General features: G+C 45.9%; 1 protein-coding gene across 1 annotated transcript; it reads right to left on the bottom strand.

The window, feature by feature from the left end:
- Nucleotides 1-13,223: 13,223 nt before the first annotated feature.
- On the bottom strand, nt 13,224-63,241 carry LOC144494817 (serine protease inhibitor Kazal-type 1-like). The gene is made up of 4 exons (XM_078214200.1): nt 63,152-63,241; nt 53,112-53,137; nt 20,595-20,707; nt 13,224-13,336 (listed from the first exon to the last, which is right to left on the bottom strand). Exons 1-4 carry the CDS (start codon nt 63,204-63,206, stop codon nt 13,270-13,272), a joined length of 261 nt encoding a protein of 86 aa, XP_078070326.1. The 5' UTR covers nt 63,207-63,241; the 3' UTR covers nt 13,224-13,269.
- Nucleotides 63,242-68,642: the final 5,401 nt, after the last annotated feature.

The raw sequence follows: 68,642 nt of genomic DNA, 5'->3' as shown, positions 1-68,642 counted from the left end.
ACAGCAATCACAAATGAGCTGGAAAACCAGTCAATCTGTTCTTGATGAGATGTTGGCCAGGGAACTGGGAGAACTTTGAGTTTGACTTTAAATAGCACCGGGAGTTCCTTAACATCTGCCTGAACTACCCTGAAAGACAAGGCCTTCCACACTGCAGCACTCCCTTGATGCTGCACAAAAGTCTGGATTGTGTTCCGTGACTATATGAGTTAATAAAGATGGGAATGTAAACAGCTCCATAGCAGAGACAAAGCATTCAAAGCTGCAATGCTGGCAGAACAACAGCAAGGTGACAATTCATGACCTTCCATGGAGGTTGTGGCAAAGCAGTTAAGCTTGAAAAAAACAACAAGTTTGAAAGAATATTTCATTAAAAAATGTACTTCCTGAGAGTCAGGAGACAATCTTCCTGGTTAATGATGAGCCTTCTGCATAGATTATCAAGAGGTTGGTCTGACAAGCCCATTGCATTAAGTTTCTGGTTTCTGGACTGGTAAAGTGACTCTCTCTGGGAGGGTGAGGAGTCTTGCTGAAAGGTAAGGTCTTGTTGGAGTACGACTAAAACTCTCCAGCTAGGGGTGCTTAATTCTACACAGACAAAGGCCTTTATCAATCCCAATAAACCTCCTTGGGTAAAGGAGGGGAAGACCATGCCCTCAATTGGCCCAAAGGCGGGCTGGCTGCCCATCACCTCCTCCGTTGTGTGCTTAATTGCAGATGAGCTGGGATGAATAGATGGGCAGCAGGTAAGGTGCCCACTGGATATATGTGCCCATCAGTAGGGGGTAGTAAAATCCAGCCTTTTAACTCCATTTTCCTCTTCACTTACTGAATGTTCTTCATTTCACATTTCCAGCAATTGTGGCAATTGTACATATCTGCTTAGAACATAGAACATAGAACATTACAGCGCAGAACAGGCCCTTCGGCCCACGATGTTGCACCGACCAGTTAAAAAAAAAACTGTGACCCTCCAACCTAAACCAATTTCTTTTCGTCCATGAACCTATCTACGGATCTCTTAAACGCCCCCAAACTAGGCGCATTTACTACTGATGCTGGCAGGGCATTCCAATCCCTCACCACCCTCTGGGTAAAGAACCTACCCCTGACATCGGTTCTATAACTACCCCCCCTCAATTTAAAGCCATGCCCCCTCGTGCTGGATTTCTCCATCAGAGGAAAAAGGCTATCACTATCCACCCTATCTAAACCTCTAATCATCTTATATGTTTCAATAAGATCCCCTCTTAGCCGCCGCCTTTCCAGCGAAAACAATCCCAAATCCCTCAGCCTCTCCTCATAGGATCTCCCCTCCATACCAGGCAACATCCTGGTAAACCTCCTCTGCACCCTCTCCAAAGCCTCCACATCCTTCCTGTAATGTGGGGACCAGAACTGCACACAGTACTCCAAGTGCGGCCGCACCAGAGTTGTGTACAGTTGCAACATAACGCTACGACTCCTAAATTCAATCCCCCTACCAATAAACGCCAAGACACCATATGCCTTCTTAACAACCTTATCTACTTGATTCCCAACTTTCAGGGATCTATGCACACATACACCTAGATCCCTCTGCTCCTCCACACTATTCAAAGTCCTCCCGTTAGCCCTATACTCAACACATCTGTTATTCCTACCAAAGTGAATTACCTCACACTTCTCCGCATTAAACTCCATCCGCCACCTCTCGGCCCAACTTTGCAACCTGTCTAAGTCTTCCTGCAAACTACGACACCCTTCCTCACTGTCTACCACACCACCGACTTTGGTGTCATCAGCAAATTTGCTAATCCACCCAACTATACCCTCATCCAGATCATTAATAAATATTACAAACAGCAGTGGCCCCAAAACAGATCCCTGAGGTACACCACTTGTAACCGCACTCCATGATGAATATTTACTATCAACCACCACCCTCTGTTTCCTATCCGCTAGCCAATTCCTGATCCAATTTCCTAGATCACCCCCAATCCCATACATCTGCATTTTCTGCAGAAGCCTACCATGGTGAACCTTATCAAACGCCTTACTAAAATCCATATATACCACGTCCACTGCCTTGCCCCCATCCACCTCCTTGGTCACTTTCTCAAAAAACTCAATAAGGTTAGTAAGGCACGACCTACCTGCCACAAAACCATGCTGACTATCACCTATCAATTCATTACTCTCCAAATAACTATAAATCCTATCCCTTATAATTTTTTCCAACATCTTGCCGACAACAGAAGTGAGACTCACCGGTCTATAATTCCCGGGGAAGTCTCTCTTCCCCTTCTTAAACAATGGGACAACATTCGCTAACCTCCAATCTTGTACATGGAATCTGAGCAGCACAATAATCCCTCCCTTCCCCAAGCAAGGTCAGAATGGGAATTTCCCAGGTGAACATTGAACAATCAATATCTACACTGTGGCAGAAGGATAAAGCTATGAAATGATGACACAGTGAGGCAGAGTGAGTCTCATGCTTTAGGAATGGGTCACTCTTGTTAGTTTAAACATGTGACTTACTCTGAATATCACTGATTAGACATTGCTTCGTGAATTGAGCAGGGCAGCCCTCTTAGCTGATGTCCACCATTGCCCCAAATCCTTTCTCATTCCATGGCATGAACATGAGCTAATTTCCTGTGGACCAATTAACCAGATACAGGTCACCATCCTTTTATCGTGACCTCAAGGCTAATGTTGAACTGTTTCACTCAAACCTTCTGAACCTGCCTTACCTTCCCCTTCAAAGGTTGTTGTCTGCTTTCAGCATTGCTAACCACATGGTGCGGTGAGGTTTCAAAGTGGGCAATACATCAGCAACATTGCTTTTGTTGCATTTACTATTACACACACACAGGAAGGCCATGGAGAAGATGGCTGGAATGAGACGAAGCAAGATTGGGTGAATAGTTGAATTTTTGTGGCAGATGAGTTGCTGTGGCAGTGAGCAGGCATGGCAAAGTGTATTTCTGGTGGACCCTTTGAAATATGCTCACCAACTCCCATTGGGGGCTTGAACTCCTGGCTGAGAACCCCGCTCCCTGCTGAAGACCATTTCAAAAATGGGCAAAACACAAAAGGTGGCATTGATGTAAGAATGGTCCTTGATGCCATAACAAAATCCCAATTACTGCTGGTAAGGTGGCGGGGAGGGTGGAGGCTAATCCTCCCCAAGAGGCATCAACACCCCGATGGCATCCCCGATTCTCCCCTCCACACTCACCTGGCCAGCCCCAATTGCCCCTCTCGATGGCCAGCCTGACTCCGCCCCCATGGCTAGCCCCAATCGCCCACCTCCCTCTCCCACTGATTGCTGCTGCAGAGTGCACAGCGGATCACCCCCCCCCCCCAACACCACTGATCAGCCGACTCCCAATCTGGCCCCACCCCAGAAGGTCCCGCCCCAGAAGGCATCACCTCCTTGGCTGGGTTGCCAGTGGGCAGTGACAGGGTACCAGTCTGGCACTGCCCAAGGGACACCTCCCCTGCCCCTGACCTCCCGGAGGGGCCTCTATGGCCTCTGTCCCCCACCAGCAAGGTGATCACGCCTGGTCCCTGTTGATGTGGAGCAGCTGGTGGGATCCTCTCCGAGCAGAGGCAGAAACATTAGCGAAACCAGATGATACCGTCCTGGGTTTGCTAATGAGATGGAAATTTCAATATTCTAATCAGCCTTGCGCTGTTCCCCCACACGAGGCTGATGATGCCATAAAAAATGACTTGGGAAAGTCGTGACTGGCTCCTGCTTCAACCCTCCCGTTGACATCTCCCGGCCCGATGTGCAGCAGGCCAGGAAAATTGTGCCATTTGCCTCACCGCATCCCCTCCGAAGCTGAAAGAAGCAATGAGCAACATCCTCGGACATCAGCTTTGGGTGAAGCGCTGAACCCTGCCCATCGCCCTTACCTTTAAATACCAGAGGTCAGGAGTCTCAGCAAGTGATGTACCACATGATTACCTTTGTTTGGATCAAAGCAGCCCGTTCCCTGTTCCCATTAACTCACAGATGGATACACTATGTTGCTGCCATTATTTTACCTTAGATTGACAGTATAAAATAACACATTGTCCAAAGCACAATATGGAAATATTTCAATAATATAGCTCTCAGTTTAGGTGGAGGTTGCTTCATTCTAGAAAGGGAAATCACTGATAATCTTTTTTCTATGTAGCTTACACTGAATTACGCCCCTTAACTTAACAATTGGCCTGATTGAGTCAATCTCCTTCTGTTTTGTCGTATGATAGTGATTTAGACACGGTTTTAGGGATTGTCTATTCTGCCAAAGTATGCTACACCAATCTGTAGAGAACATAGAACATAGAACATTACAGCGCAGAACAGGCCCTTCGGCCCACGATGTTGCACCGACCAGTTAAAAAAAAAACTGTGACCCTCCAACCTAAACCAATTTCTTTTCGTCCATGAACCTATCTACGGATCTCTTAAACGCCCCCAAACTAGGCGCATTTACTACTGATGCTGGCAGGGCATTCCAATCCCTCACCACCCTCTGGGTAAAGAACCTACCCCTGACATCGGTTCTATAACTACCCCCCCTCAATTTAAAGCCATGCCCCCTCGTGCTGGATTTCTCCATCAGAGGAAAAAGGCTATCACTATCCACCCTATCTAAACCTCTAATCATCTTATATGTTTCAATAAGATCCCCTCTTAGCCGCCGCCTTTCCAGCGAAAACAATCCCAAATCCCTCAGCCTCTCCTCATAGGATCTCCCCTCCATACCAGGCAACATCCTGGTAAACCTCCTCTGCACCCTCTCCAAAGCCTCCACATCCTTCCTGTAATGTGGGGACCAGAACTGCACACAGTACTCCAAGTGCGGCCGCACCAGAGTTGTGTACAGTTGCAACATAACGCTACGACTCCTAAATTCAATCCCCCTACCAATAAACGCCAAGACACCATATGCCTTCTTAACAACCTTATCTACTTGATTCCCAACTTTCAGGGATCTATGCACACATACACCTAGATCCCTCTGCTCCTCCACACTATTCAAAGTCCTCCCGTTAGCCCTATACTCAACACATCTGTTATTCCTACCAAAGTGAATTACCTCACACTTCTCCGCATTAAACTCCATCCGCCACCTCTCGGCCCAACTTTGCAACCTGTCTAAGTCTTCCTGCAAACTACGACACCCTTCCTCACTGTCTACCACACCACCGACTTTGGTGTCATCAGCAAATTTGCTAATCCACCCAACTATACCCTCATCCAGATCATTAATAAATATTACAAACAGCAGTGGCCCCAAAACAGATCCCTGAGGTACACCACTTGTAACCGCACTCCATGATGAATATTTACTATCAACCACCACCCTCTGTTTCCTATCCGCTAGCCAATTCCTGATCCAATTTCCTAGATCACCCCCAATCCCATACATCTGCATTTTCTGCAGAAGCCTACCATGGTGAACCTTATCAAACGCCTTACTAAAATCCATATATACCACGTCCACTGCCTTGCCCCCATCCACCTCCTTGGTCACTTTCTCAAAAAACTCAATAAGGTTAGTAAGGCACGACCTACCTGCCACAAAACCATGCTGACTATCACCTATCAATTCATTACTCTCCAAATAACTATAAATCCTATCCCTTATAATTTTTTCCAACATCTTGCCGACAACAGAAGTGAGACTCACCGGTCTATAATTCCCGGGGAAGTCTCTGTTCCCCTTCTTAAACAATGGGACAACATTCGCTAACCTCCAATCTTCTGGTACTATACCAGAGGCCAACGACGACCTGAAGATCAGAGCCAGAGGCTCTGCAATCACTTCTCTTGCCTCCCAGAGAATCCTTGGATAAATCCCATCCGGACCAGGGGATTTATCTATTTTCAGACCCTCCAGAATATCCTGCACATCCTCCTTATCAACTGTAATACTGTCTATTCTACTCCCCTGCAACCCAGTGTCCTCCTCAGCTATATTCATGTCCCCTTGCGTGAACACCGAAGAGAAATATTGGTTCAATGCTTCACCAATCTCCTCCGGTTCCACACATAACTTCCCTCTGCCATCTATAACTGGCCCTAAACTTGCCCTAACCAACCTTCTGTTCTTGACATACCTATAGAACGCCTTAGGATTCTCTTTAACCCTATCCGCCAAAGTCTTCTCATGTCCCCTTTTAGCCCTTCTAAGCTCGCTCTTCAACTCCCTCTTAGCCAATCTAAAGCTTTCTAGTGCACTACCCGAGTGCTCACGTCTCATCCGAACATAAGCCTCCTTTTTCTTTTTAACCAACAAAGAAACTTTTTTGGTGCACCACGGTTCCCTAGCCCTACCAATTCCTCCTTGCCTGACAGGGACATACCTATCACAGACTCGCAGTAGCTGCTCCTTGAAAAAACTCCACATGTCGGACGTTCCCAGTCCCTGTAATCTCCTAGTCCAACCTATGTTTCCTAATTCTCTCCTAATAGCCTCATAATTACCCTTCCCCCAGCTAAAACCACTGGCCCGAGGTTCATGCCGATCCCTTTCCATCACTAAGGTGAACGTAACCGAATTGTGGTCACTATCACCAAAATGCACACCAACTTCCAAGTCTAGCACCTGGTCTGGCTCATTTCCCAGCACCAGATCCAATATAGCCTCACCTCTAGTTGGCCTGTCTACATACTGAGTCAAAAAACCTTCCTGCACGCTTTGAACAAAAACTGACCCCTCTAACGAGCTAGAGCTATAACAATTCCAGTCAATATTAGTCAAGTTAAAATCCCCCATAACAATTGCCCTATTACTTTCACTCCTAAGCAGGATTGACTCCGCAATCCTTTCCTCAACCTCTCTAGAACTTTTAGGAGGTCTATAAAAGACTCCCAACAGGGTGACCTCTCCTCTCCTATTTCTAATCTCCGCCCATACTACCTCAACAGATAAGTCCTCATCAAACCTCCTCTCTGACACTGTGATACAATCTCTGACCAATAATGCTACCCCTCCCCCTCTTCTACCTCCTTCCCTACTTCGACTAAAACATTTGAACCCCGGGACCTGCAGCATCCATTCCTGCCCCTGCTCTATCCATGTCTCTGAAATAGCCACAACATCGAAGTCCCAGGTACTGATCCACGCTGCAAGTTCACCCACTTTATTGCGAATACTCCTGGCATTGAAGTGTACACATTTCAAACCCTGCTCCACCCCACCTCTGCAATGCCGTGCATTGCAGTCCCCATCCATGCATCCCTCACTTTCAGCCCCACTACTCAGGATCCCTCCCCCCCCCCGAATCAGTTTAAACCTCCCTGCATGGCCTTAGCAAATTTACCCCCCAGGATATTGGTCCCCTTCTGATTAAGGTGTAGACCATCCTTCTCATAGAGGTCACACCTTCCCCAGTACGAGCCCCAATTGCTTAAGTACCTGAACCCCTCCCTCCTGCACCATCCCCTCAGCCATGAATTCAAACCTTCCCTCTCCCTATTCCTCTCTAAACTATCCCGTGGTACAGGCAAGAGTCCAGAGATAACCACTCTGTCAGTCTTGGCCTTTAGTTTCCACCCCAACTCCATAAATCCCTGCCTAATATCCCCTTCCCCTATCCTCCCTATGTCGTGTGTCCCCACATGTACAATAACTTGTGGTTTATCTCCCTCCCCCCTAAGAGTCCTGAATACCCTGTCAGACACATCCCGGACCCCAGCCCCTGGTAGGCAACACACCAACCCTGAGTCCCTACCTTTAGTTCCGACCCTCCTATCTGTCCCCTTAATTGTGGAGTCCCCAATCACAAGGCCCAGTCTTTTACAGCCCCTAACCACCTGAGCTTTCTCACTCGGCTCACCCCCAGAGATCTGCTCTCTATGCTCAGTTGATTCCTCCTCAACTGTAGCCTCCAGCACCGAAAACCTATTATGGAGGGGAACCGCCCCAGGGGATTGTCTTCCCGATTGCTTCTTACCCCTCCTCCTGGCATTGACCCAAGCCTCATTTCTAGGAGTTACTATTTCTCTATAACTCCTATCAACTTCCACCTCCGCCTCCCGAATTATGCGGAGTTCCTCTACCTCCCCCTCCAGCTCCTTTACACGCTCCTCCAGAAGCTGCAATCTAATGCACTTCTTACAACTAAAATCTCCTGAAACACTACTGGATTTCCTCACCACATACATCCCACAGGAGATGCAGCATACTGCCTGAACTGCCATCCCTGAAGCCATTACCAGCAAGAAAAAAAGAAAACAAAAAACTTCCCCACACTTATAATTAGGTTAGAGGAGGATGGAAGGGTGGGATCCTCTACCAGTGTAGAGGATCGGGTATCTCCTCTGCACCAATTTATAGGGCTAGGGGCCCGAGAATCTGTAGATTCTGAAAATCATTACGCTTTAATTACAGTAACTATTCACACATTTGGATTTCTACACGAGGTTGGAGCCTCTCCTCCTTCCAGATCGCTTACTTCTCAGTCATATGATCTTTCTTTTGATATGATTTGATTTATTCTTGTCACATGTATTGTTATACAGTGAAAAGTATTGTTTCTTGCGCACTATACAGACAAAACACACCGTTCATAGAGAAGGAAAGGAGAGCGTGCAGAATGTAGTGTTACAGTCATAGCTAGGGTGTGGAGAAAGATCACCTTAATACGAGGAAGGTCCATTCAAAAGTCTGAAGAAGCTGTTCTTGAGTCGGTTGGATCTGACATCATTATCACATCAGCATCATGGATGTTTTGGATGTTGATCCTTCACGCTACACCTTCTCCCTGAGATGTAGGCATTGACCTCTGGAGTGCTGAGGCATTGAACCCCTCAGTGGATGGGTTATCTTTCTCACTTAGATCCTTAGTTTTTAATTGAATCTCTCGCAGGAGCTCTAGGACTAGGTCGAGACCTTAACCCTTCCATTTAAGCAAGGAGGAAGCGAGCAGTTCAGGGACCGTAGTCTTGTTGGTTTAATATCAGTAGTCGGCAAAATGCTCAAATCAATTAGAGACGTGGTAACAGGGGGCTTAGAAAATCATATGATGAAGCAGAGTCAACACAGCTTTATGGAAAGGAATTGTGGTTGACAGGGCTATTCAGAGTTTTTGAGGATGTAACTAATAAGATGGTAACTGATAAGTGGGACCCGATTGATGTGATGTATTGAATTATCAAAAAGTACACAAGAACTTGCTACTCACAATTAGGACTCATGTGACTGGAGATAATCTATTATCATAGATTGAGGATTGATATCTGTTCTTTTTTTGTTTAATAAATACTTTATTTTATTGAAAGTTCACCAGCAGCCCTGTGGCTCTGGTTCATCCACGTTGCTAAACAAAATGTAAGGGGCGATCTTACCAAAAAGATTTAAAGTGCCAAACAAGTGTGAAAACGGGAGAGAATCGTGCTGATTCTTTGGGCGAGTTAAAAATCCAATCTTACCACACTCTGAGGAAAAGATGAAGCAAGATCTGTTTCCCACCAGCAGGGGAGAGGGCAGGGTCTAAGCTCACAGAAACCCAGCTGATTACAGCAGAGAGTGCCATTGCACATGTGCAGATCTCTCTGTACTGTGCAGCAGCACAAAACAGAGAGATCTGTCACTGTCTCCCCTCAGCAATCATTGGCCTCCACAGTGGATCACTCCCCCCATGCACGGCGCACGGTTCGGCAGATCGCCGGTTGCAGAGTGTGCAGCGTTTCCCCCCCCCCCGATGCCAGTTGCAGAGTGCACTGCATTCCCTCCCACCCGACCCCGCTTGCAGAGTGCGCAGCATCCCTGCACCCACTTTTCCTTAGGCCCCACCCCCTCAGGCCCCACTCCCCCATTGGCACTCCCCTGGTGCCTGGTGGGCACTGCAGGTACCAGGCTGGCACTGCCCAAAGAGCACGCCCTGCCCCTGACCTCCTGGGGGAGCCTTCATGACAGGTCCCCATTGATGGGGACCATACGTAATCCTCGGAAGTGAATCTGGACAATTATATCCCAGGTCCACTTGTAATATTTAAGTTCCATTTTACATTGAATTTAAATATTATAATCAGCCTCACCTCCTTTTCAGGCATGAGGCTGATCTCGCAGGTATCCGGTACTGGTCAGGTCACAAAAGGTGAGAAATGGGGCGCAGACCCAATTTCTCGGCTCTCCGGTGATCTTACCAGCTCGTCCCATCCATCGACCGAAGGGGTGAGAAGATAGGATTGCCCCCGAGGATCTGTCAACCAAGCTCTGGTACCGCTCCGGGACCTGACTGGATCCAGCCTTAACATCCACTAGGATCATAACACTTAAGAGAAATATATCGAACCACCTGAGGGTGTAGAGAGAAATCAGTAGGGAGATTTGTGAAGCTTTACCTGAGAGCCATTAGACACTGGGAGATACCAATAGACTAATTTGGGAGACCAATGGTCCAATGGAGCAACAGGCTAATTTTGTCTACATATTTAAAAATAAACATAGACAAATACAGCCCAATCTACCTGCTGGACTCTACAAGGATTTGTGTGTTTCACCAACACCAGGAAAATGATTATTCAGCTTTATAAGTTTCCTTTTGTTTCACTGACTTTATTGTTTAATGCTTTCATTAGTTCTGCTCCTTTAAAGAAACAGGGGCAGATTTAAATGGGGTTTTGTTGATGATACTAGGACAATCAATGTATCCTTGCGAATTGTGAGTTTCATTTTGATCCTATGGTCCTTCAATGGGTAAAGTGGGAAATTACTAACCAGTCAATAAGATTTTTAGACAGTAGACATTAAGGTACTGACAGGGCTAGCAGCAAAGAGTTAAATGATTCATAAAGCAAGACTATAAGCCAACAAGAGAATAGTTTACACACATATGAAATGCAGTAAAGAGATTTAAACAAGTGACTATTATTTAAAACATATATACAGATATTTTGAATGCATTTTAAGTATTATATGAATTATAAACAAAGTTAGTCAAGGCAAGTTACTGCAAGGCATGATGATTTAGGTGAAGGGCTTATTAGCGTCTTTGAAAAACCTTAGAGTAAGCAGACTGATATCAGATAGGGTCTTAAACAAGGACAGAAAGTGAAACATTTATGAATTGGCTTTTCATTGTTCAGATCAGCTGGTAATGCACCCAGACGCGGGAATGCATGGCTGTCTAATTTAACAGTGACCTAAAAATGAACCCATGAGAACATTCACTCTGACCTTTCCAGAAGGCATTCAAGGTAACTTAGCAATGGAAAGTTAGTCCTAGCCAGAATAGGTGGTAGCGTCTGGATTTAATGGACAAATAGAATACCATAATGCATGGTGGACAGCATGGTGGCACATTGGTTAACACTGCTGCCTCACAGTGCCAGGGACCTGGGTTTGATTCCTGGCTTGGGTCACTGTCTGTGTGGAGTTTACACATTCTCCCCGTGTCTGCGTGGGTTTCCTCCAGGTGCTCCGGCTTCCTCCCACAATCCAAAGATTGAACATAGAACATAGAAAAAATACAGCACAAACAGGCCCTTCGCCCCACAAGTTGCGCCGGTCATGCCTCTACCTACCTAGGCTTATATATAGGCTTACCTATAACCCTCAATCCTATTAAGTCCCATGTACTCATCCAGAAGTCTCTGAAAAGACCCTATCGAGTTTGCCTCCACCGTCACTGATGGCAGCAGATTCCACTCACCCACCACCCTCTGAGTGAAAAACTTACCCCTGACATCTCCTCTGTACCTACTCCCCAGTACCTTAAACCTGTGTCCTCTCGTAGCAGCCATTTCAGCCCTGGGAAAAAGCCTCCGAGAATCCACCCGATCTATACCTCTCAACATCTTGTACACCTCTATCAGGTCACCTCTCATCCTTTGTCTCTCCAAGGAGAAAAGACCGAGCTCCCTCAACCTATCCTCATAAGGCATGCCAACCAATCCAGGCAACATCCTTGTAAATCTTCTCTGCACCCTTTCAATCATTTCCACATCCCTCCTGTAATGAGGCGACCAGAACAGTACTCCAAGTGGGGTCTGACGAGGGTCTTATAAAGCTGCATCATTATCTCCTGACTCCTAAACTCAATCCCTCGATTGATGAAGGCCAGCACACCATACGTCTTCTTAACCACCTCCTCTACCTGCGAGGCCGATTTAAGAGTCCTATGGACCCAGACCCCAAGGTCCTTCTGATTCTCTACACTGCTAAGAGTCTTACCCTTGATATTATACTCCTTCATCCCATTTGACCTGCCAAAATGGACCACTGCACATTTATCCGGGGGTTGAAGTCCATCTGCCACTTCTCCACCCAGTCTTGCATCCTATCTATGTCACGCTGCAGCTTCTGACATCCCTCCAACCTATCCACAACACCACCAACCTTCGTGGCATCGGCTAACTTACCAACCCATCCCTCCACTTCCTCATCCAGGTCATTTATGAAAATGACAAACAGCAAGGGTCCCAGAACAGATCCCTGGGGCACTCCACTGGTGACCGACCTCCATTCAGAAAAAGACCCATCTACAACCACTCTCTGCCTTCTGCAGGCAAGCCAGTTCTGGATGTGCGGGTTAGGTTAATTGGCCATGCTAAATTGCCCCTTAGTGTCCTGGGATGTGTAGGTTAGAGGGATTCGCGGGGTAAATACATGGGGTTACGGGGATAGGACATGGGTGGGATTGTTGTCGGTGAAGACTTGATGGACCAAATGGCCTCTTTCTGCACTGTAGGAATTCTATGATTCTATGGATGGTAAATGCCGATTGACTGGAGTACATGACAATTATTATTATTGATTTGTATATGATGAAGATGATTTGATTTTAAACTAATCTAAGGCAGGAATAATTGATAAGAAAAACTATAATTGATCTGTTTTTGATTGTATATATCAGATTCATCAGAGAGCCTCTGTTGCTCTATTTCAGAGCTACTTAACCCTTTTGGTGATCTCCAAGCATCAGCTTGTTGTGTTTTTGGTTTGAATAAATGTTACGTCTTTATACAGAGGTATCTGCCTTGTGAGCTTTGTATTGTCTATAGTTATGACAGTACTGACCATCTCGATTTACCCCACAACAATAGGTTACTGTTTAAACAGGGAATTCCAATAAGCAATGTTGAGATTGTAATTTCGTCAAAGAACTGACTTATTGGTGACTAAACCAAAATTCTTTAAAGACAGTTTGTAAATGGTTTGTTGTTTCTCAATTTTAAAATGGATTAATTAATTAATTGCACACAAAAGGCTGAATGATTCTGAAAGAACAAAGTCAATCTGAATCGCAGAAATCCTGGTTTGATGAAAGCCTTCATTTGCCTTTATTGTTACTCCCGCATTCTCCGTTCTGTTGGATCCGGATATTCATCCCGGTTTGCCTGGAATAGCAGCAGAGCATCAGCAAAGTCACAGTCTAGAATGGAGGGAGTTATTGCCAGTGTACAATGTTGTTGAATCTACCTGTAGTACAGCCTTGCTGCTAGGTTGTAGGGCACTCCTGCAGCTCTCACTTATTTTACTGTGCTCTAATGGCCACCAAACGCAGTGGGGGTTATTTTAACCTTTATTACTGGGACAGATAAAGGGTTGTATGTACAGGATGCTACTTTACATCCTGCCCAATTTCCTTCATTTTTCATGCCATCCTATGTTGGTGGTGCGAGGTGAGGTACATTGTGAGGAGGCTCGTGTCAAGCAGAAACATCAGCATTGACCTGTAGACATGAAGGGCCTTTTCTGTGCTGTAGGTAATGTGTAAAACTGTGTATACAGCCAGGTGTAAAGAATCACTGAAGGAAGGGATCCATCACCACAACCTTCTCCGGGCAAGATGGAACGGACAATAAATGTAGCCCCGCCCACATCCCAAGAACAGTTTTTTAATGAGGTGTTTGGGGGAACTTGTATATTATTTGGTTGTTGAGTTTGCTGACATAACAGCAAGGACAACACATCTAAAATAACCCATTGGTTATGAAAAACCTTCATTAGCTGGGCCTGGGTAGCTGTCAGTAAAGCATCAGATTTTTAACCTGAGGGTCCAGGGTTCAATTCCCGTCTGGGCGATGCTTCTGGCTCCCCAGGGAACTGCAGGGGAATGTAATGAATGCACAGAAATATAAGTAGGAGTAGGCCATTCGTCCCTTTTAACCTCCTCACCCATTCATTATGATCATGGCGAATCATCCAATTCAATAGCATATTCCAGCATTCCCTGCCCGCACACCCCCCCCCCCCCCCCCCCCCCCCAGCCCATATCCCTTGATCACCTTTGTCCAAGAGATATATCTAACTCCTTCCTGAAAGCATACAGGTTTTGGCTTCAACTGCTCTGGGGAGGCATGGTGACACAGTGGTTAGCACTGCTGCCTCACAGTGCCAGGGACGCAGGCTCGATTCTGGCCTTGGGTGACTGTGTGGAGTTTGCACATTCTCCCCGTGTCTGTGTGTGTTTTCCTCCGGGTATTCCAGTTTCCTCGCACACTCCAAAGATGTGCAGGTAGGTGGATTGGCCATGCAAAATTGTTCCTCGGTGGTAGGGGGATTAGCAGGGTGAATACGGGGGGTTGAGTTTGGGCGATAGAGCCTGGGTAGGATTGTGGTTGGTGCGGACACAATGGGCCAAATAGAACATAGAACATAGAACAGTACAGCACAGAACAGGCCCTTCGGCCCACGATGTTGTGCCGAGCTTTATCTGAAACCAAGATCAAGCTATCCCACTCCCTATCATCCTGGTGTGCTCCATGTGCCTATCCAATAACCGCTTAAATGTTCCTAAAGTGTCTGACTCCACTATCACTGCAGGCAGTCCATTCCACACCCCAACCACTCTCTGCGTAAAGAACCTACCTCTGATATCCTTCCTGTATCTCCCACCACGAACCCTATAGTTATGCCCCCTTGTAATAGCTCCACCCACCCGAGGAAATAGTCTTTGAACGTTCACTCTATCTATCCCCTTCATCATTTTATAAACCTCTATTAAGTATCCCCTCAGCCTCCTCCGCTCCAGAGAGAACAGCCCTATCTCCCTCAACCTTTCCTCATAAGACTTACCCTCCAAACCAGGCAGCATCCTGGTAAATCTCCTCTGCACTCTTTCCAGCGCTTCCACATCCTTCTTATAGTGAGGTGACCAGAACTGCACACAATATTCCAAATGTGGTCTCACCAAGGTCCTGTACAGTTGCAGCATAACCCCACGGCTCTTAAGCTCCAACCCCCTGTTAATAAAAGCTAACACACTATAGGCCTTCTTCACAGCTCTATCCACTTGAGTGGCAACCTTTTGAGATCTGTGGATATGGACCCCAAGATCTCTCTGTTCCTCCACAGTCTTCAGAACCCTACCTTTGACCCTGTAATCCACATTTAAATTAGTCCTACCAAAATGAATCACCTCACATTTATCAGGGTTAAACTCCATTTGCCATTTTTCAGCCCAGCTTTGCATCCTATCTATGTCTCTTTGCAGCCTACAACAGCCCTCCACCTCATCCACTACTCCACCAATCTTGGTGTCATCAGCAAATTTACTGATCCACCCTTCAGCCCCCTCCTCTAAGTCATTAATAAAAATGGCCTCCTTTTACACTATAGGGATTTTATGATTATGTTAAAGTTAGAAGTGCTATGCAAATAAAAATTCCTAATTTTCCTCAACAAAGGACTACTTTACATTAAAGTAGCTTCTTTTCCCCACTAGCTGCTGACCACTCAGCTCCCATTCTGCCCCCCATGCTAGATGTAAATAATTCCCTCTCCTCGATACTGTCAACATAAATAAAAATATTCTTGGCTCCTCTGCCCCTGTAAAATAGAATCCCCAATGGCTTTTCCTTTCCAATTCCCTTGTATATGTTGTCACCTCTTACATCTGTCCCAGCTTTCCCGTAGCTCCATATTTGGATATTTGAAATCAGGTTTCCACCTCTGGCACTGGTCGTTATCAAAATCACAGATGGCACGCTCTGTGACCGTAGTAACTATCCCTCCTCATCTTTTTCCAGCTGTCTGCAGCCTTTCATCTGGTTTACCGCACCACCTTCATCCACCCATCACCTCTCCTTTCTTGTCCAACTGGATGGGACAGCTCTCACCTGGTTCTACTCTTATCAAGTTGTAGCCACAGAATCTGCTGCAATGGTTTTCCCTCCCTCTTCCTCACTCTTCCCTTTGTAGATCCCTAAGGAGCTGAACTCTCTTCTATTTCTTACCTACACGCTGCTTCTTGGCAACATCATCTGAAACCAGGTCAAACTCAACACCCAGACTACACCCAGCACTATCCCACCGCTACCTTTCTCAAACACTCAACCCCCAACGCGGCCTCTGATATGTTCAGTGCTCGGCTGACATCCAGTGTTTTATGAGCAGAAATCTTCTTCAATTAAATATCTGAGACTGAAATCACTGTCTTCAGCTTCTATCAACAATTCAACACCCTGGATATTCATTCCTCTCTCTGACCAGGCGGCACGGTGGCACAGTGGTTAGCACTGCTGCCACACAGCGCCAGGGACCAGGGTACAGTTCCAGCCTCGGGTGACTGTGAGGGGTTTGCATGTTCACCCTGTGTTTGTGTGGGTTTCCTCCGGGTGCTCCGGTTTTCTCCCACACTCCAGAGATGTGTAGGTTAGATGGATTAGCCGAGGTTAATGTGTGGGGATACAGGGATAGAGCAGGGAGGAGGGCCAGGCTAAGATATTCTGTGCATTGGCCCACTCAGCGCTATGCTGCCGGCCTCTCCAACGAGAATAGGCCTCACCCCGAGCTTTGTAGCGTAATTCTCGTGAGTGCACTCTGCACTGCACAGAACATGGGAGATTCATTTTGAGAATGCCGTGGGATTTACTCCAATTTTTACACGGATTCGACACTTCGAATTTTTTTGGGAGAATACCAGCCCTTATTTTTAAACTGTGTCCTTTCATAGAATCATAGAACCCTACAGTGCAGAAGGAGGCCATTCTGTCCATCGAGCCTGCACCGACAGCAATCCCACCCAGGCCCTATCCCCATAACCCCACATATTTATCCTACTAATCCCCTGACATCCCCCTAACACTAAGGGGCAATTTTAGCATGGCCAATCAACCTAACCCGCACATTTTGGAATGTGGGAGGAAATCGGAGCACCCAGAGGAAACCCACGCAGACATGGGGAGAATTGTGCAAACTCCACACAGACAGTGGCCCAAAGCCAGAATTGAACTCGGGTCCCTGGCACTGTGAGGCAGCAGTGCTCACCATTGTGTCACCATGCCTTGTTCTAGACTCTCCCACAAGGGGAAATGTCTTCTCAGCATTCACCCAGTTGAGTCCTCTCAGAATCCTATATGTTTCAATCAGATCAACTCTCTTTCTTCCAAACTCCAATGAATATAGGCCCAACCTGTGCAGCCCTTCCTCATAAGACAATCCTTCATCCAGAGGATCAGCCAATTGAATCTTCGTTGAACTGCTTCTAATGCAAATATATCCCTTCTTAAACAAGGAGACCAAAACTTTGCACGATAGTCCAGTTGCGGCCTCACGAGTGCCCTATACTTCCCTATTTTTATATTTCATTCCCCGTTGCAATGAGACTAATATTCAATTTTTCCTCTTAATTGCTTGCTGTACAGTTTTTGTAATGTATGTGCAGGGACACCCTTTGTATTGCAGCATAGTATGGTTTCTCTCTGTTTAAAAAATATTCTGCTTTATACCCTCCTCATAATTTACTTTCCTACCTGGGTGGCACAGTAGCACAGTGGTTAGCACTGCTGCTTCACAGCTCCAGGAACCTGAGTTCGATTCCCGGCTTGGGTTACTGTCTGTGAATAATTTGCACATTCTCCTCGTGTCTGCATGGGTTTCCTCTGGATACTCCGGTTTCCTCCCACAGTCCAAAGATGTGCGGGTTAGGTTGATTGGCCATACTAAGGGCGGCACGGTAGCACAGTGGTTAGCACTGCTGCTTCACAGCTCCAGGGACCTAGGTTCGATTCCCGGCTTGGGTCACTTCTGTGTGGAGTTTGCACATTCTCCTCCTGTCTGCGTGGGTTTCCTCCAGGTGCTCCAGTTTCCTCCCACAGTCCAAAGATGTGCGGGTTAGGTTGATTGGCCATGCTAAAATTGCCCTTTAGTGGCCTTAGATGCGTAGGTTAGAGGGATTAGCAGGTAAATATGTAGGGATAAGGGGGTAGGGCCTGGGTGGGATTGTGGTCGGTGCAGACTCGATGGGCCAAATGGCCTCTTTCTGCACTGTAGGGTTTCTATGTTTCTATGTTTCTAAAATTGCCCCTTAGTGTCCTGAGATGCGTAGGTTAGAAGGATTAGCAGGTAAAATGTGTGGGGATATGGGGGTAGGGCTTGGGTGGGATTGTGGTTGGTGCAGATTCGATGGGCCAGATGGCCTCTTTCTGCACTGTAGGGTTTCTATGATTCTATGATACCTATCTCTGTATCATCAGCAAATTTGGCTATGATACAGTTGATCTCTTCATCCAAGTTATTAATATAGATTGTAAATAATTGACACCTCAGCATGGACTTTTGTGACATTCCACCATTAACCTCAAATGATCCCTGTATCTGTTTCTGGGATTCTTTCCTCCATCATTGGTGGCTGTGCATTCAACTGTCTAGATCCCAATCTTTGGAATTCCCTCCCTAAACTCTCGGTCTCTCTCCCATCTCTCTCCTCCTTTAAGATGTTCCTCAATATCTAGCTGTTTGAACAAGTTTTTAATCACCTGTCTTGCTATCTCCATGTGTTGTTTGGTGTTAAAATCAGGCCTATTAATGCTTCTCTGAAGCACTTTGGAACACGTTACTGTGTTTAACAAGCTACATAAATGCAAGTTGTTGGCACTTTCCTTTCAGCACTCGCTGTAAGGAAAGCCTTTGAACTACAAAGACAATCCGGTAGATGGGCATTTATCAAAACATGACTTGTTAAACTCTAAAGTTCCTGGAATAATTAGGAAAAAGGAGATTGCAGGGGCGATTCTCCCAGCCTGCTGCACTATCAACGGGGGCTGTTTTGTGAGCTTCCCACTGGGCGTCATGGCTTCCGTGAGTCTCCAAGACCAAGATTTCCAGCGTAATCAGCTCTGCACTGGAACTCAACACGGAGCTGATTACAATATGGAAATCCCCATTTGCATTCAATTAGTAGGCCTGGCACTGAGTTCTCTGGGCCCACTAGCATCTCTCCTCCCGCCAGGAGTGGTTCACTCCAGCAGGGTTCATTCCTGCTCCCCACTAATGTGGAACAGGCAGCCCGATCCCACTGGAGGGAAGAGAGGTAATTGAGGTCTCCCCGAGGGGGTCATGGGTAAGGGGGTTGCCCCTTGGGGAGTGCCAGCTTGGCTCCCTGACACTGTCCAAGTGTAAACCAACACTGCCCAGGAGGGCATCTTGGCACTGCCCACCGTGCACGGGGCAGTGCCAAGGGGATGGGGCCGATTTGGGTGGGGCCTATTGGGGCGATCGGTGGGAGGCCCCCTCTGCTACTCTGCAAGAGGATCAGTGGCAGAGGGAGGGAGGACGTGATCGGGGCGGGGGGAGGGCGGGACTGTCCGCAGGGGAGCTCAGGATTGTCGGGGGGGATTGGGGCTGGCTGAGGGTGGGGGGGACATACGGGCTGGCCCAGGAAGGTCTGGGAGGCCAGTGATTGTGGGGTGGGGGGTTCAGAATGCCAGAAATAGGGAGTCGCAGGGCTGGCCAGCAATTGGGAGGCCAGCTATTCGGGGCCACTGCAGATGCGCCGATCTCCAAGCTGACAGATCGGCGCATGCACAATGGCCCACTTACTGCTATGCTGCCGGCCTCTCAGTGGGAATAGGCCCCGCCCCCTGATTTCCAGAGTGAATTCTGCTCGGACACTCTGTGATGCTCAGAGTGTGGAAGATTCATTCTGGAAATCACACTAAAAAAGCAGCGGGATTTACTCCCATTTTCCCACATGTTGGTGACGTAGAATTGTTTTGGGAGAATCCCAGCCTACCTTTAATGATCCTGCTGTAGGTTCCGATGTTAGCTTCCACCATCACAACAATGAAGTGTCAGAGTAGATTATATAATTGAGTAGGTCTTTGAACCCACTACTTTCCGATTTAGAAGCAAGATTTCTGCCTACTGAACTATGCTGTCATTTTAAAAAATGATCTTTGGTTTTATTTAGGACTGACCTCTTGTACAAGACACAACCAACCTACACAGCTGCTGAATCCAAAGTCATTGTTTAAAGTTTTAAAGTTTATTTATTAGTGTCATAGGTAGGCTTATATTAACAGTGCAATGAAGTTACTGTGAAAATCCCCAAGCCGCCACACTCTGGCGCCTGTTCGGGTACACTGAGGGGGAATTTAGCATGGCCAATGCACCTCACCAGCATGTCTTTGGGACTGTGGGAGGAAACCGGAGCACCCGGAGGAAACCCACACATTGAAAGGCATTGATTGTAATTGCTTGGAATAATCAGGTTACCCAATGAAATAAATATCACCAGAGGTAATTCATTTCATAGTTTATGCCCAGATTTGTTTGTACCGTTAAGAATGATCCCATTTTGTAAAACCCCAGTCATTCGAGGGCAGCAAGTGTCTATTGTGTTCGAGTAGGGCAGTAAGAATGTGGCCGTACCATCGTTTTGCACACAGTGTGCATTCATTGCTATACGTAATGCCGTCAGTTCCACAGACTGGAAGGTAGTTTTGGGTGCACCTTCCTCCAATGTGGCTGGTTGTACAATGCGGCTGTAACATCAAACAGAGTTATTGGTGACTATTGAATACTTTCACATCAACATTGTTCTGAAAAGGACGGGAAGCACAGGTGTTCTAGAATTGATAGTGAAATGTGAATAACAAGCAGTCCAGAATGGAGAGTGAAACAGAGGTATTGGCTTAAGATGCATGCACCACCAGAGGGAGTAACAGAAGATTAAAGGCATCCATCGCTTTAACAGCACATGCAGTTCTGTTTCTGAATGTTTCTTACTGTTCATAGAATCATAGAATCCCTACAGTGCAGGAAGAAGCCATTCGGCCCATCGAGTCTGCACCGACCACAACCCCACCCAGGCCCTACCCCCATATCCCTTTTTACCCGCTAATCCCTCTAACCTACACATCTCAGGACACTAAGGGGCAATTTTTGCATGGCCAGTCAACCTAACCCGCACATCTTTGGACTGTGGGAGGAAACCGGAGCACCCGGAGGAAACCCACGCAGACACGAGGAGAATGTGCAAACTCCACACAGACAGTGACCCGAGCCGGGAATCGAACCCAGGTCCCTGGAGCTGTGAAGCAGCAGTGCTAACCACTGTGCTACTGTGCCGCCCGTTCTTTAATGTTTCCTTTCCAAAACCTTTACCATGGCAATGAGGCTGGTAAAATTATAAAACAATACTTTCAGCTCCTTCTGGAAGGTCAACTTTGTGGAGACTGCATTTTATATTAGGGATTTGGTGAACATGTCGAGCCCAATGATGGCAATCTAGGTTAGTGAGTGGGCCACAAGATTGAAGTCAGGCTTGTTCACTAACCATGAATATGGTTAAATGCATTTAATACACACTGAATATTTCATATTGAATTATAGAAAATGCTTGATCATTAATTAAAAGAACTATGATCAACTTCAAATGGTAAAACAAAATAAATATTTGCACTTTGGACACAGAGGGAGCACACGGCTCTCACAGTCAATGTGTGCAACCAGCATGCACCTCACCTCACTTACCCTTGCCTTACGTGCGGATCCCTTCAGTCAGACAAGTAGGAAAAAAAAACTACACGGACGGAAATCAGCAGAATTTGGCGACACTGAGCGTAGGCAACAATCAACAAAATGTCTCCAGGGCCGCCCTCTGAACCCAGATGGGCTTCATGAGGCCCCGGGGCTGGAGGCTGCCCACTTCTACTATAGTCTGTTGTTAGACTCACACAGCTCCAGCTCAGGGTTAGCAACGCAGAGGCCTGCACAGAGTACACACACACTGATCTCACAAAAATTACCATTCAAACTCCAAAAAAATATATTTTGGATCCTAACAGAAAAGTTTCCTTGGACAGGAGTGCAATCCTGGATCCTTGATTAAACACCATCACTGCACCGCTGATCGAGGTGGTGTTTTAGATGCCGAATCTATCACTTTTTGATGAGCACTCTGAACCATCACCTGTTTTCCCACAGTGGCAGAAGTGACCATGACATTTTGAAGGTGCAATGGCAGGTTTTGCAAGCATAGATGTCAAGAGGAAGACTTTACTTCTCCATTATGGAGGTGAGAAATTGGAAGATATTTTTGACTCACTTTCATTCAGGCAAAATGACTCTGGTTCGGTTAAAAATGCACTTTCATACCCAAGATAAACAATTGTCTATCAACCTACGAAACAAAGGTTTAAAGTTTATTTATTAGAGTCACAAGTAGACTTAATGCAATGAAGTTACTGTGAAAATCCCCTAGTCGCCATACTCTGGTGCCTGTTCGGGTACACTGAGGGAGAATTCAGCATGGCCAATGCACCTAACCAGCACATCTTTTGGACTGTGGGAGGAAACTGGAGCACCCGGAGGAAACCCACCCAGACACAGGGAAAACATGCAGACTCCACACAGACTGTGACCCAAGCCGAGAATTGAACCCAGATCCTTGGAGCTGTGAGGCAGCAGTGCTAACCACTGTGCCACCGCGCCACCAATGAGACAAAAGCTACAGAAGTTGATGCTGCCAACAGTAAATTGCCACACTCCAACTTCAACTCCTGTGAACACTGTTGGTCCCTCATGTGTCAGGAGACCACCTGAAAAGCAGCAACAGCAGTCTCACAAATACAATTATGGATTGTCCAAATTGGCAGTGCTTACCACACCACAACAGAAAGTCCAGTTGCTGGCAAAGAGTGTAAAGCTTGTGGAAAACTCAACTTTGCTCCTGCTTACCACTCATCAGCAACCTCGCCTAGTGAGACCAATGGCAACATAAGGGTTCCACATACATGCACCACAGTGAAAGGGTGAGAATACGCAGTAATGTCGAGGTGAACGGCCCACAATATACTTTTTGTGCCCTCTTTTGGACACAGTAACCAGCCACATGTGACTGTGAGCCACACTGGCTGCTTGGAAGTTGATAGAATCACAGAAAGAGGTCACTTGACCAGCTGGAAATGAGGCACTCAGCCTAATCCCACTCTCCAGCACCTGGTCTGGAACTCTGCAGGGAGTGGCATAGCAGGTACATCCCCAGACACCTTTCCATTCAGCTGAGGGTTTCTGCCTCTGCTGCCCTTTCAGGCAATAAGTTCCAGATCTCTACCATCCTCTGGGTGAATCCTCTAATCTTTCTACCAATCTAAAGCAGAATTATACCTACTCTCTCTCCATAGATGCTGCCAGACCTGTTGAACTTTTACCATTTTTCACCATTTTCTGATTTTACTTTAAAGCTATGCTCCAAAGTCACTGATCTCTCCGCTAAAGTAAACAAGCCCTTCCTATCCACCCTATTCAGGCTCTTCACAATTTTGTACAAAAGTCCTTCACTTTTTCTACACCTCACAACTTTTTTCCATTGTGAATTTCTTTATCTTGTTTGACCTCCCCAAATACATAATCTCACACTTTTCCAGGTTGGATTCCATTTGTCATTTTCCTGCCCATCTGACCAGTACATTAATACCTTCCTGCAGGTTACTGCTATTTTGTGTTGTCTGCATACCCCCTACATTAATGTTGAAATCATTCATATATATCACAAAAAACAGGAGACCTAGTGCTGATGCTGCAGAACCCCACTCGAAACAGCTTTCCATCTCAAAAAACACCCGTCAAAAATTACCTTCTGTTTCCTGCAACTGAACCAATTTTGTATCCATATGTATCTACATATTTATTTGTATAGATGCTCTCGTAGAAACAGGTACATCAGTCAATGTCATGGGAGACATGTTGTTCAGGACTGTCTCACTTTCGGAAACCAGTCAATCTCATTTAGACGCCACAACAAATTCTGAATTCTATGTTATATCGAGAGAAAACGACAGGCTTCTCAATTTCCACATAGTGACAGATTGTTAAATGGTTGTATTCTCATGCAGTTCCTATGCAGACTAGCCACACTCTTGAGTTGTATGCTGACTGCTTCACTGCTATCAGCAAACTGAAAAGTGTTACATGCAAGCTGCATGTAGACCCTAATGTGCTCCCATGTGCTGGGGGGTAGGTGGTAGTCATGATGTGGAGATGCCGGCGTTGGACTGGGGTAAACACAGTAAGAAGTTTAACAACAGTTACATTGTACATTGCAAGTTACATTGCAAGAACAACAGGTACATTGGGGGAACTATGCAGACGCTGCGACAACGGATGAATGAACACCGCTCGACAATCACCAGGCAAGACTGTTCTCTTCCTGTTGGGGAGCACTTCAGCGGTCACGAGCATTCGGCCTCTGATATTCGGGTAAGCGTTTTCCAAGGCGGCCTTCGCGACACACGACAGCGCAGAGTCGCTGAGCAGAAACTGATAGCCAAGTTCTGCACACATGAGGACGGCCTCAACCGGGATATTGGGTTCATGTCACACTATTTGTAGCCCCCACAGTTGCCTGGACCTGCAGAGTTTCACTGGCTGTCTTGTCTGGAGACAATACACATCTTTTTAGCCTGTCTTGATGCTCTCTCCACTCACATTGTTTTGTTTTTTAAAGACTTGATTAGTTGTAAGTATTCGCATTCCAACCATTATTCATGTAAATTGAGTTTGTGTCTTTATAAACTCTGTTTGTGAACAGAATTCCCACTCACCTGAAGAAGGGGCTTGGAGCTCCGAAAGCTTGTGTGGCTTTTGCTACCAAATAAACCTGTTGGACTTTAACCTGGTGTTGTTAAACTTCTTACTGGGGGGTAGGTACAGGGGAGATGTTAGGGGTAAGTTTTTCACACAGAGGGTGGTGGGCAAGTGGAATCGGCTGCCGTCAGTGGTGGTGGAGGCGAACTCAATCGGGTCTTTTAAGAGACTCCTGGATGAGTACATGGAGCTTAATAGGATGGAGGGTTATAGGTAGGTCTAGAAGGTAGGGATGTGTTCGGCACAACTTGTGGGCCGAAGGGCCTGTTTGTGCTGTAGTTTTTCTATGTTCTATGTTCTATGTACACATCACCATAGTCAAATACTATTTCATGTCAGAAAAGATACAGAGAAGGACCTTAGTGCTCACTTGACCTTGACATAATTTGAGAAAGTTGTGGCTGAGCATACCCTGGCGTCTCACCCATACAAGTCATCAAGAAACCCTAGGGCAAGAACAAGATTCGAATCTGCGTTGAAATGCAATGACCAAACAAAATCGTACAACAAGAAAGACATGATGCTGTCAACTAATATCATACAGATAGTGAATGATGCTAAACACTTTGCTAAGCCTGATCTCAATGCAGGCTATCATCAAATCCAACTTGCAGAGAATCAAGCTTTATTACAGTGTTCTCCACTCACGGTGGACTTTTTCGACGCCAGAGGCTCAACTTTGGTGTCAACTCAGCTGAGGTACTTCAGTACATGGTTCAGTCTGTACGGCAAGAACGTGAAGGCATGCTGAATATTAGTGATGACATTCTCATCTATGGTTGCTATGAAAATGAATTTGCGACATGTCAACATGCATGTTTACAACATCTTAGAGAACGCAACCTCGTCTTGAACAAAGATACGTTCACATTCAATGAAAGCCAAATTTAATTCTTCAATCATGGGTTCAACAGTGAAAGAGTATCACCTGATCCACAGAAAGTTAAAGCTGCTGCAAACACTACAGATCTAACAACCGTATTGGAAGTCCACAGGATGCTCGGGTTCAACTCAGACTGTAGTTGCTTCATTCCTGACTTTGCTACATTGACTGTGCCCCACCGCTATCTCCACCATGCAATCTGACAAAGGAGGCCATCAAGTGAGAGTGGGCTAAATTGCCAAACTGGCTGTAAACCCAATCAAACAACAGTTGTCAACAAGTTGCACAAATGGCTACCCGGACTCTGAGAAAACCAGCCAGTTAGCTGTGAATGCAAGTTCAGTTTAGCTGCAGTTCACATGCAGAAAGAGAAGGCAGGTGCTTCTCAAACACTGCTATAGCAAGTTGGTCGCTAACACCCATAGAGCAATGTTATTTGGAGGCAAAGAGAGAAACACACTCAATCACATGGGACAGCACCAGGGACCCGGGTTCGATTCCCAGCTTGGGTCACTGTCTGTGTGGAGTTTGCACATTCTCCCCATGTCTGCGTGGGTTTTCACCGGGTGCTCCAGTTTCCTCCCACAGTCCAAACACGTGCGGGTTAGGTGGATTGCCCATGCTAAATTGCCCCTTAGTGTCAGGAGGACTAACTAGGGTAAATGCATAGGGTTACGGGGATAGAGCCTGGGTGGGATTGTGGTTGGAGCAGACTCGATGGGCCGAATGGCCTCCTTCTATACTGTAGGATTCTATGATTCTATCTGACACTTATCTCCACTTGTGTGGAAGTGGTTTTGAAGTAATAAGTTATCATAGACCATTAGTAAGCTTGTTGGACAATCCACATACCACCTACTCAAATAAAGAGTTAATTATGCAAAGTCCAGAGTGTGAATTCCATGTCAAAAATCAGCTGCTATCTTTCATGACATCCTTCACTGACAGTCAGTCCCACTAGTGGTGAAGAAAAGGTTGCTGAACAGCATCTTAACTACATAAGCCTAAGTGCAATGCTGCAATTGCTAAAACTAGCTGACATTAAAGCAAAACAAAATGAGTGTTGCAGCAATGTTTGACAGTTATGCAATCATGAAACTGGAAAGATGTGATAGAGAGAGCGCTTACAAACAAAATCACATACACAATACAAAGCCATCACAATGTTCACAGTTACAGTCACATCTGAGCTTGTGTTTTGTGGCATTTTTACTGTTATTCTACAATCATTCTCTCAATGTATTGTTCATAAATTACATGAAAGTTACCAGGAGGCACGGTGGCACAGTGGTTAGCACTGCTGTCTCACAGCACCAGGGATCTGAGTTCGATTCCGGGCTTGGGTCACTGTCTGTGGGTTTCCTCCGGGTGCTCCGGTTTACTCCCACAGTTCAAAGATGTGCAGTTTAGGTAGACTGGCCATGCTAAATTGTCCCTTAGTGTCAGGGGGATTAGCAAGCTAAAATGCATGGGGTTATGGGGATAGGGCCTGGGTGGAATTGTGGTCGGTGCAGACTTGATGGGTTGAATGGCCTCCTTTGGCACTGTAGGGATTCTATGATTCCATGATAATCAAACAACGCTTTTGGGAAAAGTTATGAATCCCAGGAATTGAATGCATGGAAGAGCACAAAATCAGTGTTTACCAGGTCAAGCAACCATAATGTCAAACCTTCATGATCGTATCAACATATCTAAGCTACCTACAGGACCATGAATTGAAGTTAGTGGTGATTTCCCAGACTTTCACACTGATCAGCTGTTGTCACTGACCATTACAGTAGCTTTGAGTTGTAGAAAGAGTCGTGTCTATTTCAGTGAAAGCATTCATTCCAAAGTTGACCAGATTTTTGCTTTGTTTAGAGCCCTGCAAACAATGGAGAGTGACAGGGGCTCCCATTCCGCAGTGATGAGTTGAGCAAATTTGTGAAACAGCTGGATATCACTCAGTGAAAAATCACACCCCACTTGGCCAAGGGTGGATGGAAAAGCCAAGAGGTTGATGCATAGCCTGAATAAAGTAGTCAGCTGAGAGCTAGTCACGGAAGCAAGAGTTGTATTGCTCCCTTCACAGTTACAGAGCAATTCCCTTGATTTAATTTGATTTATTATTGTCACACGTATTAGCATACAGTGAAAAGTATTGCTTCTTGCACGCTATACAGACAAAACATACCGTTCATAGAGAAGGAAAGGAGAGAGTGCAGAATGCAGTGTTACAGTCAGAGCTAGGGTGTAGAGAAAGATCAACTTAATACGAGGTAGGTCCATTCAAAAGTCTGACGGCAGCAGGGAAGAAGCTGCTCTTGAGTTGGTTGGTATGTGACCTCAGACTTTTATACTTTTTTCCCGATGGAAGAAGGTGAAAGACAGGATATCCGGGGTGCGTGGGGTCCTTAATTATGCTGGTTGCTTTGCCGAGGCAGCAGGAAGTGCAGACAGAGTCAATGGATGAGAGGCTGGTTTGCGTGATGGATTGGGCTACATTCACAACCTTTTGTAGTTCCTTGCGGTCTTGGGCAGAGCAGGAGCCATACCAAGATGCAATACAACCAGAAAGAATGCTTTCTATGGTGCATCTGTAAAAGTGGGTGAGAGTCGCAGCTGACATGGTGTTGGTTAGCTTTCTTAACTATAGTGTAGGCATGGGAGACTAGGACAGGTTGTTGGTGATCTGGACACCTAAAAACTTGAAACTCTTGACTATTTCTACTTCATCCCCGTTGATGTAGACAGGGCCATGTTCTCCAATACGCTTCCTGAAGTCGATGACAATCTCCTTTGTTTTGTTGACATTGAGGGAGAGATTATTGTCGCCGCGCCAGTTCACCAGATTCTCTATCTCATTCCTGTTCTCTGTCTCACCATTGTTTGAGATCCGACCCCCTACAGTGGTGTCATCAGCAAACTTGAAAATCGAATTGGAGGGGAATTTGGCCACACAGTCACAGGTGTACAAGGAGTGTAGCAGGGGGGCTGAGGACACAGCCTTGTGGGGCACCGGTGTTGAGGATGATCGTTCCTCACACAAAGCCTCCAGCTATACTCACCTTTGCACACACTGTACATATGTGCTTCCTGTGCTACCCTGCAAAGCAAATGATCAACACAAACATGATGGTGATTGAGGACAGAAGCAAATGCATGAAATTCAGAAAGGCAGGAGGGAAGGTGTTCTCGAGATTCGATGGCTGGGAGTGGTCTACATCACAGGAAATACATCATTCTTCAAAGCAGTCAGTGGGATTCAGCCACTGGAATCTCAGATGAAGAACATCAGTTAAGTGAGACTACACCTGATTTCAGATATCAGGACCATGCTCGTGAAAGGAAACTTCCTCCATACTCAAGCGATTATGTTACAAAGTTCAAGTTCAAGCTTCAAGTTTTTAGGTGTCGAGATCACCAACAACCTGTCCTGGTCCCTCCATACCGGCACGGTGGCACAGTGGTTAGCACCGCTGCCCCACAGTGCCAGGGACCTAAGTTCGATTCCCGGCTTGGGTCACTCTCTGTGTGGAGTTTGCACATTCTCCCTGTGTCTGCGTGGGTTTCCTCCGGGTGCTCCGGTTTCCTCCAACACCCCAAAGATATGCGGGTCAGGTGCATTGGCCATGATACATTGCCCCTTAGTGTCAGGGGGACTAGCTGGGGTAAATGCATGGGGTTATGGTGGTAGGGACTGTGTGGGTTTGTGGTCGGTACAGACTTGATTGGTGAATGCCCTCCTTCTGCACTGTGGGGATTCTATGAAAGTAAACTATTCTCAGATGTGGAAAAATCTTTCATTTCCTTGTACAGGACTGAATGAATTTTAAGTTAGTGTAGGTTTATATCTGTGACAGTGTTACTTGTGAATGTGACATTAAGTTTAAGTTTATTATTTATATTTTTTACATTTTTGAAAACAAACCATTGAAACACAACATGCCTCTCATTTACTAAGTCAGATATAGTGACTGGGTTTCTCCTGTTTGCGCTCTATTCCAGCCAGCAGGAATACCGGAATGTTAGTAGCGCCTGTCAAGTGGGATTCACCCACCTTTATGATTATAACATTGGAAACATTAAACACACGGGCCAGCCCTGCTTTACAGAGATCGGGACACCCTTTCTTAAAAGGCATTGCAATCTCAGCGCTGAGAGACAGGTCCTCCTCCGCATGGCTACCCCCACTGACAAGGGGAGAACCCCCAACCCCTCAGCACAGAGGGGCATCCTCCCCACCACCACTGAAAGAACAGGTCACCCATCCACCCCCCACACTAGGTTAGGTGCATTGACACGAACAGGCGCCGGGCGACTAGGGGAATTTCACAGTAACTGCATTGCAGTGTTAATGTAAGCCTTACTTGTGACCAATAAATAAACTCTACTTTACTTTACTACACAGGCATGAGGATGACCCGACAGCCCCTTACCCAGCCAGAGGCCTCAACCCCACCCCCCGCCAAGAGAGACATTTTAAAGTGGGGCCCCTGAGGGGACCCCAACCTTGCACTGCCCACTGGCATCCTGGCAGTGACACATCGACCTGGCATCTTGGACTCCAAGACGAGGGTAGGGAGGAAAGTGCTGTGCTTATGTGCCCCTCTACCACTGCCAGAAGGGCACATAAAATCTAAATCACAGTTTAAAAAATGCATTCTAAAACATAAATGCTTTAAATTGGAAGGTGAAATATATGCTTCCTACCTCCATTCCTCTGTCCATGTTTGCAACTGTAATGATCAAAATGGTGGAAAGAGAAAGAGTTACTGCACTGGTTAATAACATCACGCAAACACAACACGTTTCCATTCTTTAGCTGTATCTGAACAATGATATGATAAAATATTCCAAACAACGTATTTAATCTGACTTTCACTTTTACACTTGAATAACAATTAACTTTAACCCAACATTTTGTTATTTTTTCTTGTTTACTGTCTGGCTTGGCGGCAGCTTCATCTCTTTGTTATTCTCTGAACAACTGCTTTCATATAGAGAGAGCAGCGAGCGGATTGAATCCCCATTTCCCCTTCATTCCCCAGGGTGAAAGCCTCATCCTGTGGCTTCAACGCCGCTTGATGCCCAGAGTGAGGAATCATGAGTGACCATGTGCCTTCTGACCCCCATGCTCCCGACTACCAGCGCCAACTAGATATGGTGCCTGACTGAACAACTTTCAGCCAATGCTGTGTTTTTACTTGGAAAGCAATTTTAATAACACATCTCTTTTCATGAAGACCTGGATTATGCAATTGATGGCAATCTACCATTGGCCATTGATATCCACACCACTGAGGTAATTGTAATATTATTTTCAAAGTGATTGAGTTTGAAAATAGAAATCTATAAACACACAGGGCAATATCTCAATGGACCCATGGATTGGCAATATGATATATCTGACAATCACATTGTAACATCTCCACTCTGCCCTACCTCAGCTCATCTGCTGCTGGAACCCTCATCCATGACCTGGTTACTTCTAGACTGAATGACTTGGATTCACTTCCTTCACCTTCTGATATCACCCAAACTTTACTCCTATCCTACTCCACACCAGACCCTTTATATTCATTACCGTCTGAACGTTGGTCTACATTGGCTCCTGCTTAATCGGTGTTTCAGTTTAACATTCTCATGTTGAAACGCCCCTGTCTCCTCACTCATTCCTATCTCTGCATTCACCTCCAGCTAAACAACATAACAAAAATTCTGTGTTCCTCCAATGCTGGACTCCCACACACCACCCATCCTCTTTTTCCCACAAATGGTGCTGTGCGTCAGATATCTAGATATAAAGTTCTGGAATTGACAACCTAAACCTTTCCATTACTCTCTCATTTCCACTCTTAGTACCTATCTCTTTTGATCAAGATTATAATCATTCTCCTAATATTTCCTTCTTTTGCTCGATGTGGATATTTGTTTGATTAGGCTTCTGTGAAGCTCCTTGGGATATTTTTCTATGATAAAAATGCTGTAAAAAGGCAAATTATTATTGTTCTATGATCTGAAACTGACTTTCTCCATTGGAAACGAGTTCATTATCCAGACTCATTGGACTGGGGGCAAATACAAGTTTACTGACAATATTGGATGCACAAAAATGTGACAGTGATTTACATTGTGGGTATTTTATTGGCTGAAAAGCCTGCCTTTAAAGTCAACGAAGGTTCAGTGTTTTGAAAGGTGATCCTATGGGGGCGATTTTACCATCACGTGGTGCCCGCTTTCGGGTGCAACACGGTGGTAAAGTGGGCCGTAAAGCGCTGAGCGGATATCTGACGTGGTCAGCTTCTCACCGGAAATGGACGAGAGGCAGGTTAATATATTTAAATCTATTGGAATGATGATTTGCATCTGAGGTAAAGTAAAACTAAAGTTTATTCATTAGGCTTACATTAACACTGCAATGAAGTTACTGTGAAATTCCCCTAGTTGCCTCACTCCGGTGCCTGCTCGGGTCAATGCACCTAACCAGCACGTCTTTCAGACTGTGGGAGGAAACTGGAGCACCCGGAAGAAACCCACACAGACACGGGGAGAACGTGCAAACTCCGCACAAACAGTGACCCAAGCCGGGAATCGAACCCGGGTCCCTGGCACTGTGAGGCAGCAGTGCTAACCACTGTGCCACCATGCAGCATCGGCTCAGCAAGCCCGGCGCTCAATTGTTCAGGCTCAGCACCCCCATCATGACCTCTCGGGGAAAGGTTCTCGCCGGCGAGGAATGGACATGCTCTCCATGTACAGAGAACAGTCGACTTGACATCACTGGTGGAACTGGAAACCATTGAGGCCCTTTGGGGAGGCCGGGGGAGGTGGGGGTGCCCCTTGGGCAGTGACAGACTGGCACCTGGGCAATGCCCACTGGGCAGTGAAAGGGGGTGGGGCTAACGGAGGGAGGGGCCAATGGGGTGGGGCCAGTGGGGGTGGGGCTTTTGGGGGTGAGGCCTACAAGGAAAGGCTAATGGAAAGCTAATGGAGAAGGACTAATGGGGGCTAATGGGAGAGGGGCTAATGGTGGGAGGATCTAATAATGGGAGGGGTTAATGGTGGGAGGGGGCCCGCTGCCACTCGCAGGAATTTGTGTGGGGGAGGGAGGGAGAGGGGACCCTCTGCCATTCTGCAGGGATCGGTGGGGGGGGGGGGGAGATGGAGGGAGAGGGGGCCTGCTGTCACTCTGCCGTGATCGATGCGGGGAGGATGGCAGGCCTGTGATCAGTGGGGGAGGGGGGTCCACGATCAGTCTGGGCGGTGGGGATCAGCGGGGGCTGTGATTGTGGGGGGTGGGGGGAGGTGCTGCTTCAGGCCGCCTGCAGTAGCAGGGGCCTGACAGCTCTCTCTTTGTCTGCCCCTGCCACTCCTAATGTGCATGTGCAGCATTGGAGGTCTACACACACGCAATACCTCCCTCTGCAGGCTTTTGGGTGCACTAAACCCCACCCACCGGCTTCTGCAGCAAGAATCTAACATGCTCAAAATTTTGCATGCAGAGTGCGTATTGGGGGGGACTAAAAACGGGCCTAAAAGTTGGATCTGAAACTCTCCCAGTTTCAAGTCCACCCCGCACTTTGAATAAAAATGGTAAAATCGCCTCCTATATCTAAGATTGAGAGGAAGATTAAACTTTGGAGTAGGATTCAAAATGTCCCAAAGCAACTCACAACTTATGAAGAATTTTTGAAGTGCAGTCACTGGGCCCGATTTTACCAAAAACGGGTGCGAAATCGCGATAAAGTCGGGTGTCGGGCCTTTAACGCGATCTGCACCAGAATCCAAGCAGATCGCGGCTTTACCGACACCCGATTGGGCGGCCCGACGATTTAAATGCATTTGCATGCATTTAAATCGACTTAATGAACCGTGCGCCCAACCCTACCGCCAAATCCCACTTTACCGTCTTCTGGCCCATTCCGCATCCGCGCTTTTAGCGACCTGCAGAATAAAAGTCCGAAGCGGATTTCTATTCTGCAGAGGAACCTCCGAAGCCCTCTCTGCCCTTGTGAAGTCACCATCCTCCTCGACCATACTTCGCAGACCCCCCCGCTAACCACCCCGGCAGACCCCCCCCCCCGGATCAGACCCCCCTGGAAGGCAGGCCCCCCTCAGCAGACCCCCCCCCATTTTCATCTGAACATTGCACAGAATTAGAGGAATTCCCTTTTGGAAGATAATGTCAAAATTATAATCTCAGGAACTAAAAACCTGACAGTCAAATATTTGGGAAAATATTTCAAAATATGGATGGGGGGACATATATTTTGAAATATTTTCCCAAATATTTGACTGTCAGGTTTTTAGTTCCTGCGATTATAATTTTGACATTATCTTCCAAAGGGGATTCCTCTAATTCTGTGCAATGTTCAGATGAAAACAAGATTTAGTAATCTCCTTGAATCTTATTTCCAACCAAGTTCCACCACGGGAACAATTCTTCCAAGTTCACCACATGACTCTGAACATTTGAGCATCAACAATCCAGTTACAGACCACAAATGAATTATACAGGTCACTAATTGCTCACTAGATCACTGTAGTTTAATTACCTTTTCCATAGATAATTAGGCAGCACAAAGAAGATGCTACATTATTTTCAGTTTGCAAGATTCTCCCAAGTCCATCCTCTCTGCTCCCTCTGCTGTTTTTCCCTTTCGCGCCCGGGCGCGCTGCTTCGGATGTTTTTGTGAACTGCGCATGCGCAGTTCAGAGCTCCGATTGGTCCGGCAGCGCTAAGCCCCGCCCACAGCACGGATCGGACCGGAGCCGGCAAAAAGCGTATGGGCGCGCTGCAAAGAGGATTCTGGGCTCGGATCTGCATTACGCCCGGATCCGGCCCTTAGAGACTGAATGGTAAAACTCCCCCCACTGTTGTAATCTTGAAGATGCAGCAGCCAATTTGTGCATACCAACATTCCACAAATTGCAGTGAAATATCAGTCCAGGGTGGCACAGTGGGTAGCACTGCTGCCTCACAGTGCGAGGGACCTGGGTTCAATTCCAGCCTTGGGTCACTGTCTGTGTGGAGTTTGCACATTCTCCTCGTGTCTGCGTGGGTTTCCTCCGGGTGCTCCAGTTTCCTCCCACAGTCCAAAGATGTGTGGGTTAGGTTGATTGGCCATGGTAAATGTTTGCGGTAATGGGCATAGAACAAGGGGGTGGGCATGGGTAAGATGCTGAGTTGGTGCGGATTCAATGGGCCAAATGGCCTTCTTCTGCACCAGATTCTATGATAACTTGTTTTTAGATATTGATTGCTGAATAAATATTGGCCAAGATTTCTCCCTGCATCAAATAGCACCATAGTCTCTTGCACCTACTTGAGAGGGAAGATGGGGTCTTGGTTTAATGTCTCATCTAAAAGAAAGCCCTTAGCAACCCCTCAGTATTCTACCGAATCACCAGCCAAGACTATGTGGTCAAATCTCTGGACTGGGATTTCAACCCAAAACTTTATGAGTATAGTAATTTCTATCTTTTATAAAACACTCAAATTATAGTTCATTCAATCTGCGAACTACAAGAGAACTAACTGACTGACAGGTGGCATAGTTGTGTTATCGCTGGGCTGATAATCCAGAGAACCAGGATAATGTTCTGAGGGCCTGGATTCGAATCCCACCACGGTAGGATTAAAATAAAAATCTGGAATTAAAAATCTAACCTGAAAACATTGTGGATTCTTGTAAAAATCCATTTGGTTCACTGATGTCCTTTAGGGAGGGAAATCTGCTGTCCGTTCCTGGTCTAGCCTACATGTGACACCAGACCTACAGCAATGTGGTTGACACTTATTTGCCCTCTGAAATGGCCCAGCATTCAGTTTACGGGCAATTAGGGATGGCAACAAATGCTGTGAAGTGGAGATGCCGGCGTTGGACTGGGGTAAACACAGTAAGAAGTCTCACGACACCAGGTTAAAGTCCAACAGGTTTATTTGGCAGCACAAGCCACTAGCTTTCGGAGCACTGCCCCTTCATCAGGTGAATGGGATTTCAGTTCACAAACAGGGCCTATAAAGACACAAACTCAATTTAGAGAATAATGGTTGGAATGCGAGTCTTTACAGGTAATCAAGTCTTAAAGGTACAGACAATGTGAGTGGAAAGAGCGTTAAGCACAGGTTAAAGAGATGTGTATTGTCTCCAGCCGGGACAGTTAGTGAGATTTTGCAAGCCCAGGCAAGTCGTGGGGGTTACAGATAGTGTGACATGAACTCAAGATCCCGGTTGAGGCCGTCCTCATGTGTGCGGAACTTGGCTATCAGTTTCTGCTCAGCGACTCTGCGTTGTCGTGTGTCATGAAGCCGCCTTGGAAAACGCTTACCCGAAGATCAGAGGCCGAATGCCCGTGACCGCTGAAGTGTTCCCCAACAGGAAGAGAACACTGCTGCCTGGTGATTGTCAAGCAGTGTTCATTCATCCGTTGTCATAGCGTCTGCATGGTCTCCCCAATGTACCATGCCTCGGGACATCCTTTCCTGTAGCGTATCAGGGAGACAACGTTGGCCGAGTTGCAAGAGTAGGTACCGTGTACCTGGTGGATGGTGTTCTCATGTGAGATGATGGCATCCGTGTTGATGATCCGGCACGTCTTGCAGAGGTTGCTGTGGCAGGGTTGTGTGGTATCGTGGCCATTGTTCTCCTGAAGGCTGGGTAGTTTGCTGCGGACAATAGTCTGTTTGAGGTTGTGTGGTTGTTTGAAGGCAAGAAGTGGGGGTGTGGGGATGGCCTTGGTGAGATGTTCGTCTTCATCAATGACATGCTGAAGGCTCCGGAGAAGATGTCGTAGCTTCTCCGCTCCGGGGAAGTACTGGACGATGAAGGGTACTCTGTACGCCATGTCCCGTGTTTGTCTTCTGAAGAGGTCGGTGCGGTTTTTCGCTGTGGCGCGTCGGAACTGTCGATCGATGAGTCAAGGGGCATCTTTCAGCGTCTGCAGGTGTCTGTTGTGATCCTCCTCATCTGAGCAGATCCTGTGTATACGGAGGGCTTGTCCGTAGGGGATGGCTTCTTTAACGTGTTTAGGGTGGAAGCTGGAGAAGTGGAGCATCGTGAGGTTATCCGTGGGCTTGCGGTACAGTGAAGTGCTGAGGTGACCGTCCCTGATGGAGATGCATGTGTCCAAGAATGCAACCGATTCCGGAGAGTAGTCCATGGTGAGTCTGATGGTGGGATGGAACTTGTTGACGTCATCATATAGTTGTTTCAGTGATTGTTCACCATGAGTCCAAAGGAAGAAAATGTCATCGATGTATCTAGTGTATAGCATCGGTTGAAGGTCCTGTGCGGTGAAGAGGTCTTGTTCGAACCTGTGCATGAAGATGTTGGCATATTGAGGTGCGAATTTGGTTCCCATGGCTGTTCCATGTGTCTAGATGAAGAATTGGTTTTTGAAGGTGAAGACATTGTGGTCCAGGATGAAGTGGATGAGTTGTAAAATTGCATCTGGAGATTGGCAGTTGTCGGCGTTGAGTACTGAGGCAGTTGCAGCAATGCTATCGTCGTGGGGGATGCTGGTGTAGAGTGCCGAGACATCCATTGCGACGAGGAGTGCTCCTGGTTCAACTGCTCCATGTGTGCTGAGTTTCTGTAGGAAGTCCATAGTATCATGACAAAAGCTGGGGGTTCGTTGTACAATGGGTTTTAGGATGCCCTCAACGTAGCCGGAGAGGTTCTCGCACAGGGTCCCATTGCCCGATACGATGGGAGTGCCGGGTGTGTTTGCCTTGTGTATCTTCGGGAGGCAGTAGAGATCTCCAACACGGGGAGTACTTGGGATGAGAGCACGGAGGGTTTATTTTGTAAATTGAGTTTGTGTCTTTATATGCACTGTTTGTGAACTGAAATCCCACTCACCTGACGAAGGGGCAGCGCTCCAAAAGCTTGTGTGGCTTTTGCTACCAAATAAACCTGTTGGACTTTAACCTGGTGTTGTGAGACTCCTTACTGTGAACAAATGCTGTCCCAGCCAGTGATGCTCACATTCCATGAAAGTATAGAAAAAGCTCAAAAGGCCGTTACACTTAATATTAAAATGCTTACAGAAAACAATGGCAGATTTCATAGGTTGAAAGAAAGAAGAGGAATTGAAATAATTTAAAATAATATCAGAAAGCAGCTGCCTTGTCAGCAAAATCAACTCTCCACTGATATTTAGCATCAGAGTGTACAAATATTTTCCAGCAAGTAAACATTTCACCAATATCGAGCTCAAATGTGTTACTAACTGTGGTCACACAAGCACCAAAACTGACTGGCTCTTGTAGCTATCTCCTCTTCTAATGATCGGGTGGCCTTCTCTCTTTCTCTCTCTCTCTCTCTTTCTCCTTGACATTTCCTTTCACCGAATTGTGGGAACTACTTTGACTGCAGTACAGGTCTCCGAAGGGTTCAACCTTTTATATCTTTTTACAAGGGAGGTGGCATTCATTTCCTATCCATTCCACCCAATGAAGCTTCTTTTCAATCACAAACACCCAGTTATTTTCTGTAGCCATTGTTTAAATCATAATCTGCATCCGCCCAGAAAGTTGTTCATTTTTCTTTTGCTTTCTCCAGTAATTTTCTGTGACATTAAGCCCGTACAGTCAATATAAATGTGTTTATACTGTTCTGTAACACAGGGCTTCATCCTATCTCAATTCACTCCATAACTCTAACATTAATGCTTCTCACTGGGCTGTATCAACTTGGTTGTTTCTCTTGACAGCGCTTGTTTTGGTCTCTCAGCTTGGAAAGTTCAGCAAATTTAATTTTTTTAAAGACTCGCAAAGAATAGTGATTGCCCAACCTTTGAACTGTGACCTTACTGTGTCCTGTGCAGTGCGTGGTGAGTGTTCTATCATTCAGTATTGCTGATCATCAGAGAGGAAAAGAGCTAAAAGCTACAGGAAAAAAACATTGAAAATAACAGCGTAGAAATCAGTGAGCACAAAAACGGAGGGTGAAATGTAAATAAAAAGGAGAAACAATGGAGTAAAAGTGAATCAAAGTTACAAAGAGGAAAAGCAAAGGTAGGAGAAAGAACACAATTTAGGAAAACGTAAAATAAACTGCCTGACATCCTGCTAACTTGATGTAAAAGTAAAGATAAGAGAACAGGGTTAATGATTAATAACACAAAACTGCAAGGGGTTTATTTCTAAGGCTTCTAAATTTAGGCCGATATTGGTGCTCGAGTTTTATTTCAGTGGAGACAGAATCATAGAATCCCTACAGTGCAGAAGGAGGCCATTTGGCCCATCGAGTCTGCAGTGACTACAATCCCACCCAGGCCCTATCCCCACAACCCAATGCATTTACCCTAGCTAGTCCCCCTGACACTAGGGGGCATTTTAGTGTGGCCAATCCACCTAACCCGCACATCTTTGGACTGTGGAAGGAAACCCACACAGACACGGGGAGAATGTACAAAGTCCACACAGACGGTGCCCTAAGCCGGGAATCGAATCTGGGTCACTGGTGCTGTGAGGCAGCAGTGCTAACCACTGTGCCACCGTGCCGCCCGAATCATTCATGAACTTGCTACTGTTGAGTGAGGAAGGCTGGGTGATTAAGGGCCTGGGGCAGGTGGCAGGGGCAATCGGTGGCTGGCAGCGGGTAGCAGTGGTTGGGTGAGGGGCAATATTTGTCTGGGGGTGGGGGGGGAGTTGACCACATTTGTGTAAAGCATCTCAATTCTAGATTCAGTTAAGTATCAGGGCCTTCCTGCTGATTAGTGCCACGTTGTATTAAGTTCAGAGTGTTATGAGCAATGTGCTGGCGAAAGAAGTATTGAACATATTGAAGATATGTATTGAAGAAGTATTGAACTGGAAATTTGGGCAAAGAAATGCCAGATGGAGTTCAATCCAGATAAATGCGAAGTGATGCATTTTGGTAGAACTAACGTAGGGGGGAGCTATACGATAAATGGCAGAACCATAAAGGGTGTAGATACGCAGAGGGACCTGGGTGTGCAAGTCCACAGATCCTTGAAGGTGACATCACAGCTGGAGAAGGTGGTGAAGAAGGCATATGGCACGCTTGCCTTTATGGGACGGGGCATAGAGTATAAAAGTTTGGGGTCTGATGTTGCGGTTGAACGTTGGTTCGGCCGCATCTGGAATACTGCATCCAGTTCTGGTCGCCACATTACCAGAAGGACGTGGAGGCTTTAGAGAGAGTGCAGAGGAGGTTTACCAGGATGTTGCCTGGTATGGAGGGGCTTAGTTATGAGGAGAGATTGGGTAAACTGGGGTTGTTCTCACTGGAAAGACGGAGGATGAGGGGTGACCTAATGGAGGTGTATAAAATTATGAAAGGCATAGATGGGGTGAACGGTGGGAAGCTTTTTCCCAGGTCGGTGGTGACGTTCACAAGGGGTCATAGGTTCAAGGTGAGGGGGGGTAGGTTTAACACGGTTATCAGAAGGATGTATTTTACACAGAGGGTGGTGGGGGCCTGGAATGCGCTGCCAGGCAAGGTGGTGGAGGCAGACACACTGGGAACGTTTAAGACTTATCTAGACAGCCATATGAACGGAGTGGGAATGGAGGGATACAAAAGAATGGTCTGGTTTGGACCAGGGAGCGGCGTGGGCTTGGAGGGCCGAAGGGTCTGTTCCTGTGCTGTATTATTCTTTGTTCTTTGTTTGTTGTAACATGGGCCCTACAACCAGAACAGTTAATCCCTCATTGACACTTCCAGTCTTAAGCGATTGCTGATCAGATGATATAAGGCACCAACTGAATGTGTTGACTCCAGTTTTTATTAAACTCAAAATGATAATAAATAAATACGAGAGTGAGAAGCAAAGTCTTAAGAGGAACTTACCCACTGTCGAGAATAAGAGCAGCGAAAGAAGAGCAAAAGCTGAGGATAGTTTCATTCTCGTGCAGTGGAAGCGTTGGGTCAGTAACTGTGCAGTCACCCACTTGTACTAACACTTGTCTCAGAGAATGGAGCTGGTTTATATATAAAGGGAGGGCTGTTCACTGACTCACTGAGCAATGTGAAATGTACAGCTTTATGTTTACACAAAATGACTGTGTGATTCTGAGCAGAAATGAGTCACTGATACAGGTAAACATCAAATTTACAAGGACACAATCGGTAGAGGGTCACACAGAGTGTTTACCCTTTCACTGGAGTAAAGGGTGAACTGTTTATCTCATCTCATCCCACTCCCCTCCAAAGCTGAAAGAAACAAAATAACGACAGTCGGAAATGCCCATGTTTATAAAGTTTTGATGAAGCACTTACATCTCCCTCTGATTTGTCTTTATAAATATTGAAGCTAAAACGTTCACCATGATGCAGAGGGTCTTATCCAAAATTATGCCAAATCCAGAAGTCCCTCCCCCAAACCTAATCCACTCCTACCGCTGCGGGTTGGGGAAAGGGTGGGGTTCTCACACTTTAGACATGTGTGTTCATGTTCATGGGGACAGCAGCAACAAATAAAACTGCAGCTGCCTTCTGTCAGATGATATTTTTATTAACAGGAAGAGTCCCACGAGCAATGCACCCCTGCCCGGGGTTTTGTGGAAGTGTGAGTGACGTCAATGGGAATTCCCATTGACAGCAACAGGACCAGAGAATCCCACCGCCAGCAAACAATGCACCATCTCCTGCCGGCAGGAAACACGCAACTGGGAAGCCGGAGAATCTCATCCAGGCAGAGTATAGGTGGGAATGTGGGCATTTAAGATGGTGATGAGGTGCAGCAAGCGTGGGGCTTGGATGGGAGCTGGAGTGTGAGGAGCTTAGCAGCTACTGGGGGGAAAATGGCGATTGTGGGAGGGGAACTGGTGCCTGCTGATGGCAGAGGCCAAGGTGGCTGAGCGAGTGAAAGGGTTGGAGGTGCAAGGGATGTGCAAAATGTCCCAGTGGGAGACTGGAGGTGGTTGACTTACTCTGGCTGAGTGAAGAAGATCATTCATCTTCTTCCAGCACTGCTACCCCATCCTCTTCTGGAGTGCGCTTGCACTGACCAGGGCTGCCACTGTATCCCAGGCGGGGGTGGTGACCCTGCTGGAAGGCTGTGTCCTGGAGCAGGAGTAGAGTGTGTCCCGCCTCTGCTCCACTCCATCCAGCATCCTGGTGAGGGCCCCCTTCGAAAAGCACAGTGTGGGTTTCTTGGCTGCCATTCCCTGCAGTCACCGTGGAACAAGTGCTGGAGAGCCGTTTATATGGAGCTCCCCATTGCGTGCAGCAGTTCAGTTGTTGCAGGGTGGGAGAATCAGAGGGAACACACCACTGGAACAGTATGAAACTTGTGAGCATGGAAATTTTCACAAATGAGGCTTAAGATTCGATCAAAACACGTCATTGCCATGGGCGGGAAACACTCCAATTTTCACACTGGAACAAACACGCTGCCATTTTTTTGGTGAGATTTTGCCCAGAGTGATTGGATTACGTGTAGAATGGTAGTGCTCTGAATAATGACTGTTGACAATATCCATGTCTGACATATCATGAATTAATAGTGTGGTTGTGGTTATGAGAGACCATGTTGCCGGATGGTTGCCGATGGTGGCACAGTACTCAGTGAGGATTTGGACAATGTGTCCCCACATGCATCAAGACTTGAACAATGCCCTTTTTAAATAAAAATAGTAACAGCCCCTCCACGCAACCTCCCCACCACTGAACTACCCCCTCCCACACAACAGAACTGCCCCACCCCAAACATAGAACTGCCCCCTCCTTATCACAGAACTACCCCCACCCCACCACAGAACTGCCCCTCCCATCACAGAACTGCCCCTCCCATCACAGAACTGCCCCTCCCATCACAGAACTTCCCCCTCCCCACAACAGAACTGTCCCCACCCCATCACAGTCCTGTCCCTTCCCCACCACAGAACTGCCCCCTCCCCAACCACAGAACTGCCCCCTCCCCAACCACAGAACTGCCCCCTCCCCCACCACAGAACTGCCTCCTCCCCATCCACAGAACTCCCCATACCCCGCAGACACAAACCCCCCATTCACCCTCTCCATGTAACATCCCCCCTCTCCACCATGGAATGCATCCCCTACTCTCCCTCCCTCCATTCAGCCTGCACGTTTTGAACCCTGTCTGCTGATTTTGACTATCCAGTTGCCATGGATGGAGGTTCTAAAAATATCTCAAACCAGCGCTGATGCCCCCAGAAGAACAGATAAATATTCTATCTACTGCTTTAAACCACCTCAAGTCTGAAAGCAGTGGGGTGAAAGCAACAAACCAGCAAGTTCAGTCTGAAGCCAAATCAAAGTCACCAACCTTCAAGAGTTGTACATCACTTTAATTTTACTGGACCCTAAGTTACATAATTCATCCTCCCCTCTCTGTAATCTATTCGCTTGTGTGAACTTTGAATTTGTGTAAGTATATGTGAAAGGCAGAGCATATCCTTTGCTTAGACTGGGTTAAGTACAATTAAAAATCTCTTTTAAAAAAAAACTCAAGATAACCTGTCTATGTTTTTATGGACATAGCCCATAAAGAGTTAATCTCTCAGTATTGGCAAGTGCGTCCATTATTAAAAAACTGTTGTGGTCAAATGAGGAAAAGGAAGAGAGGGGAGCTATCCAACCCCTCCTCACCTGACTGTAACAAACTACTTTCTGAACCTGCTCTGTTATTTCAACAGTTTATACAAATATATTCCACATTCTTATTCTCCCTTTATGTTTTATTGCCGCGCCTCATTCTTTCTATCAATATGTATCACTTCACATTAGATTTCATCTGCCATCTGTCCACCCGTTCAACCAGCCTATATCCTCTTGAAGGTCATCACTATTTCCTCACAGTTCACAATGCTACCAAGTTTTGTGACATCCACAAATTTTGAAATTGTCCCCTACACACCCAAGTCAAGATCGAGAAGAGCATTTAGGATGCAACAGGCTCACATCTCTGTCTCTTACTATATCCAATCCAGATAGTGAGTGTGGTAGGAAACAACAGAGTTTGAACACATTGAGCACAAATGAAACCATTTGAAAATAGCATTCAAATAAATTCTCAGATTAGCATCTGTTGAAGTCCTCGCCAAAGAGAGTTAAGCAAAGCAAAATGAATGGCTTTGAAAGAAATGAGAAGGAAGAACAAGAGAGGCTTAAAGACCCAGAAGAGATAAATCTCTCGGGGTAAACAACATTTATCTTAGTAAGCTGAGAGTCTTTAGTCGGGAGCTTTGTGAGGCTTTGATACTCAAATCCGGGAGTCATTAGACTCTGGAAGATGCCAATAGACTGAAACCAGGCTAATGTGGTTTTCTTATTTTGAAAGTGGTGATGTAAGCAATACAGACCCAATTGCCCCTTCTATAACTTGGGTTATTGCAAGAATTGATGAATTCCCCAGACCTCAGAAAAAAATAGGATTTAGCTTTATAAGTCTTCTTGTTTTGTTGAGTTTATGATTAAATTCTTTTACCAGTTCTGCTCCTTTAAAGAAACAGTGGGGCACATTTAAGATTGGGGTTTTGGTGGTACTGGGGCAACCCATCGTATCCTATTTAATTGTTAAGAGTTTTACCTCAATTCCATGCACATGATTGGAATTAATTATCAAAATCGACAACTGGTTAGTTAACAGCTGTCCGTATGAATTCAGGAGGAGAAATCCTGCTGATTTCCCTACATCAGCAGGGCGGCACGGTAGCACAGTGGTTAGCACTGCTGCTTCACAGCTCCAGGGATCTGGGTTCGATTCCTGGCTTGGGTCACTGTCTGTGTGGAGTTTGCACATTCTCCTCGTGTTTGCGTGGGTTTCCTCCGGGTGCTCCGGTTTCCTCCCACAGTCCAAAGATGTGCGGGTTAGGTTGATTGGCCATGCTAAAAATTGCCCTTAGTGTCCTGAGATGCGTAGGTTGGAGAAATTGGGTGGGGGGATGTGGGAGTGGGGCCTGGGTGGGATTGTGGTCGGTGCAGACTCAATGGGCCGAATGGCCTCTTTCTGTGCTGTAAGGTTTCTATGATTCTATGATCTCATAAAGTGCCATCTTAACATCTCAACTATGCTATATAAGTTTATTTATTAATGCCACAAGTGGGCTTACATTAACACAGCAATGAAGTTACTGTGAAAATCCCCTAGTCGTCACACTCTGGCGCCTGTTCGGGTACACTGAGGGAGAATTTAGCATGGCCAGTGCACCTAACCACTACATCTTTCGGAATGTGGGAGGAAACCGGAGCACCCGGAGGAAACCCACACACACACCAGGAGAACATGCAGTCTCTGCACTGACAGTGGCCCAAGCCATGAATTGAACCCAGGTCACTGGCGCTGTGAGGCAGCAGTGCTAACCACTGTGCCACCCTGTGCCACTGGACCTCCCTGTGCCACCATGCTGCATAAGTGTTATGCAATGATGTACCTGGACTGTTGAAAAGCATTTGGGGAAGTTCCCCATGAAATGCTAATAGTTAAACCCGTGTTGTGGTGATTCAAGATAATTTGTTAAAGTAGGTAAGGAATTGGCTGAAGAGTAGAAATGAATGATAACTTGTTGAAGGAGTTATGTTGGGATGGAGTGAAGTACTCAGCGGAATTGTCAAGGTTCAATGTTGGGATCACTTCCGTTGCCAGCTTACATCATTGAGTTGGATTCAGAAACTCAATGCAAATTAGTGACATTTGGAAATGATACCAATCTTGGAGGAAAAAGACAACAGTTCAACATCTCTTCCAAAACATGGCTCCTCTGACAATGTACTCTTAACAGGACTGCCAACCTAGAACCATAGACAAGTTATGGTGTAGAACGAGGCCATTCAGCCCAACCTGTCTGCGCCAGCCAAAAAAGAGAAAAAGAAACTAGCCACTCATTGAATCCCATTTTCCAGCATCTGCTGAGATTATGTCCTCAGCTCTCTGGTGTGGGGCTTATAGCCACAATTTCCTAACCCAACTACAAAAAAGCCACCAATGAACCAAGTTGACACTTCAGAAAGTAAATCGAGAATATTACACCAAGGAGTGAGAGGAGACCAGAGAGGCATAGCTATGTAGTAAAATCAAAATGTAATAACCATACAAAGATCACACCAGAATAGAGCAGCTTAAGAATTGGGGGGGGGTGGGGGGGGGGGGATTAGCTCAGTTGGCTGGATGGCTGGTTAGTGATGCAGAGTGAGACCAACACCATGGGCTTGATTCCCATGCCGGCTGAGGTTATACATAAAGGCTTGCTTTCTCAACGCTGTTCCTTGCCTGAGGTGCAGTGATCCTCAGGTTGAATCACCACCAGTCAGCTCTCCCCCTCTAAGAGGAGAGCGGCATATAGTCATCTGGGGCAGTGGTGACTTTACCTTTAATTTAAGAATCAATTAAATTCTGAAATGGGATATGGGAAGTTGGGTGGGTGAAGATCACCTTCCTCACCAGTAAATGTCTTTGATCTTGAGAGACATTAAGGATATGTTCAAATTGCTTAGTTTAAAAATGCCTCTTCAATGGGATTTTCTTTGCTCCTGGTAAATGCCGTCTCAAAATTGAAATTGTAATATCATCAATATAGCAGAGTTCTTTAATGACACTGTTTATTTCATTGTTTATCAATTTTATCACCAATGGTGACTACATTTTATCACCATTGGTGACTACACAAGGGGTCCTTGTGCATGAGATGCAAAAGCCCAGTCTGCAGGTACAACAGGTGATCAAGAAGGCAAATGGGATGTTGGCCTATATCGCGAGGGGGATAGAATATAAAAGCAGGGATGTCTTGATGCACCTGTACAGGGCATTGGTGAGGCCGCAGCTGGAATACTGTGTGCAGTATTGGTCCCCTTATATGAGGAAGGATATATTGGCATTGGAGGGAGTGCAGAGAAGGTTCACCAGGTTGATACCGGAGATGAGGGGTTTGGATTGTGAGGAGAGGCTGAGGAGATTGGGTTTGTACTCGTTGGAGTTTAGAAGGATGAGGGGGGATCTTATGGAGACTTATAAGATAATGCGGGGGCTGGATAGGGTGGAGGCGGAGAGATTCTTTCCACTTAGTAAGGAAGTTAAAACTAGAGGACACAGCCTCAAAATAAAGGGGGGTCGGTTTAAGACAGAGTTGAGGAGGAACTTCTTCTCCCAGAGGGTGGTGAATCTCTGGAATTCTCTGCCCACTGAGGTGGTGGAGGCTACCTCGCTGAATATGTTTAAAGCGCGGATGGATGGATTCCTGATCGGTAAGGGAATTAAGGGTTATGGGGATCAGGCGGGTAAGTGGTACTGATCCACGTCAGATCAGCCATGATCTTATTGAATGGCGGGGCAGGCTCGAGGGGCCAGATGGCCTACTCCTGCTCCTATTTCTTATGTTCTTATGTTCTTATTAAAATGGATTAATTAATTGCACACAAAAGGCTGAATGATTCTTAAAGAACAAAGTCAATCTGAATCGCAGGAATCCTGGTTTGATGAAAGCCTTCATTTGCCTTTATTGTTACTCCCGCATTCTCTGTTCTGTTGGATCCGGATATTCATCCCGGTTTCCCTGGAATAGCAGCAGAGCATCAGCAAAGTCACAGTCTAGAATGAAGGGAGTTATTGCCAGTGTACAATGTTGTTGAATCTACCTGTAGTACAGCCTTGCTGCTAGGTTGTAGGACACTCCTGCAGCTCTCACTTATTTTACTGTGCTCTAATGGCCACCAAACGCAGTGGGGGTTATTTTAACCTTTATTACTGGGACAGATAAAGGGTTGTATGTACAGGATGCTACTTTACATCCTGCCCAATTTCCTTCATTTTTCATGCCATCCTATGTTGGTGGTGCGAGGTGAGGTACATTGTGAGGAGGCTCATGTCAAGCAGAAACATCAGCATGGACCTGTAGACATGAAGGGCCTTTTCTGTGCTGTAGGTAATGTGTAAAACTGTGTATACAGCCAGTTGTAAAGAATCACTGAAGGAGGGGATCCATCACCACAACCTTCTCCGGGGAAGATGGAACGGGCTATAAATGTAGCCCCGCCCACATCCCAAGAACAGTTTTTTAATGGGGTGTTTGGGGGAACTTGTATATTATTTGATTGTTGAGTTTGCTGACATAACAGCAAGGACAACACATCTAAAATAACCCATTGGTTATGAAAAACCTTCTTATATTGAAGTTAGAAGTGCCATGTAAATGCAAATTCTTAACTTTCCTCAACAAAGGACTACTTTACATTAAAACAGCTTCTTGCTCATTTCCCCACCAGATTTAAATGATTCCCTCTCCTCTATACTGTCAACACACCTTCCTAAATAAAAATATTCTTCATTCCTCTGTCTCTGTAAAAGATGATGTGGAAATGCCGGCGTTGGACTGGGGTAAACACAGTAAGGAGTCTAACAACACCAGGTGAAAGTCCAACAGGTTTATTTGGTAGCAAACGCCACTAGCTTTCGGAGCGCTGCTCCTTCGTCAGATGGAGTGAAAATCTGCAGATTTCCACTCCATCTGACGAAGGAGCAGCGCTCCGAAAGCTAGTGGCATTTGCTACCAAATAAACCTGTTGGACTTTAACCTGGTGTTGTTAGACTCCTTACTGTAAAATACCACAGGAATGGATAACCTGGCATGTGGGGTGACTTAATTCTCCCCAGTAAGAATGAACTGGGACAATGTCCTTTACAATGGATTGAAGAGCGGGTAAGCTGGGCCTATGGGTTCAGTCATATCCTCCAGAGTGGTGGATACAACATTGTATATTAACATGAACATTCCATAAACAATAAACCAAACAACACAACATCGTGAAAGAAACAATAAAGGAAATGTCCCTAAATCCTCAGTGCTAGCCAACCATGTGACACGCCAGTACATTTAGCTCTCTGACACAGCTAATCTCAACAAAATAAAATGACACACTCATGAATAACATGAAACCAATGTGACAAGAGAAATTTATTTTTGAAAAACATCTTTGAGCCTCTCAGATCTTGTGTTAATGACAATGGTATCGGGCAGGTAAGTTGTGATGACCAGGAGGTTCTTTAGCTGAGTGTAGATGCAGCACTGTCAACTGGTGACAGGTTTAACCAACAAAAAGCTTTAAATTAAATTGCACATGTTTTCTGTGCATGCCGCCAGAAATTTGAATTTTAACTGGAAAATTATGGGAAATGGAAAACGAGGGTTGTGCAGTTACAGTTACAGCATGATGAACAGCATGCTATTGACAAAATCCTGACTCCCGTCACCAACTCAACTCCCTAGTTATTCCATTTGCCTCTCTGACTATTGGATATTGCACCAAACTACTCACAACTCATCTTTTTTGACCCCAAAATGAGCTTCGAATGCCATTTCAGCTGCATCACCAAGAACCTCTAAATCCCCCTCCTTATTATCACCCATCTACTCTGCCCAAGTCAACCTATTGCTGAAACCTCACTCATAATTTTGTTACTTCCAGACTTCACTATTCCAATGGCTGCTCTAATCTGCCATCCTCTGAAAATTTGAGCACCTTCAATGCTCTGTTGCCCATTTCCCAAATCGCACTATCCCATTCATTCATCAACCCTCTGTTCATTGACCTGTACTAGCTCCACAACCAGCCTAAAATGTACAATTTCCACCCTTGTTTTCAACTTCTTGCACGGCCTCCCGACTCCCTGGGCTGAATTTTTAGGAAGATGGGGGGATCAATCCCCACCAGCTGGAGATCCAGTGGGGATCCAACAGGCCCGCTGCCATTTTATGCTCGAATGAGCATTGGTTGGCACCTTGTGGAGTTGTTGGCCAACAGCTCTCCAAGGCCCTTCCAGCAGCTGGAAGAGGCACTGCTGTGATGTGCCTGGTGTTAAGTGTTAGGACATGGAGGCGAGGTAGGTGGTAGACATCCAGCGAGAGTAGGGTAGGGGAAATTTGAAGTATCTGGGGATAGGCCAGTGGACAGGGTGGGTGGGGAGGGTTGGAAGGAGGTCCTTGATCTCAGCAGGAAGTTTCCTTGCCTATGCTTGACCTGATGCCATCCAGAGTCAATGTTGAGGACTCCCAGAGCAACTTCCTCTTGACTGTGTACCACTGTGCCACCACCTGTGCTGGACCAACCTACCCATGGGACAAAGAATATCCAGGGATGGATCGGGAACATTTCCTGTAAGGGATAATTCTGAGTATGGCAATGTCAGACTGTTGCTTGACTAATCTGTGGGGTAGCTCTCCCAATTTTGATAAGTCCCAGATATCAGTAAGAAGGGCTTTGCAAAGTCAACAGAACTGAGTTTGCTCTTATTATCTCAGCTCCCTAGTTCAAAGTAGTTTGATCTGTCTGGTTTCAATCCTTATTGACTCTCTAGTGGTTTGATATAAGTAACTGGCTTACCAGGCCATTTCAGAGGGCAGTTAAGAGTCAATCATGTTGCTGTAGGTCTGGAGTAACGTGTAGGCGACGCTAGGCCAGGCAGAGATGGCAGATTTCCTTTCCTAAAGTGTTTTTACAAAAACAATGGTTTCATGAACATCATTAGACTTCTAATTCCAGATTTTTTTTAATTGATTGAATTCAATTTCAATTTAGCCCCAGTGGGATTTGAATCCAGGTCCCCTGAACATTACTCTGGGTTTTTGGATTACTCTCTCAATGAGAATACCACTACATCACCAACTCCCTAAGAGTCCCCAAGTGTAATATATCCAGCATCATGGCAATGTTGCAATTTCTGTAGAGACCAATAACTTTTAAAAAGATATTTGAATTTCCAGTGACTGACTGAAGCACAATGAGATTCCAACACAAAAATCAACATTGACTAAACATTATATTTTAGGCATATGTACTCTGAATTACAGAAAAGTTTCCTCATGTGACAATCTCACTCCATTGCTCCACTGTACTCTGTTCTTTAAGTGCACACTGCATTCTCTCGGAACTTGTCCACAGCTATTTTTCACTCCTAATAGCTATCTTCTCTTCTTTCCCTTTCCCAGCAAGGGAACTTCGAATCCCAGAACTGACTTTCATTGTGAGGGTTACACTGGGGATTCCTGATCTCTAACCCAAGTGATGCGCAATTAATTCACTCGGGAGGCTGGATCGTACCCGGGAAATAAAGGCTTTTATTAGCAACAAGAATAGAGCATACTGCTTAACAATACAATCCCAGACTAAAGGGTCACTAGGAAGTGCAGTGACCTTTATACTCCTATAGGAAGGTGGAGCCAACCGGAGTGTACCACAGAACAATACCAACAGGTAGAACACCCCAACCCTAACCCCAACAGTAACAAGAGTAACATATGTACAAGTACCCATTGTGGTAACCATCTATGGTTCACCACACCAAGATAACTGGATCTCTCAAACTCCACTTAATCCTCACAAACCCAATCTCTTCAATCTGAGCACCAGCTTCCACCAGCATTCTTTGTGATGAAAATTAGCCTCAGCATTTTCTCTGCTTCGTGTGGCTTCACTGGCTGCCTGCATTTTCCTGTTCTCTCTCTCAGATTCTTGCACATTGACTTCTGTCTGTGATGTTCAGTGATACTTTAGGAAACCCTAATACTACAATGGATTTCTTCCCTTCTCAAATCCATCTCCATGATAATGTATATCACATGACCCTTGTATCCAATTAGAAATGGTGATTAGCTATTCTCTAGACCCCCAACACCATTCTGTCTTGGAATTAAACAGGCAGTTTAAAGTATAACCATCTACAAAATCTGATATTCCAAACACCACCCTTTGAAACTTGAGGACTAATAGTCTTGCACCGTCAGTCTGGATTCTCCTGCTATTTTTCACATCTTGCGCTTTCTCAGCATCTCTTGTCCCCAAAGCAACCAAGCCACCAAGACTGGTTGTCGGGCAGAGTTCAGAGTAGGTTACATGATCATCTTTAATTAAGGAGACATTCCCAACATGTAACAATCTTCTAAACTTTGTTTTTTAACAGACACAAAAAATAAATATTTTGTCAGCTTATCCTCCAATGGGATGCCCCCATTTTACAAAATCTAAAACATTCAAGGGCATCAAGTTTCTATTTTTGCTGGAAGAGTATAAAGAATAAGGTCGTACCTTCTGGCTTCACACAAGATGCATTCGTTGCTATAAGTAATTCCATCAGTTCCACAGACTGGATCGTATTGGATGGTACATATTTCATACACCTGGCTTGATCGTCCACAGTTTGGCTGCAACATCAAATGGAACCAGTTGTGACTATTGAATACTCTGAAGCTAAATCATTCACCAATGGACAGTAAAAAGGGGTGTTCCAGTATTGATAGTGAAATGTAATTGCTCCAGAATTAGATACTGAAACATTAGCACTACAAGCTAGAGAGAGAAGCATAGGCATCACAAAATGGAGAAGGAGATAGGAGCAATCTCAAATGGAGAATGAAAATCAGAAACATACAATTGAGGATGAAACACAAATGTTCTAAAGCGGTGTGACGTTAATGTACCTTTAAGAAGGTTGTTTTAAAATCATGATCTCTGCAGCTCTCACAGCAAGAAGTTTAACAACACCAGGTTAAAGTCCAACAGGTTTATTTGGTAGCAAAAGCCACACAATTTGCTACCAAATAAACCTGTTGGACTTTAACCTGGTGTTGTTAAACTTTTTACTGTGTTTACCCCAGTCCAACGCCGGCATCTCCACATCATGGCTCTCACAGCTTCAGTGTTTCTCAGCTCACAGCCGTGGCTAATGTCATTTTGGCACTGGCTTGTCTGGAGATGTCCTTTTATTGCTACTTCAATAGCTTAAATGGGTTTGTTTATTTTAACTCTACATTGAGCTTGCATTATGAAGAGGACGGTGTAGTCGTGTTTTTGGACAGCTTCTTTTTTCCTTTCGAGTGAGTGTAAGGTTTCATTTTGAGTTTGAGCTGCTGTTTAGTTGGGTTTTAGAAGGGACATTAAGCTGGAAGAAGCTGTCACTCTCTCTCTAGCTCCCTGGTTTTGGAAATTCTGCTGGTTATCTGAAAGCAAGGTTTAGCCTATCTGAAGGGAGGAATCTGCTGTTGGCGGCTTGCCGAGAGTCCCTGGTATTTTGGGAAGCTGTTCTGACTTTAAACTGTTCTGAGTCTATCCAGAGAACTGAAAACTTCATCCAAAGGACTCAATTCCAGTATCATGTGAGCATTAGTCTATGCTGTATTCAACCTGTTTGAAGGGTCTTCTTCATGGGATTGGTTTGATTGGGACAGCTCCTATATTCGTTAAGGGTTTATACATTATCGTGGTTGTTTTTGTGTTGTTTGTAATTGATGGAAGTTATTGCTAATATTTTTACCATACATGTCAACTATATTCTTAAATAAACTTTGTTGAAGCTGGGTTCCTGGCGCTGTGAGGCAGATCGCTAAGCAATGTGCCACCCTGGAATCTTATTTTTTTAGATGTGTGTGCATAAAATCTAATCAGAATAAACATATATACATACTAAAACATAAATGCTTTAAATTTGAAGGTGAAATATACACTTCCTACCTCCATTCCTCTGTCAGTGTTTGCAACTGTAATGATCAAAATAGCGCGAAGAGAAATAGTTACTGCACTGGTTAATATCATCACTCATAAACACAACACATTTTCATCTTTAGCTGTATCTGAACAATAATATGATAAAATATTCCAAATTACATATTTAATCTGTCTTTCACTTTTACACTGATCGCTTGAATAAGAATTAATTTTAACCCAACATTTTGTTATTTTTTCTTGTTTACTGTCTGGCCAGGCGGCAGCTTCATCTCTTTGTTATTCTCTGAGCAACTGCTTTCATATAGAGAGAGCAGCTAGTGGATTGAATCCCCTTTTCCCCTTTATTCCCTACCTGCTCGTTTGTGCCCAGAGTTTTTCTTTTATTCATTCAAGGGAGGCGGGCGTCTCAGGGTAGGCAGCGTTTATTGCCCATCCCTAATTGTCCTTGGGAGGGTGATGGCAAGCTGCCTTCTTGAACCGCTGTAGTCCCTGTGGTGTAGGTACACCCACAATGTTAGGGAAGGAATTCCAAATTTTGACCCAGTGACAGTGAAGGAAAGGCGATATATTTCCTAATCTGATTTTGATTTGATTTATTATTGTCACGTATATTAGTATGCAGTGAAAAGTATTGTTTCTTGCGCACTATACAGACAAACCAGACAGTACATAGAGAAGGAAAGGAGAGACTGCAGAATGTAGTGTTACAGTCATAGCTAGGGTGTAGAGAAAGATCAACTTAATGCGAGGTATGTAGCGGGTCTGTTTCCTTTACTCCACGCACAGGCTGGTATCGGTGTACAGCAATACCTGTGGGGTCTCTTTCCAGCGGGCTCTGAAACTTCAAAGCCGAGGAACGTCACACTGGGGCAGCTTCCGCTGGAGAGAGCGCTGGGCCAGGCTCACTGTTGATACCTAACCAGTGACCTGGACCTTATTCCACACCAGGTATCCTGACCACCACCAACGCCTGGGTGATTCTCTCTCTCGTTGGTGGAGCAAACGGCCACCCTGTAACCACCTCACTCAGGTAGTTTCCACGAGAGAGAGAAAGAGGGAAACTGCACTGTTTATCCCTGACCAGTCGTTTCCCCCGAGTGAGCATTTTCGAGGCGCTCAGATCACCCTTGGTTCCAGACTCCGGATTTACGGTGAGAGCCCTTGAAATTGTGACCCCGCCAGAGTACACGGATGAGAGAACAGAAAAGCAAGACGAACTCCAAACGTGTTTCAAAGTTACAATAATTTATTCAAACAGCAAATCAACCTTCCCAACACCACACCATACAATAACAGAGCTTATACTTTAAACTATTTTCTATGGGAGGAAACACTATCGGCACAACGTAAACTCTTACTTTTACACAGTCTTATCACACTTAACTTCACTAAACACCACCCTCTTTCAACCCTCGTCCTCTACCTTATATCGGGAACTTCAGCCGGCGGAGGTGCTTACAACTTTGAGAGCGGTTTTACTTGTCTTGATGCGAGTCCAGCTGGCGGGCAGGAGCGGGGACACGTGGTGTGAGAGCTGAAGAGCCAAGTGCCATGAGGAAGAGGCGAAGAGCTAAGAGAGCACGCATCGGGAGCAAGAGAGGGAGAGAGTGAGTGAGAGCTTGCTTGTCCCTTTTTGAAACCTCACCGGTGATTCTCTCACATAAAACAGTTTCTGATCACTGGTAGTTTCGATCGACTGGAACAAAGGGCCGGAACTGTCGGGGCCGCCCTTAATCGATATTTTAATGTCTTTTAAATGTTTTCTGAATCAGCCTGATTGGCATCCCATCAGCGAGATGGATCTTAATGTTGTCCATGGATGGACTGATCTCTGTTCTCATTGTCTTGCTGCTGGGCTATTTACTCCTCGTCTGCTGGCCATGGTTTCTCATTTGTTTCCTGTTGATTAGATCATCCCTGTCTCGACCTTCTCGTTATTCCCAGCCTCTTGCATATTCATGTGGCTGTAAAGTTCCTGACAGCCAGCCGGCCATTTTCCTTCTCCCTGGGTTCTTTAATCATGGAGGATTTGCCCTAAAACTTACAGGTAGGTCCATTCAAAAGTCTGATGGCAGCAGGGAAGAAGCTGTTTTTGAGTCAGTTGGTACGTGATTTCAGACTTTTGTATCTTTTCCCCGATGGAAGAAGGTGGAAGAGAGTATGTCCGGGGTGCGTGGGATCCTTGATTATGCTGGCTGCTTTTCCGAGGCAGTGGGAAGTGTAGACAGAGTCAGTGGATGGGAGGCTGGTTTGAGTGATGGACTGGGCTTAATTCAAGACCCTTTGTAACTTCTTGTGGTCTTAGACAGAGCAGGAGCCATACCAAGCTGTGATATAACCAGAAAGAATGTTTTCTATGTTGCATCTGTAGAAGTTGGTGAGAGTTGTAGTGGACATGCCAAATTTCCTCACTCTCCTGAGAAAGTAAAGGCATTGGTGGGCTTTCTTAACTATAGCATCCGCATGGAGGGACCAGGACAGTTGTTGGTGAGTAGCTTGGAGGGGAACTTCCAGGTGGTGGTGTTCCCAGGTATCTGCTTCTCTTGTCATTCTAGATGGTAGTGGTCGTGGGTTTGAAAGGTGCTGCTTTGGGAGCTTTGGTGAGTTCCTGCAGTGTATCTTATAGATGGTACACACTGCTGCCATTATGTATTCCTGGCGGAGGGAGTGGATGTTTGTGGATGTGGTGCTAATCAAGCAAGGCTGCTTTGTCGTGGATGGTGTCAAGCTTCTTGAGTGTTGTTAGAGCTGCACCCATCCAGGCAAGTGGAGAGTTTTCCATCACACTCCTGACTTGTGCCTTGTAGATGGTGGATAGACTTTGCGAGGTCAGGAAATGAGTTACTCGCCACAGGATTCCCAGCCTCTGACCTGGTCTGGTAGCCACAGTATTTATATGGCTAGTCCCATTCAGTTTCTGGTCAACGCAACCCCAAGTATTAAGCGTGGGAGATTCAATGATGGTAATGCCATTAAATATCGAGGGGCGATAGTAGATTCCCTATTGTTGCAGATTGTCATTGCCTGGCACTTGCGTGGCATGAATGTTACTTACCATTTAGAAAATGCTACCGTGCTACCAGGGCGGCACGGTAGCACAGTGGTTTGAGGTGACATGGGGCGGCACAGTAGTTAGCACTGCTGCTTCACAGCTCCAGGGACCTGGGTTCGATTCCCGGCTCGGGTCACTGTCTGTGTGGAGTTTGCACATTCTCCTCGTGTCTGTGTGGGTTTCCTCCGGGTGCTCCGGTTTCCTCCCACTGTCCAAAGATGTGCGGGTTAGGTTGATTGGCCATGCTAAAATTGCCCCTTAGTGTCCTGGGATGCGCAGATTAGAGGGATTAGCGGGTAAAATATGTAGGGATATGGGGGTAGGGCCTGGGTGGGATTGTGGTCGGTGCAGACTCGATGGGCCGAATGGCCTCTTTCTGTACTGTAGGGTTTCTATGATTCTATGATTTGTCAGCCCAAGTTTGAATATTGTCCATAGGTGGAATCTTACCAGAAAATGGCGAAGTGTCAGGATCTGACTGAAAACCAGTGTGTTTCTCTCCAGAGAAATAGGCAGCTTTCTCCTCCAGGTCTTATGACACTTCGTCAAAAAGGGGTGTGTGTGGGGGGGGTGGGGGTGTGTGTGTGGGGGGGGGGGTGGTGATGGTGGGGGTGGGGGGATGGGGGGGTGGGGGGATGGGGGGTGGGGGGATGGGGGGGAGGTGGGTGGTGCGGAAGGGAGGCAACTGTTTTCACGCCATCATTTTGAGGAGCAGGGCCTCAATGCTGGTAAAGCTAGTTCCACTGAGGTCAAAATGCCCCCGTCAGACCAAGAAATAACATACTCACCCTCCCACCATGGCTCACTCCACTGCCCCCCCCCCTCAAAACTGTCATCGCCAGCATCTCCACTCTCCCCACCCCCTCATCACCAGCATCTCCGCCCTGCCCACCCCCCCCATCACCAGCATTGGGTTAAAATTGGCCTCTATATCTTGTTGCCTTTGGACATGGGTTGCTTCAGTATCTGAGGAGTCACAAATGGTACTGAATATTGTGTAATCATCAGCGAACATCTCCACTTCTATCTTATGATGGAAGAAAGGTCATTGGTGAAGAAGCTGGAGCTGGGTGAGCCTGGGGCACTATCATGAGGAACTCCTGCAGAGATGTCCTTGAACTGAGATTATTGACCCTCAACAACCACAACCATCTTCCTATGTACCAGGTATGACTCCAATCAGCAGAGAGTTTGCCCCTGATACCCATTGATTCCAGTTTTGCTAGGGCTCCTTGATGCCACACTCGGTCGAATGCTGCCTTGATGTCAAGGGCTATCACTCTCACCTCACCTCTGGAATTCAGCTCTTTTTGTTTGAATCGAAGCTGTAATGAGGTCAGGAGCTGAGCGACCCTGACAGAACCCAAACTAGGCGTCAGCGAGTAGGTTATTGCTGAGCAAGTGTCGCTCAATTGCACTGTTGATGACCCCGTCCATCACTTTATTGATGATCAAGAGTAGACTGATTGGGCAGTAATTGGCGGGTTGGATTTGTCCTGTTTCTTGAGAACAGTACATACCTGGGCAATACCCACATTGCTGGGTAGACGCCAGTGTTGTAGCTGTACTGGAACAGCTTGGCTAGGAGTGCGGCAAGTTCTGGAGTCTTCAGGACTATTGCCGGAATATTGTCAGGGCTCATAGATTTTGCAATATCCAGTGCCTCCAGCCGTTTCTTGAATCACCCTACAGTGCAGAAGGAGGCCATTTGGTCCATCAAGTCCACACCGACAACAATCCCACCCAGATCCTATTCCCAGAACCCCAAGTACTTCTCCTGCTAATCCCACTGACGTTAAAGAGCAATATAGATGGTCAATCAACCTAACCTGCACATCTTTGGGCTGTGGGAGAAAACCGGAGCACCCGGAGGAAACGCACACAGATACGGGGAGAAAATGCAAACTCCACATAGACAGTTACCATCTAAGGCCAGAATTGAATCTGGATCTCTGGCACTGTGAGACAGCAGTACTAACTACTGTGCCACCGTGCTGCCCATAATATCAGAGTTAATCAAGTTGGATGAATTCTGGCATCTGTGATGATTGGGATCACTGGAGGAGACGAGGATGGGTCATCCACACGACACTTCTAGCTGAAGTGGGACAGCATGGTGGCACAGTGGTTAGCACTGCTGCCTCACAGCGCCAGGAACCCGGGTCCAAATCCCGGCTTGGGTCACTGTCTGTGTGGAGTCTGCACGTTCAAGGTCTGAAGGTGGATAAATCACCTGGACCAGATGGGCTACACCTCAGGATTCTAAAAGAGATAGCTGAGGAAATTATGGAGACATTGATGGTGATCTTTCAGGAATCACTGGAGGCAGGGAGGGTACCAGAGGACTGGAAAGTAGCTAATGTAAAACCGCTGTTCAAGAAGGGAGAGAGGCAGCAGACGGAAAATTATAGGCCGGTTAGCCTTACTTCGGTCATTGGCAAGATTTTAGAGTCCATTATTAAAGATGAGATTGCAGAGTACTTGGAAGTGCATGATAAAATAGGACTGAGTCAGCACGGCTTTGTCAAGGGGAGGTCACGTCTGACAAATCTGTTAGAGTTCTTTGAGGAGGTAACAAGGAAGTTAGATAAAGGAGAACCAGTGGACGTTATTTATTTAGATTTCCAAAAGGCCTTTGACAAGATGCCGCACGGGAGACTGTTAAATAGGTTAAGATCCCATGGTGTTAAGGGTAAGATCCTGGCATGGATACAGGATTGGCTGACTGGCAGAAGAGAGTGGGGATAAAGGTTTTTTTTCAGGATGGTAGCTGGTGACTAGTGGTGTGCCTCAGGGGTCAGTGCTGGGACCACAACTTTTCACAATATACATTGACGATTTGGAGGAAAGAACCGAAGGCACTGTTGCTAAGTTTGCAGATGATACAAAGATATGTAGAGGGACAGGTAGTATTGAGGAAACAGGGAATCTGCAGAAGGACTTGGACAGGTTAGGAGAGTGGGCAAAGAAGTGGCAGATGGAATACAATGTGGAAAAAAGTGAGGTTATGCACTTTGGAAGGAGGAATGGGGACATAGACTATTTTCTAAATGGGAAATGCTTAGGAAATCAGAAACACAAAAGGACTTGGGAGTCATTGTTCAAGATTCTCTTAAGGTTAACGTGCAGCTCCAGTCGGCAGTTAGGAAGGCAAATGCAATGTTAGCATACATGTCGAGAGGGCTAGAATACAAGAACAGGGATATACTTCTGAGGCTGTATAAGGCTCTGGTCAGACCCCATTTGGAGTATTGTGAGCAGTTTTGGGCCCCATATCTAAGGAAGGATGTGCTGGTCTTGGAAAGGGCCCAGAGGAGGTTCACAAGAATGATCCCTGGAATTAAGAGCTTGTTGTATGAGGAACGGTTGAGGATTCTGGGTCTGTACTCATTGGAGTTTAGAAGGATGAGGGGTGACCTTATTGAAACTTACAGGATACTGCGAGGCCTGGATAGAATGAACATGGAGAGGATGTTTCCATTAGTAGGAAAAACTAGAACCAGAGGGCACAACCTCAGGCTAAAGGGATGATCCTTTAAAACAGAGATGAGGAGGAATTTCTTTAGCCAGAGAGTGGTAAATCTGTGGAACCCTTTGCCACAAAAGGCTGTGGAGGCCAGGTTATTGAGTGTCTTTAAGACAGAGAGAGATAGGTTCTTGATTAATAAAGGGATCAGGGGTTACAGGGAAAAGGCAGGAGAATGGGGATGAGAAAAATATCAGCCATGATTGAATGGAGCAGACTCGATGGGCCGAGTGGCCTAATTCTGCTCCTATATCTTATGGTCTCCCCATGTCTGCGTTGGTTTCCTCTGGGTGCCCCGGTTTCCTCCCACACTCCGAAGATGTGTAGGTTGGTTTGATTGGCCATGCTAAATTGCCCCTTAGTGTCAGGGGGACTAGCAGGATAAATATGTGCGGTTATGGGGGTAGGGGCTGGGTAGGATTGTGGTCAGTGCAGACTCAATGGGCCGAATGGCCTCCTCCTGCACAGTAGAGATTCTATGATTCCATGAAGATTATAGCAAATGCTTCAACCTTATCTTTTGCACTGATGTGCTGGGCTCCTCCATTATTGAGGATAGGGATATTTGTGGAGCCTCCTCCTCCTGTGATTGGTTTAATTGTCCACCATCATTCACAACTGGATGTGGCAGGACTGCAGAGCTTAGATCTGATCCGTTGGTTGTGGAATTTATTATCTCTATCACTTGCTACTTAAGCTGTTTGGCACTCAAATAGTCATGGGTTGTATCTTCACCAGGTTGACACCTCATTTTTAGGCAAGCCTGGTGTTCCTCCTGGAATGCACTCCTGTCCTCTCCATTGAGACTACGGAGTGCATTCCAGAAGGAACACCAGGCATGCCTAAAAAATGAGGTGTCAACCTGGTGAAGCTACAAGTCTCTGGAATAGGACTTCAAGACTTCAAGACACACATCGAGTCATAGAGTCATAGAGGTTTACAGCATGGAAGCAGCCCCTTTGGCCCAACTTATCCATGCCGCCCTTTTTTTTTAAAACCCCTAAGCTAATCCCAATTGCCCGCATTTGGCCCATATCCCTCGATACCCAACGTGCCCATGTAACTGTCTAAATGCTTTTTAAAAGGTAAAATTGTACCTGCCTCTAGTACTACATCTGGCAGCTTGTTCCAGACACTCACCACCCTCTGTGTGAAAAAATTGCCCCTCTGGACACATGTTATAACTCAGAGATTACAGAGAACTATCACCAAGGCATGATTACTTAAATGCACTATTTCACACGACAGCAATAAATGGAGATCCTGTCAACCAAAACAGGTGATTATAAATTGAGCACTGCTGTCTGTGCACTAAAACAGGGATACACTTATGATGCCAATTACACAACCTTTGGACTGTGACCTTACTCTGGTGCTGTGCAGTCTGTGGTGACCGTGCAAGTGGTGACTATTGCTGATCATTGGGGAGGAAACAAGATCAAAAACTACAGAAGAAAACTTTAAAAATAAACCCATGAAAATCAGTAAGCTTGAAAAGAAAAGAGGGAGAAATGATAAGGAGGGAAATAATGGAGTAAATATGCATCAAAGTTCTCAGAGCAAAAGAAAAGTCAGGAAAAGAAACACAATTTAGGAAAAGGTGAAAAGATGGATGTTTAACATCCTCTGAAGGTGAAGTAAATGGAAAGATAAGAGAACAAGATCAACGATTAATAATATTGAACAGCAAGGCTTTTCTTTCAAAGGCTTCAAAGTCACCATCCTGTTTCTGCCTTTGAACAGTAGAAAATCTGTAGAGGATGAACAGAGCTTGTAGCATGGAATCACACAGAGAACGCTAGCTCTGTAATGAAGGAGCACTCCCCTCTCAGGTTAAGCATTGTTCGTGTTGAAGGTCAGTGACCCGCTTTCAGCTCATTTTCATGCTGATGTTTGTTCGAGAATTCCATGCACAGGTTACAGGCCCTGAGCTTGAATGCTGAAGAGCCTGATATTGATCTTCAGGCCACATTTCAGTGGAAACAGAATCATTCATGAAGATCAAGTTGCTGCCGGATCCGTTGCCCCTGCATCTGAATGCGAAAGGCTGGGCGACTGGGCCTTGGGGTGTGGATTGGGGCAATTGGCAATTTGGGGTGAGGGGTGGAGGGGGGTGGTGGCTGACAGTGGTCGATGGAGGGAGGGCAGGTGGCTGGCAGTGGCTGGATCAGGGGGATGATGGTAACAGTGGTCAGTGGAGGGGGGTGGCTAGCAGTGGTCATTGGAGAGGGAGTGCGGGCGGTGTGGCTAGCAGTGGTCAGTGCAGGGGGGGTGGGTGATGAGAGAGGTGGTGGCTGGCAGTGGTCAGTGGCCAGGGGGTGGTGGCTGGCAGTGGCCGGATCTGGGGGGGTAATGGTAACAGTGGTCATTGGAGGGGGGAATGATCATTAGCAGTGATCGGTGGAGGGGGGAATTGGTGGGGTGGTCTCTAGCAGTGGTTGGTGGAGGGGGGTGGGGGGGTTGGTCACTAACAGTGGTCGGTGAGGGGGGGGGGGGTGATTTCTATCTGGCAGCTAAGCTGCCCACATTCTTGTAACGTGGGTTTCTGGAGTATTTCTGCATTCAGCCACATATCAGGGCCGTCCTGCTGATTAGTGCCACATTGCGTTAAGTTCAAAGTGTTGTGAGCAATGTGTTGGAGAATAAAAATATTGAACACGGACTTTACAAATTACACAGGGCCCTAATTTAAATAACAAGTTCCATTATTAGCAGAATCAAGGCGCATATTCCTGACGCAACCACACCTCCTTTACACCAATATGGTGGGAGGCGCACTTCTGGCCTGTAATGACGATACTCTTCCCACCCGGGAAGGTTAAGAGGCCTGAAAAACAAAGCATGGCCAAATTTCTCGGCATTGATATATTTTAGGGAATTGAAGGAAGGGTCATCAGTCTCTTCCTTCAATATCTACCGAGAACATCCCAAATTAGAATTCATTAACAGTGCAGCTAAGAAGAACTTACACTACTGCAAGCCTGCTTGTTGGAACTGGCCTCATTTGGAGCATACACAATGAATATGGGGAGGGTGTGAATCCATTTCATTATGCTGTTGAGAATTTTTTACTAAACATACCGGGGTGACACCCCTTCTTGGCGTGGGCTACAGTGGGTGGTTCAGAAGGATGAAGACCATTCACAACACTCAGCTCAGTTAGAGCCAGTCACCATTCAAAGCTGGGAGTCAGACTCTTCACCAATCAACAGTGGGAAATGAAATGTTCTGTGAACAAGTGTAGCAGCATCGCAGATACATTTTAAAAACAACACGTGTTGATGAAGCTGAGATCGAAAGCAACCAGAACAGTTAATCCCTCACTGACACTTCAAGTCTTAATCAATTGCTGATCAGATGATATAAAGCACCAACTGAACGTGTTGACTCCAGTTCTTATTGAACTCAGAAACAAAATGGTAATGAATAAATATGAGCGTGAGAAGGAAAGTCTTAAGAGGAACTTACCCACTGTAGAGAACAAGAACGGTGAGAGTAGAGCAAAAGCTGAGGATAGTTTCATTCTCGTGCAGTGGAAGCGTTGGGTCAGTAACTGTGCAGTCACCCACTTGTACTAACACTTGTCTCAGAGAATGGAGCTGGTTTAAATATAAAGGGAGGGCTGTTCACTGACTCACTGAGCAATGTGAAATGTACAGCTGCCTAACGTTTACACAAATCCAGCTGGACTTGGGGCTGGGCTGGAGCAAGGGCTGCCTCTGGTATAGAGAGTGGGGGTGTAAGGGAAGGATTGGGGAGTGTGATTGCCTCCAGTTAACAGGGCCATGTGATGCTTACAGATCTTACCAAGGGCCCATGTGTCCCTGATGCTATTTTTAACATTTTTCTGAGCGTGTCCAAACAGTCATGTACACCTCAGTGCCTCCCTCTCAGCTCCACACAGGATGCAAATACTTTCTCTGCCGTTGTCTTGGAAACCAATCTGAGAGGCCAACTATCACCGGGCTTGTCGTGCGAGGCTGCAACCTGTCGATCGATTTGCCAGGAGCTTAACATGACAGCAGTAGACCCTAACATGACCCCAACATGACTGCTGCATTGCAATAGCAGGACAAGGCGCTTAAGAGTGGGAATTAATTGCCTGGTTAAAGGCCTCAATTGGCCCACAGGCAGACAGGGAGCCAAATACTAACCCCCAGCACCCCCCATCACAGCGGTTGGTATCATTGTGGTGGAAGCAGAAGCTGGCTTTATGCCCCCCCCCCCCCACCACCACCACCCTCTCCCCCCTCCTCTCCCCTCCCCACCCCTCATACTGGTAGTGGAACATACTTCCTCAAGTGTGAGGCCACATTTTGCAGCACATTAGGAATGAAGGGAAGATATACGACATCTCAGAAAATCATCACGTATATTCAAAATGACTGGAATTACTTCAAGAGATAATTGCAACTTCAAACGATAAACTGAAATTTCGCCTTGCACATTTCTTCCGATCAGTGTAAATAATGTAAATAATCCACTCCCTTTATTGAATCCATAGCTGGGAATGCCCAGGTTTAGGTTCAGCTCTGAAGAAAAAGAATCAGGGTCCATCTCCCTCAATCTCGTCCATTCTTGGAGCATGACTTTAAAGGTTGGGGACTGGTTCTGGTCGTTAGCCCACACCCTGTTTCTACATGGTCGGCTTCAGTACAGTGATAGGCGATCTTCATGGAATCGGACCAGCTTTTCGAAGAGTTGTGATTCATGGTACCTCAAAGTCTACATTCTGAAATGTTCTCCTCACCAACCAGCTCCCCCCTCCCCGCCCCACCCCCCATATCAATTTATGTCCCAAACAACCCCTACGAACCCTCATGCTCCATGCCAATGATGCCTTTCAAACAATCCCATGACCTCTCATACTTCGCATGCCAATGTATGTCCACCAAACAATCATTTTGGTCCCTCATTCCCCCATACTAAGCACATCCATACCCATTCACCCACAATACACTGCATAGAAGCAAAGAACACTATGGTGACAGTAGGGTATATAAATAAAATATGTTAAAACAAAGGGGCGGCACAGTAGCACAATGGTTAGCATTGCTGCCTCACAGCTCCAGGGACCTGGGTTCGATTCCCGGCTTGGGTCACTGTCTGTGTGGAGTTTGCACATTCTCCTCGTGTCTGCGTGGGTTTCCTCTGGGTGTTCCGGTTTCCTCCCACAGTCCAAAGATGTGCGGGTTAGGTTGATTGGCCATGCTAAAATTGCACCTTAGTGTCCTGAGATGTGTAGGTTAGAGGGATTAGCGGGTAAATATGTAGGGATATGGGGGTGGGGCCTGGGTGGGATTGTGGTCAGTGCAGACTCGAAGGGCCCAATAGCCTCTTTCTGCACTGTAGGGTTTCTATGACTCTATGATCCATTCATTGATAACTTTTCACTCTCTTAAAAAAACTTTTTTTACTGCAGCCAATAAAAGTGTTGATAATTCAGACCCTTTAATGTATGAATAGCTGAAACAGCAAGCACTGGAACCATTTTTATTTTGTGGAAATAAACATTGTGACATTGACAGCATAGATCAGAGAAACAGAGTTGTTCACCAAGCAATGTTTTCCCTGGAGCTCAGGAATTTTAATAGGCTAATGGACCTCTGGTTTTCAGCCAAGTCTCACTGAGAAGCCAGAAATCCATTGGAGTACTAAACGTGTGGCGAAGTATTTTCACGATTAGCAATTCTAAGGGGCACTGGTCCTACCGGGCTTTCATACCTTAATCGCAGTCTGCAGCTCTTTCAGGATCTAATGCCATGGCAAACATAACTCACAAATGTCGCACCCATAATAAACATAAAGTAAAATTCTCTTTTATATTACTCATGATATCAAATGACACCCAAACTGCTTCCCTTATTAAAGTCAGTTTGCTGTAAATGTGTAATGGAGAAGATGAGGCAATTCCAAGGTCTGGTTAATCTTATATAGATCCATCAGTGTATACTGGGTGTATTGGTCATTTCAGATGTATCTCTACAGGTATACGCTAAGACAACAGCTAACTGAAGCATGGATTCCTTACCAATCTTTCAACATGTCAACCGTGGCTCAGTAACACAAGTCCTGCCTCTCACTCAAAGTTTCCGCCACCTGAAGTTGTCTCCCAGGAGTAATAAATCCTAAAATTTAAATTCAGCACAGGGAATCACTCTGCCCTTTAAATCAACTAATTTTCTGAAGGATTCCACGCCTGTTTCCCTTCTAACCCATCATTTTTGATGTGAGTAAATGGAGTGATTCCTAGCTGTCTTACCATAATGAACATTGACAGATATGATTTCTTATTTTCCACTTTGTTAAGCTGAAAGGCAGCAATAAGATAGAAAGCCCCAGATTTTCACTCCCAATGTGGGTGCACAGAGTAGGGAAAATGTCCGATTCTGCAAACCTGACAGAGGTAAGAAGTTCTCCAGATGTTTGGAGACAGTAGGAATCAGACCACGTGAATGGCAATGTGAATGGTCAGACTTGCTGCTTTAATACTAATAAAGGAAAGAATAAATCAAAAAACAGCCCTCACCCCTCACACCCCACACACTCCCTAAGCCCCATCCATGCCATTTCATGTCATCTCCATAGCCCCTCAAACCCTCTATGCCAACATATAAACCTCTACCCACCCCTCTGGCCCCCATAACTTCCATGCAACCTACATCCCTCTACCCACCCCATAAGCCTTTATAGGCTCTATGCCAACTTAGTGCCAACTAATACCAGCACATGCCATCACTCACCACCCTTTGCCCTTAAGCTTTCATTGCCAACTTACCCAGTCTACCTATGGGTAGACTTCAAAAGCCATAGTGAGGTTAAACAAATAAAGTTCTAAGCGTCTACTGATGACGTCACTGTTTTTTTAAGAATTCATGATTAAAAATCCATTCACTTAGCTTAAGTTCCCTCAACTAATTAATCCCCTATAATAAACAAGCAATGTTTTAAGTATTTAACCCATATAATAATAAACACTTGTATTCATAACCCCATATCAAAAAACTATAACCAATTGGAGCTCTCAGTCAAACTGTGAACTGACAGACACCCCTCTGTGATAATGATAGATTGTGAAATCAGTCATGCAGCACAAATCCTATAATGTTAGCCTTCAGTTTAATGTCAACAAACAAAGTTAAATAGCAAGCACTGATTCTTTTAAACTACAGGTTCTTTTAGATTTAAAGGAGGGAGATTTAAACACCATAACAGCTTGACAAATTTTATGAGTTGACCCACATTTTACGCACATACATGTATATTTTTAACCATTCCATAGGGTACTTAGCTCTCCAAAAGGAATCCCTGGACCTGCCCCAAAGGCTTCCGAACCTCACCAAAGTGTATCCTACCTCCCCAAAAATCTATTATTAACTTTAGATCTTCTCATGAAGAGTGTATATGCCTACAAGTCATATTTCAGAAACCTGGGTAATGAAAACACATCTGACTGAAAGCAGCTGTCGCTGTAACTATGATGGGCAAACTACAACCCACCCTTTCCCCTGCCACCCACGCACCACCCCCCCCCCCCGCCCCCCCGCCCCCCCACCCACCGCCGCCCAACCCCACACTGGCAAAATATCAAGGGTGCTGGGTTCAGTGGGGGGAACTACTTGTGGAATCAGGGATTTGGCATCATTTTGGCTAAATTCCTTCCATCACGATGAAAATTCAATCCCGAAAGTAGAAATCGTTGTAAGAGTTATCTCAGTACTATACCATGGGCATGTCAAAATGATAGCAGTTAAAAACTGGTACAGCACACTGCTCCTTTCATGGGAATCTCTACATAAAGAGTATGGAATGCTTTGCCATGGAATAGTTGAGACAGTGACCACTGAAGGGGAAAGTGGGGAATTTATTTGAAGCAGAGGAATGTACAATGTTATGGGGACAGTGCAAAGCAATGAGATTAGTTATATATTGCACTAGTAAAGTGAAAGCACAGATATATACAAATCACCGCCTTCTGTGCAGTTAGGGTCTATGATTTTTTGATTATTAGTTTAAAAAATACTTTTAAATATAGATAGCTGAGAATTAATCCTGGATTTTAGATTGGAGGTGAGTTCAGTACAGGTTAGGGTGGTGCTATTGTGAGGTCTGGAAACCCAGAAGGACGGATTTCCCAATTGTTTTATAAATGCAAGATTCCGTCAAATCTTTTCTGTGGGGCTTTACCCATAGACAGGGTGATTGACAGGGTGGGAAGACCACAAAAACAGTGAGAGGCAGCATGGTGGGGGACAGGAGGTTCTGGATCATGGGAGGAAGTTTGGGATCAAAGGGTAAATTCCAATGAGATTTGGGGACAATCAATCATGGGGGCTTGGGGTGTCAAGGAGCAACAGTGATGGTCATGGTTTGGGGAGAGGAGGGAAGCAAATGGATTGCTGTGGATTTGAGGTATTTACTGAAAAGCTAGTTGAGCCTGGTCCTTCTCATAGAATAGAATCATAGAATCCCGACAGTGCAGAAGGAGGCCATTCTGCCCGTTGAGCCTGCACTGACCACAATCCACCCAGGCCTTACCCGCGTAACCCCACATATTTACCCTGCTAATCCCCCTGACACGAAGAGACAGTTTATCATGGCCAATCAACCTAACCTGCACATCTTTGAGGAGGAAACCCACACAGACACGGGGAGGATGTGCAAACTCCACACAGTGACCCGAGGCTGGAATTGAACCCAGGTCCCTGGCGCAGTGAGGCAGCAATGCTAACCACTGTGCCACCGTGCCACCCCCTAAATCAGTAGAAAGATAAGCAACATCTTGACCCACAAACAATGCTGTGAAGACATTTTCCAACCTCTCTGTGCTTCTTTTAAGCTCGGTAAGAAGTCTCACAACACCAGGTTAAAGTCCAACAGGTTTATTTGGTAGCAAATACCATAAGCTTTCAGACCACTGCTCCTTTGTCAGATGGAGTGGAAATGTGCTCTCAAACAG

This window comes from Mustelus asterias, chromosome 6 (genome assembly GCF_964213995.1).
Source record: "Mustelus asterias chromosome 6, sMusAst1.hap1.1, whole genome shotgun sequence".
Classification (NCBI taxonomy): Eukaryota; Metazoa; Chordata; class Chondrichthyes; order Carcharhiniformes; family Triakidae; genus Mustelus; species Mustelus asterias.
This window is presented reverse-complemented; position numbering and strand designations above follow the sequence as displayed.

What these genes read in the sequence shown, in the direction of transcription:
- LOC144494817 (XM_078214200.1), bottom strand. Translation starts at nt 63,206, where the DNA reads ATGAAACTATCCTCAGCTTTTGCTCTACTCTCACCGTTCTTGTTCTCT. An exon ending in GTTCTTGTTCTCTACAGTGG is followed by an intron (nt 53,138 to 63,151) that starts GTAAGTTCCTCT and finishes TGATCATTACAG; the next exon opens with TTGCAAACACTGACAGAGGA. An exon ending in ACACTGACAGAGGAATGGAG is followed by an intron (nt 20,708 to 53,111) that starts GTAGGAAGTGTA and finishes TTGATGTTACAG; the next exon opens with CCGCATTGTACAACCAGCCA.